At 43.1% G+C, this 62349-nt stretch overlaps 3 protein-coding genes across 7 annotated transcripts in view; 2 read left to right on the forward strand and 1 right to left on the reverse strand.

Moving 5' to 3' along the window:
• Nucleotides 1–2093, forward strand: part of bmi1a (bmi1 polycomb ring finger oncogene 1a) — a 7969-nt gene extending 5876 nt beyond the window's left edge. For all 3 annotated transcript variants that reach the window (XM_023800269.2, XM_023800270.2, XM_023800268.2), the window contains 2 exons: nt 92–172; nt 830–2093. In XM_023800269.2, the coding sequence (XP_023656037.1) occupies nt 92–172; nt 830–1153 (405 nt within the window). In that variant the 3' untranslated portion in view covers nt 1154–2093. The remainder of the gene's footprint in view (nt 1–91; nt 173–829) is intronic.
• A 3751-nt stretch (nt 2094–5844) lies between these two features.
• spag6 (sperm associated antigen 6) lies at nt 5845–17291 on the forward strand. 2 transcript variants are annotated; one of them, XM_023800175.2, is made up of 11 exons: nt 5845–6311; nt 6459–6554; nt 7814–7980; nt 10823–11006; nt 12063–12268; nt 12719–12892; nt 14357–14509; nt 15994–16185; nt 16382–16498; nt 16638–16783; nt 16865–17291. In XM_023800175.2, the coding sequence occupies exons 1-11, from the start codon at nt 6287–6289 to the stop codon at nt 16926–16928; spliced, it is 1524 nt and encodes a 507-aa protein (XP_023655943.1). In that variant the 5' UTR covers nt 5845–6286; the 3' UTR covers nt 16929–17291. The 2 variants fall into 2 exon arrangements, with proteins under 2 accessions (XP_023655943.1, XP_023655944.1); XM_023800176.2 differs by lacking the exons at nt 5845–6311; nt 6459–6554; nt 7814–7980 and adding an exon at nt 7987–8140.
• Nucleotides 17292–24365: 7074 nt separating this feature from the next.
• pip4k2aa (phosphatidylinositol-5-phosphate 4-kinase, type II, alpha a) lies at nt 24366–59811 on the reverse strand. Of its 2 annotated transcripts, XM_023800259.2 has the most exons (11): nt 59333–59806; nt 58678–58910; nt 38986–39083; nt 37895–37991; nt 33657–33809; nt 32873–33019; nt 32465–32503; nt 28911–29024; nt 28281–28521; nt 27570–27673; nt 24366–27334 (listed from the first exon to the last, which is right to left on the reverse strand). In XM_023800259.2, the coding sequence occupies exons 2-11, from the start codon at nt 58816–58818 to the stop codon at nt 27254–27256; spliced, it is 1215 nt and encodes a 404-aa protein (XP_023656027.1). In that variant the 5' UTR covers nt 58819–58910; nt 59333–59806; the 3' UTR covers nt 24366–27253. The 2 variants fall into 2 exon arrangements, with proteins under 2 accessions (XP_023656027.1, XP_072568183.1); XM_072712082.1 differs by having other exon boundaries at nt 24366–27330; nt 27566–27673; nt 58678–59811.
• Between the last annotated feature and the right edge of the window lie 2538 nt (nt 59812–62349).

Genomic DNA, 62349 nt, shown 5'->3' on the forward strand with positions numbered 1-62349 from the left:
ATGTGTAATTATTGGAAAATAAGCACTATTATGCTATAAGCACAACTTATAGCAGCCTTGGTGAATTTGGGTGAATCTCTCCATAATTTAGATTGAAGTCATGTATGAAGATGAACCACTAAAAGATTACTACACATTAATGGACATTGCCTACATCTACACTTGGAGGAGGGTAAGAGATTTAAACTGACCATTTTGTATAATATTTAGTAAAATGCCTACTTTGGCAGTCTGTTTTGTTTTTTCAGGATACTGTTTTGCCACGTGGTATAACTAGGGTTTAAGGTACAGCTAGCTCAGTGCTTTTATATTTTTTTTATAGAAAGATAAAGGGATTTCAGATTTTGTTTTAATAAATGGTTGTGTTTTCTATCTGTCCTCAGTGGATATGTCAGATACTGAAAAGTATTAAGATTTGTATAAATTTAGATATGATGCAAGGAAATTTGAAGGGACTGTAAAGGTTTGTCATTTGTACAGTACTTGCATGTTTCCTGTAGGCTGGCTAGCTCAGCACAGGGCAACAAAACATAGGATGAACACTTAATGGGACATGACAACAGCTAGGTAAAATATACTTAAGTAAACATGGATAAGAAAATGTGGATGTGTCTGGAAGAATAAATAAGGAAATTATGTGGATTGTAGTATTTTTTGTTGTTTTTGTAGTATCCTTTTAGGAAACGTGGTTCTATATCATGACTCACTTTTTCACAACTGAGATATGAGTTACTTATTATACACTCCCGTAGTGTGTGTGTTTTTAATGGGATAAACATTTCTGCCGGCCATTCTATCTTATAGCCTTGCAAATGACTTGTGTTTGCAGAATGGACCTTTACCTCTGAAGTACAGAGTACGGCCCAACTGCAAAAAGCTGAAACTCAACCACTCCCAGGAGGGCCTGAATAGCACCAGTCGGTCCGAGATGGAGAGCGACTCGGCGAGTGACAAAGCCAGCAGTCCTAGGGGGGTCCCCTCTACGTCCTCATCCCTGCCCAGCCCGTCGACTCCAGTCCAGTCTCACCATCTCCACTTCCCACACATCTCCAGCACAGTCAACGGTACCACAAAGGCGCCCAGCCCGAGCCTACAGTCGCCCTTCACCAACAAAGTCCACAAGGCCAACCTCATTGGCTCCTCCACAGGATGATTTCACAAAGGCTGCGCCACCAAAGCCAAATCGCCCAGCTCTATACATGTGCTGCATTCTAGGCGCTTTATTTTTTAATCACGTCACTGTAATTATGTATGTGTACGTTTTTATAAGTTAGTGGACATCGTATCTGTACAAACGGCTCCGAGGTACCGTCTCGCATTTTAACGAAGATCAATACTGAAGTATACATTCGGGAATTTCGGATGTGGTCAACGTAACGCATAGAAGAGGCGTTAAAACGATCATATAACCACTTAGGTAGAAGGCTTTGTAGAACCTCCGCTCCCTGACCCCTTGCCTTCTGGACTGTTTAACTAGACAGTGTTGGGTGTCCTTTTAAAGTTTATTTAAGCCCTTTTTCCACGATATACACGGCCGGGAAATATTTTTACCTACGAAGGCAGCGTAGATTGCAAACAGTCCAGAAGGAAAACTCAGAAATGACACTTGAAGAATATGTATGGCTGGACAAGAGTTTAAAATCTGTTAAATTAGCCTTTTTAAGAAGCGGTATGATAAAGGGCGTACGAGGTACTTTCAGCTAAAGGGGAAGGGGAGACATTTCAGATTGCTTAAATTCGTGTAAATGATCACAGTAGTTTCAGTTTAATGGTAATCGATTCTTTCGCTCACGTATGGATGGACCGTAGCTAGCAAGATAGCTGGGTCGGAAATGAGTAATTGTCTAGAATTTACGTAGCCCTATTTACTACTGTTTAATTTTTATTTTCCTTTTTACGCAGAGGAATAACGAACGAAGGTCTGCTGCGTGGAATCCTCTGTGTAAAAGTTTAAAAATCATTTCATGCTAGAGGGAATGTTTGGATGTCTCCACAGTGTTCTACATATGTGTATTGATCGATTGTATGTAAAGCTATTGCATTGTTACTGTTGCACAGTATAAAATAAACCATTTTACATTTCGATTACTTTATTACTACTAGCCAGACGCTTCACTCGTATTCCGCACCCCTTATGTTCTGGAATTGCCGTTTTCTTTTCGTTAAACGCACTGTCAGTGGGTTTGAGTGACTGAAAAACGAAGGCAACCTGTCCGAAGACTTGCTTCCTCACGGATCCTTCTGTTTTAGTGGATTATATGGGCAGTCATTATGGCGTAAATACAAGTGGTCTGGTCTTACTGCTGGTAAAACAGGGTCTGTGTGAATGTTTTGCTCTTAATGACAAGTTGTTCCAATTTCTTTTCTTTTAAGTCACTAAATTCACGTTAAAGGCCGCAAATTGCTGTCGAATTCAGGTTCACACGCATGCCAGTAATATCATTTTAACATTTAAATTAGGGTATTGATTTTTGTTTTGTCTTACCTAGCGACCTTGGAGTAGTGAGCAAATCAGACTGCTATAAACTACCTTGAAAGTTGACCGACTACTGCATTCAGCGAATGGTCATGCTTGTCATACGGCTGCAGGGCAAAGAGTGCAAAAGTATTTGTATCTGACAGTTTAAACTGTCATTCTTTGCAAAGGGAAATGGCTCATTTTGTATATGCTTATTGATATTATTTTAAATTCATTCAATATATAAAGTATTGATCCATGTAACCTGTTTAAAACGCCACGTGATTTACTGAATTAATTACATTGTTGCAAACTGTTCCCTCCGCGTCAATAAGCATTTGGAGCATCAACTCAGCTCCACCCGATTCAGTAGTGCGGCACATTGCGAGTTTTGCACTGATTACGTGTTCAGTTTGATGACTTATGGAACTACCCGTCATTTACTGCAGGCACCAGCTAACACGCCGACGCATGCGCCTTAGGGTGTGCATATTGCTGAAACAATATTCTCAATAATTGAATTCCCCTATACCATCGCTCCAGTGATCACTGTACCAAACCTCACTGTTATTTAGTCTTCACCCAGAACGAGTCCTTTCATGGACTGAGACACTCTAAAACTCCAACAAAGTACTTTTTCTTCTTGAAAACGTTGAACTTCAAGATCTCATACAAAGTAATATAATTTCTATTAATTTAGTAAGTGATGTAGTCATTCTGTTAACTCTTTTAATATATAAGCGTTTTTTCAAGGAAGAAAATAACCAAGGAGGGAGACAACGTGTCAGCTTTGTCCCAATTTTGTGTCATTTTTCTTTTTTAATGTAAACGATAAAAGACAAAATGAGCATAGTATTCAATGCAGCGAAATAAATCTTGTTACTGGAATGGGTGGTACGTTGTTTTTCAAAAGATATAGTTATTGATGCAATAATCGAGAAAATTAAGATTTTGTATGAGGTGGTCAGTACCTTCTCTGTATAATCAAATTCATACACATGATGTTTGTAGCTTAGGTTGCTTAGCGTTAAAAATAATGTTTTGTATCATCGGTTCAAGAAAATGTCTCGAAAATGTAGAAGATACTGCTGTAATAGACCAAAATATCTTTGTACAATTGCTTCCCGCATAATAACACAATTGTAATGTTTGCTCTACATATCTGAAGTCTTTGAACGCAATTCTGATCATTTAATCCAACAATCTTTTAAAATGTTTATTCATGACACGCTTGCTCTTTCTCATTCTTATCTATTTCCTTTTGACTTATCTGTCTGGAATTAGTGTCCCACCAATTTTCAAGTTGGTTTATTTACGATTTCCCCCTTTGTTTCTATGCAATTCTAGAAAAAATACACAAGAAATGAAGCTACCTAAAATATTTGAAAAGCTTAATTAGTTGCTAGAAAATTATATTCGTTCCGTAACATATAAACTCCAAACCTATATATCCAACTGTAATATTTTTCTCATTTTTTTTATTCTCTGTTAATGCCTGTCGCATATTTGTAGGCCTACATAGTTTTCTTTTTCCTTGATGATGTAGCGTAGTTTACAGAACATGGATGTGGTCAGCATTTGCAGATGCGAAGCACTTTTGCCTTATTTGTTTCAATCAATTGAAATAAAGACGGCTAACAGAGTGTAGCAGCCCACTGCAAATGAGATACGCACTAGTTACACATTGCGACAAGACAGGGCAAACATTAATAAAACCCCTGCTGGTTTAACACCAACCCGTGGTTTGTGTTTCCTAAGACACATCGTGTTCTCAGAACATTTTTACAATGGACTCTGCTGAAGTGATAAAACCGAATGAAAAAGGAAGGAAACACTTAGGCTGTATTAGTCACTAAAAATCGCCTGCGCTTAATATTAGCTACTCTGTTCGTCCTACACGTAAAATGCACTCATTTATTTAATATTATTTTTATTAACGATACTTTACAAGCTTATAGTGGCCTACGTAACGTGTTTAACCATAAGTAAACGCGAAGCGCAAATGTAAATACATCTGTTTTTCTATAAACACTGCTGTTCGTATTAGCGATTACGACGGCCGGCAGAATTACTGAACAACAGCATATGTTTGAGACCTTGGTGATTTATGTTACGGGAGGGGCCCTAGTTTTCTGACCTTGAACGATGTAGCCCGTGTAGCCTCAACTCCAGTAAAATACCCGGCAATAAAAACTAAGTTTGGATTGCCTAAAGGCGACTGATAATGACGACAAAAAACTCACTCATATAGAACGGTTGCCATTGTGATGATTCATTTCACAGCCGTCTTATGTAGTTTAGGTGACTATTTTATCCAAAGCGATCACGTATATTAGCAGTTAATGCAAACTAAGCAAACTAAGACGAGTACAAGGGTACAGGAGAAGGGCGTCCCTTGGGACTTGTGTAACTTCATTACTGCCACGCTGCCAGCTGCCCTTAATAGGAGTCTTTATCTAGCGCTTCAGACGGATTGACCACGCCGCCGAGTAGCCTACAGCTGCTGTTACCATATAGGCCTAAGCCATTATGAATTAAATTTATATGGACTAAATTAAATTAGCATTCAAGTCAGCTAAAACATCAGTTCTGTTGTAAACTGAAAGCGTATAACAGTTATCAGGGATCAGTGCACCCTACGTATGTCATTAAACAGAGCAATACGCAGTAGATTATATACACAGAGTCAGTTTTATTTTAGACACTGATATAAATGCATGGTATGCTATAGGCAATATTTCCACCCAGACATTTTTAAAAGATATATGTATTTCTTTGAAAGTGTCATTCACTTTAAACCAAATCACCTGCCGATTATACATTTCAGTGACATTATACTACTGAATTGAAAAGTAAGCTAATGAAAACAAGTAAGAAAAAAACGTATCCAAAAATATGTTCCATGTAAAATATTGCATAGCCTTACAAAATTTAACATTTTCGTACATGGCTGACTACAATTAACTTGCCGACGAAACAGAAATGAAGCAAAACCTTGGGTTGTAATAATTATATCAACGGTCGGGGGATATTAGCCTATGCATGTTACCATTAGAGACAAACTCCAAAGCTGAAAGTTACAGCCCAAATGTTGAACTGAAATCCTGTTTGCTAGAACATCCAGGTTAAATTAAGGTAGTATTCTTTTGCATATGAACCTTAATCTAAGACTGGCCAACAGTAAGAGTCCTAATTATGCAACGTAATAAAACGCCTGCATGTCGTTCTTCATCTTTTTCTTATTAGTCTATACTATTATTAACAGTAGATGCGTGTGCGTGTTATATGCGTGTAGAACTTGCATCCCTTCCCTGCTTTGTGCCCCGTGCGGCAAAACAATCAACTGCATAAGTGTAAAAGATGCAAGGTCATTCAGATCAAAGAAAACGTGTGCGAAAATACGTTTGTTTCAAATATATGTATACATATATAGTATATATACCTATACAATCTTCCTTTCATTTAACCTATGTTTGAATAAACGTGCTTCGCTATCTAGTATCAGGCGTATTATAGACTAGGACGCACAAGCACGCTCTGTCATTTTATCGCTGTTTTGAACGCCGGGGAGAACATTTCACCAAAGCGGGAATGTTTGATCAGGCAAATCTTCTGCATCCCTCTAAAACCGAAACATAACGTACACATTTTCGATGCTTGCTTCCGGTCTGTTGTCAAGACAACTATATCGCAATCCAAACTTCAGGTTGCTATTGGAGACAGAGACGCTTCGGACCGCGGATCTGATCGAGCCGGAGGCTTTATATTAGATATATCTGCCTTATAATGTGGAATCGCCATCCTTAGGCTATCGGACAGATTTGAACGATGAGTCAGCGGCAGGTTTTACAAGGTAAGCGCAGATTAAAGAGTTTAAAATAGGGGGATGAACTGGTGACAGAGTTCAAATGAGTGATCTTGCGTAATCACCACTTTCGCCAGCCGAACGACTATGTTAATATGCACCAAATATTGCATCGATTAACAATTTCTGTTTCAGTTTTTGAACAATACCAGAAAGCTAGGACCCAGTTTGTCCAAACAATTGCGGAACTTGCAACAAGACCACAAAACATAGAAACGCTACAAAATGCAGGTAAGTGGGGGCATACGACATTTTCATTCGGCCACTGGCGTAGTATTTATTTATAAAATTAAATTCTAACTTCTTTTTTTATACGGGTAACTTGTCTGAATTCGTGATCTTTTCCAAAAATAATTTATGTCGTGACTATATTTGCCCAAGTAGGCCTGGAAGGGTCTGTAGGCCTATTTGTAATCTGCATTAAAATATAAAATACATTCAAGAAAACACGTAAACAAAACAAATTCCCTGCTGTACAGCTTTCTGAGTATCACACCCTCTCGTGGGTAGTAACAAATTTAGCCCTGACCCACAATGTGAAGCCGAGACAGAATCATCACGAGAGCACATCTGCATTATACGTTGTCATTATTTTAAAATATTATGTCACTAAAAGCCATATTCTTTTTTTATTATAATATCACATCACGTTGCTAATATTCCCTTGACCATTTTCACATACTGTTGTTTTAAGTGAGTTTGACAGGTTGGAGTAGGGTATGTATTAATTAGGTCTATACGTTTATCCATCACATTTTATACATTTTCTAACAAACCTCGCAGCCTGCTGTAGTAGGCTACATTTTGAAGCTATGAGGTCTTGCTTTAAGTAGCCTATCTGAGGTTCCCTATCCGTGCAGTGGTTGTTTTAGTTTCGCTGGCAGCTTCAGCGATCTTGCGAGGTTCCGCGGGCGGCTGTAGTGCACGCAGGCCGGCGGGATCCCGCAGCTGTGTCGGCCGCACATGGTTTTCATTAGCGGGGCTGCACTGCCAGCAATAGGAAAATGCCATTGCTTTCAGAATCGCACGACACTGTGTAGTTTAAATCGGCGGGACATTCTCCCTTTTTCATACAACGTTACACTGAGGCTGGAACAAAAGCAAATATAAGTTCACAACAAATAGTTTGACAATGTGGAAACAGTAATACTGCTAATAGTATTGAATCGAATTACTATGATTATATGACAATACTCAGACTTAACGCCGGTAACTATGTTTAGCTATACTTTCTATAAGTAAGTTTTTTTTTATGTTTGATTTGTGCAGCGATTGTCTGAGTGACGTCATCTTGTTACGATGACTGTAATCCATACTTACTCTATCTATCTCGTCTCAATATTTAAAAAAGGCCTCGAGACTGTGACGCGATTTAAAAATACAGTAAAACACGTAATCCCCAGCATGTGAATATGGCTTATTCTCCAGTTTGTTTGTTATATGTTAATTACCGTTTCCCTATGCACAAAACGAGTCTCTCTTCAACATAGGTGTACTGTCCCTGCTGCGGCCTCTTCTGCTGGATGTGGTCCCAACTATTCAGCAGACAGCAGCTTTGGCTCTGGGAAGGCTTGCCAACCACAACGATGACCTGGCCGAGGCGGTTGTAAAGGGAGACGTCCTTCCGCAGCTTGTGTACTCTTTGGCGGAGCAAAACGTAAGACTCCTCCGTGCTCGGTGAACTCAGTGCCCGCAAAGGATTAAGTGAATCGTGAGCGTTACTCCAGCCCGTGTTCAGATAGAAAATGAGAGCTGTAAAACAAGTCAGCGGTCAGCCGCTCGATGGGAAATATATTCAATTTACGCAACCGACGTCAGTGAGTTACGTCCGTACTATAATATGAAACCTGCATTGTTCAATAATGTCTATCTATAAAAATGTTTTTGGGATCTGATGATTACATATTTGTGGCCGCAACGATCACGTGCATTATCACAACACATCTTACTTTTAATATTCTTAATTTTTCATTTTCATTTTAAACTCGTGAAACTTCTTGCATGCCTGCTGCGACGCGTTTTGCTATCAATGTATCATCGACAATCGTGTGGCTTAGCACACAATCGAAAGCTTTGACAAAGAAAGTAAAGCAAGAAAGAAAAAAAGAAACTTGCAAAATGAAAAAACTCCTGATAGAAAACGCAAGCATGGGAAAGCACTCACTGCAGGAAGGTTTTTTTTTTCTCCCGAAGACGCAATTATGCATCTTGTGTGCATAAAAGCCATTTATCTTGAGCTTGGCCTCTCGACTGCAGTGTGTCATTCATAAACAGACAATTAACTAGCACTCGAGAACACTGCAGCCACACCAGTGGAGAACTTGGTGGAAAAAGATTCTGTTAGCCTGAGTCACTATAGATGATAGTAGAATTAGCGATAACGTTGATGGTCTTTTTCACAATAATTTAAGTGTTCGCACCGTGTTTTGCGAGTTCAAGTTATGATTTTCGTTGCGTTTGATTTCCGAGTTTTTTTGCGTCTGAATACAATTAAATGAATCCACTGCACAGGACCTACACAATTTCCCAGGCTTTTGCGAATCACAAGTGGTTATTCAGGGCCGTCGTGAATGTCTCAAGAGATCAGGCCACATGGGCAAACAGCAACTTGCGCAACCACAGAACACCTGACAAAAGGATTGACATGTCTGCGAAATACCGGCCGAATCTACGCCTCTTGGGTGCGCGCCTGCAGTTCTGCTGGGCCCTTTAGTGCAACAGCGTGAATGGGGATGTTTGTTAGCACTCGGGCTTTGAAGAGCTCCAGGGTCTGAGACCACCCCATCCTTTTCACGCAAGCAGGGGACCTTTTTTCGCCCGTTGGCATTCGCTCGGTTTTTTGGGACCTTGTCATGTGTGCAATTAGCTGCCAGATTCTAATTCGGCTTTCAGGGAAGGTAAACGTTTCTGCTTCGCGTCGTGTTAATTGCACTGGACAGCCTTTACTTGCATTTGTACTTAACGCTGGTTAAGCCCAATAGTTCTAGAGAGAAAATACCCAGTGGATTTTCAAAGGATTTAAAATCAAAATAATTTTAAATGATTCATAAATTAAGTTGATCTTTGAATTACTTAGAATGCCCAAGGCTGTTTGGGTTTCAACACGTCGTTTTATATGCATTTGGGCACTCCTTTGTTTGACTTAATTTATTTGATTTTGCTATACATTCTTCTGTGTTCTGCAGTAAATTTATGATGTGCTATTTAGGAAAAAAGTGCTTAGAAGGATTTTATGAACCCAAAGTGTGACTTGATCTTATCTCCTGTGATCTTACTGTTTTTTTTTTGTACATTTTTTTTTTTACCTGTGTTTCAGTACTTACTCAGAAATGCAATTTACAACACATTACTACACTTAATTATTACTCTAAAATCAAATACTTATTGTTCAGTTGCAAAATCGGGTAAGACTGGTCTTGAAATAATTTATCCTAGAAACATGTAAATAAGAAGTGGCTTCGTGGGCCTCACTGAGGGTTATGTATATATGTCCCCACAATGTAATGAAAAACTGTTATTTTGACATTGTGGTGACCAGTTTTTGGTTTACACAAGGGGAAATTCAATTTTATAAAAATCTGTGATTGCTGACAAAAAATTAAAAATGCCAAAGGACTTTTTGTTTGGTTACTTATGGTTAACGTTATGGCTGAGTAGGGGTTAGGGTTGCCATTGTCGGGATTAGAGTTTTGCCAGTACAAATGAATGGATGGTCCCCATAAAGATATGAGTACAGGTCTCTCTCTCTGTCTCTCCCTCCCTCTCTCTCTCTCTCTGTCTCTCTCTCTCTCTCTCTTTCTCTGTGTTTGTGGGAAGTTTCATTTCACAGTACAATAACATGCATTAAGGCAGACTGGCATGTAAATCGTACATAGGGCATGTGTACTATGTACAGTTTAAATGGGCTTGCATTTTCTCTATGGTGTTTCCCTCCCTTGTGTACTACACAGCCTGGCATAGTTTCCCATGACCCTTTGCTGCATCAGCACCTGGAAGTAGGGTCTATAAATAGAGTCACTGTACAGTAGCACTGTGCTTGATTATTCTAGTCAGTCAATTTTTGGTTATTTTTTCAGTGTCTGTTATATTACTTTTCCTCATAAAGCACATGGTTTGTACCATGCGCCCAGGGAGCATAGTAAGATGCCCACACAGAGCTGTTTGGTAGGAGCTTCGAGAATAAAGCACATTCCCTACGACACATTAAAATCATTTTGGTGTCAATTGGTAGCTATTAAATGCCATCCACTACAGCGACACAGTCCTTGTATACTCTGGTGCACAGGGTATGCCATCGTATTTGTTGTAGAAATGACTGACTATTCCTTATCATTAGCTATATCATCTTTTTCCATATACTGTAGCTATGGGTACTGTTTGGCTGTCCTTAGTAAATGGAGAGTTTCGGTGTTTCATTTATCCTTGTCCCTGAAGTTGCTGATGGCGATGATGGTAATGTGTGTGTGCGTTTGTGTGCCATGTCTCTCCCTGATCCGCAGCGGTTTTATAAAAAGGCAGCGGCGTTCGTGCTGCGGGCGGTGGGCAAGCACTCTCCCCAGCTGGCACAGGCCGTGGTGGACTGCGGGGCACTGGACGCCCTGGTTGCCTGCCTAGAGGAGTTCGACCCTGGGGTGAAGGAGGCAGCAGCCTGGGCACTAGGCAACATTGCCCGCCACAACGGAGGTAGGGCCAGAAACACGGCCGCTAACTTAGCTGAGGCTTATCCTTATAGCTAGCAGTTGTGAATCTGTGTCTGCATACTGCCATACAGAGTGTCTCCAGGCGGTACCTAAGAAGATCATAGTAATTTGTTACTGTGATTTTAGGTTAGTGTGATTTTTTCACCCATGTGGTACTTGGCTGCTTTGATTTGATTCTAAGTGGTATTTGGTCTGAAAACTTTCCGAACCACTGCTTTAAACTTATACACTATCTGTTATAAAGTATATTTAACTACATTAATGTGTATGAATGTGATTCCTATTTTATGCTGTGTTACTCTCAAAAGGATGAAGGTGCTATGAGGAGCATTTAAGGATATAGAATATGTACTGAAATCACTGCGTTGTTCGAAGCTGTATCATTAGCTTACTGTTATCTATAATAGTGCTCTATTGCTGCTTAGATGTTTCAGAAAAGATTGTATTTCCTGTGTAACTGTTGGGATCAGAAGGATGCAACCTGTAAAAAAACAAACCAAAGGATAATGAAACACGTGCCATTTGTCATCATTTGTTTTGCAACCATGTTTCATAGATTCAAGACACCTGAGACCTCTTTGAAAATGTATACTTTGACCCACGAATGAAGTGATTTAAAATGCATAACGTTTGTAATTAATTGGTGGTTTTCACTGTAAAATTTGATATGTATGATGCAAGAGTGGTGCACACATGTGTAAACACCCCCCCCCCCCCCTCGCACAGGGACCCATAGTTGGCACAGAGCTCCTCAGACCTGTGCTTATTAATGGGATCCAGTGGCTGACCTGTGCCTGCCCCAGGGGCGTGATGAAAGGCTGATCTGAAATGCAGATGCGGGTGGGGTGAGATGGGGGGGGGGGTTAGCCATCGCATCATCCCATCTTCCCCCCGCTCCGCCTGCCTGTTTCACTTTGAAAAATTGGCTGCTTGCAGGGGTCACTCCCCGTCACCCCTCGGCTGTGGGGAGGCTGATCCCTTATCGCCACCCCCGCCCACCCCACCCCACCACCATCCCTTCTTCCGGTGTGGTCTGTAGAGCTCTCCCAGGCGGTGGTGGATGCGGGGGCCGTGCCGCTGTTGGTGCTGTGCATCCAGGAGCCTGAACTGGCCCTGAAGAGGATCGCCGCCTCCGCCCTCAGCGACGTCTCCAAGCACTCCCCGGAGCTGGCCCAGACCGTGGTGGACGCTGGAGCTATTGCTCACTTGGCGCAGATGATCCTGAACCCTGATACTAAGCTGAAGGTGAAGTCTCCAAAGGCTCTTACCTATCATAGGTCCAACGTAGATACACAGCCACCAGTATCTCCCATACACTGAGTCACTACTATGATTCCTTTTAAAGATTTCAATAGTCTATATAAGAAAGAAAGTAATTTTTATTAATATATCCCAAAGTTCAGGCAAAGTTCTGTAGCTGTTGAGGACATGGGCTCATGTTCCATCCTAACAAGCATCAGGATGCTGTTGTATTAGATGCCTAGTTTGAATGTCTTCACCAGTATCAGTAGTTAAAAACTGCAGACTGCTCTGGATGTCAAAGTCAAAGGGGATCATTCAGGCAGACACATTTTGAGGTGTTTGATTTACTCAAAATTCTACTAAATTTAAGTGCTATTAGAGGAAATGAGTCTTGAAGATTCTGAACGGAACCGCTATTCTGGTGAGGTCATCTGAAATTTCCTAATCTTCCAGCGCCAAGTCTTCTCAGCCCTTGGGCAGATCTCCAAGCACTCGGTGGATCTGGCTGAGATGGTGGTAGAGGCAGAGGTCTTCCCGGCTGCGCTGGCCTGCCTCAAAGACCCGGACGAATACGTGAGGAAGAACGTCACCACGCTGATACGTGAAGTCGCCAAGCATACACCTGAGGTAACCGCCCAGCTCTCGCTTCCCGGTGAGGGATGTCAGCACCATACATCATCGGGGGATGATGGAGCTGCTGTTTCCCCCCCCCCCCCTCCCTTTCCTGAGCCCAAATACCTCCTCGAAGGCAGGTCATATGGTCTCTCCAGTTCTTGTAAGCTGAATGCTTATTTGCACACTGAAGGTCACATGACGTAGGCCCAAGAGGGCTTCAGGAAGCCCACACGAGTGACTGCTTGACATAACAAAAGGGCCTTTTCTTCGATGTCTCCATCTTTCTCTCCTGAAGCAGGATTCCTGCTCAGATGAGAAAGGCCTCGCTCACGACGTCCCCCTGAACTTCCCTTTAGGATCACCCTGCCAGGAAGTCAGCAATTAGCTTGTCTTGCATTAGAAGAGATGACATCATTCAGTCTGTTGTGATATGGAATTATGGGAAATAGAGTAGAAGAATGACCATCTCGTGTGATTGACCCCATAAAACACGTGATCCCCTGCTGGACACCTTCTATCATCAGACAAAACATGATTCAACTTTCCTGCTTATTTCAGTCGTTAGATTTACTGATATGGCAGTTGCCTGTCAGAATTAAAAATGCTGTGAAGCAATTATACTGCATTCTAATGTGTTTTAATATGCCTCCATATTCCCACTATTTATCCAGTACAGTATTGCTGGGGGGCCTGGAGTCTAGCCCAGGCTGCATTTTTAATGAAAAATATAATTTACATAAAGAAAGTACACCCTGTACCGTAGTTTCCTCCCCCTATCCAAAAGCTGTCTGAACTGGCTACTCTCTAAACCGCACGTAGATTGTGTGCATGAGTGTGTGCATGAGTGTGTGCCCCGTGATGGACTGGAATTCCCATCCAGGTTATCATATCTATTGTTTGCTCTGCTGCCTGGGATTGGCTCCAAGAGCCTCCGCAACCCTGCGCTGGGTAAGTGCTTGCAAGACAGAGTAGCCTCCTAGCTTACCAGGAAGGTTTTATTTAATTAATACTTAAATTTAATTGTATTTTCTTTCAGTACATTATATACTCCAATAATACACTTTTAAAATGAAAGTTTTTACCCTTGCAATAATTTTTTATTGTTTTGGGGTGAGTTTCCCGAAGCGTTCTTAACGCTACGTCGTTCTTAAGTTCTGTGTTAAAAGATAGAACTAATGAACGACGTAGCGTTAAGAAGGCTTCGGGAAACTCACCCTTGATTTGTTTGCTGTTTCATTGCAGATTTTTTTGTGTTCATTTCTTTTTTTTTTTTTTTTACTGTCTTACATTTTCTATGGCACTATGTGACCAAACCATCACTCCAAGCCCTCAACATCCCTGATCAAGAAAAGTGGTTGGTAGATGGATGGATTATTTGACTGCACTAGAATATATGGAGTTACTCAGAATGTAACATTACATACGTAGTGGTGGAGCGCCACGCCTGGATTGACGTAATGCCTTTCGCACCCTCAGCTGTCCCAGCTGATTGTGAATGCTGGAGGCGTGGCCACCGTCATCGACAGCGTTGGCGAATCACAGGGCAACGTGAGGTTGCCGGGGATCATGATGCTGGGCTATGTGGCGGCGCACTCCGAGAACCTGGCTATGGCCGTCATCGTCTCTAAGGTTCGTCGCGTAGCTAAATACCCGGTGTTTGTTTATATGTATACATTCTATGAAGCTTATGTTGTATAATGTCTATTCTCGATTTTTTTATTATTTTTTTTTATTTGAATGACATCACTGTCACACCCCCCTTTGTGCTAAACATATGATGATGTCATACACAAGTCCAGATGATTATACCTGGAAAGGAAATGGTTTTAACATATTAGCTAATCACATTGAAAAACTGAAGCCGCTGCTATGGATTATTCTGGCAACAATTTTCCAAACACACATGCAAGCTATGAAAAGTCTATTTTCGATATGAATAATGAAACAAGAACACTTTAAATTGGCCTGTGTGAGTTTGCAAATGATGTTACTAGACCAGCCCATAGTAGTGGCTTCAATTTTTGAATACAATTAGCCACTAAAACAGAATTTAAATAACACAGTGAAGATGATCAAAGTGTGTTGGCCACAATGGGCTTGTGGACCTATTGCTTCATAAATCAAAAGTTATTCAAAGTCTAAATGCAGTTTTTTTAACACATTGATGAAGATGGAGGGAGATGGACAGAGAACTCCAACTACATCTCCTCTCTAGAGTTTTCCCTTTGAAGAACTGAAACAGGTGTCTAAACTGTCATGGTTACCAATCCTGATCATTCATAGATGAAATGGGAAAGACATTCATACCTTATGGGTTTTGGCTGAGCTTCAAGGCTCAAGCATGAACTTCTTAAGATATAAAAATTTCTGGATTTGAGTTGTCTGGTGTCTGTCGGTTCATTGAAAGGTCTAATTATGACCACTAACGTCCAAACTTTTGAGTGATAAACGTCCTCAATCTGTCTGCACATATAATTTGAATTTTATTAGCCTTGGCTTTGATCTGCAAATCAATCTAGAGCATAATTTGTGAGTCCGTGTCACACTCACTGTTGCCGTACAATAATCACATCCCATAATGCCCCATTGCTCTTGCAGTGAGCTGTCCTTGGAAATTAATGTCACAAATCAAAGGAACATGACAGCTACTGACAAGCCACATTAAAAGTTTGTTGTTTTGCTCCGTTGCCTAACAGGACTTTCAGTGGAATTTTAATTAGAATGTGCTGTAGAGAGACCCAATAAGAGGACATCTGTAACTGTATCATGCAACACGGATTTAACCCACCTGGGGCAGATTCAAAGCCCGCTGACTTGGGATTTGTATTTCACATTCATTTGAGAGTGTGGTTAGCAGAGTAACTGCCTAAACATCTCAATCCTTTATTTATCTATTAACTATTACTTAACTATTACAATTACGTTCCATGGTTGTGTCGTCGCTTCCCTTTCTCCTTCTTCCTTTCGCTGCCCTTCCTCTTACCCTGCCTTGAGTCATTTTCGTATGTCTCTCCTTCTCTTCTAGATATTGTCTTTCATTTTCTGCTCACACCATCCTCCTGGACTCGATCTCCTTTTCTCACCTCCCCACCCTGCACCCCCCCCCCCCCCAGGGCGTGCCTCAGCTGGCTATCTGTCTGGTGGAGGAATCAGAGGACCACATCAAGGCTGCGACAGCCTGGGCCCTGGGTCAGATTGGGAGGCACTCACCGGAACACGCCCGAGCCGTGGCGGCGGCCAATGTTCTACCCCGACTGCTTAGGCTGTACACGGACACAGAGAGCTCCGAGGACCTTCAGCTCAAGGTGGGCCATGCAGGACACACTGCTTAGCATGCTTTTACCTCTGGGTCTTCTGTTCCAGATTCAGTCATATGTATGTCATTAAGTTTAAGGACCACAATATGAATAATAACTGTGTTAAGGAAGGAAGGTGTTTGGCCATATATATATACACACACACACAGCAAAGTCCCTTAACGTCCCCCTTGAATCCTCTCAGACTAAGAAGGCTTTGAAGAGCATCCTGCAGAAGTGCACCTACCTGCCAGCTCTGGAGCCCCTGCTCCACGAGGCTCCCAGCGACATCCTCAAGCACGTCGTCGGCCAGTTCAGTAAGGTGTGGGCAGGCGTACACCCCTCCCCACCCACCCGGTTAAACAACTGTCTCGCATTCGAGTTCAAAGAAGCAGGGCTGGGTGCCATCAGCGGAAGCCCACCAGCGGAGGCACTAATGTTGGGCAATGGTGTGTCTTCAGGTGCTGCCCCATGACAGCAAGGCGCGGCGTCTGTTTGTCACCAGCGGGGGGCTGAAGAAGGTCCAGGAGATCAAGGCAGAGCCTGGCTCTCTCCTGCAGGAGAACATAAACTCCATAAACAGCTGTTACCCCGAGGAGATCGTCAGGTGCACTGCTGGCCTCTTTTTCAACTTCTCCGTCTTCTGCTTCCACCGCTCACCATTTCATGACTGGTCTTGTACTTCCAGGTACTACTCCCCAGGCTACTCTGAGATCCTCCTAGAAAGGGTGGAGGCGTACCAGCCAACATGATTCCCCGCGGATACCTCCAGCATTTTATCACTCAACAAAATTACAGGAAATTACAGAAATTACAGCTACTGTACCGATGAATGTCTGCATCTTAGGCGATGAAAATGTCAAACATTCATTGTCAGTCTGAGAAACATCTGTATTTTATTATATGTAGCCCTGATTACAGTTATCGTTCTGCTAGACAAATTCTTTGGTTTTACATAAATGTCGGTCATTTGTCAGCAGGGGTATAAATGAACAAACTACAAATACTCTCATTACTCTAACTGAGTTTTTTTTTTTCATAATTTGTACTTTATGAAGTAGTTTAAAATTGGTGTACTTTTACTTGTACTGTCATATAAAGTGCTGTAAAGCAAATTTCACTCTGCTATTTATCCCCCAAGTGTGTCTGCTAAGGATGTGCAGGAATTGATGTGGAAATATTGATTCTATCCCGTACTGGATATTGGGTGTTTCGTTTTGATTTTAACATTACAATATTGACTTCAAAGGTAATTTAAATGTTTACACTAGTATAGGAAGAAGGACATAGGGGTTCCTATAAGGGGGAAGAAAGGGGAGGACTTTCAGGGGTCTCGACATTATTGACTAGGGGAATGGAACGACTGATCTGCCGGTAACCATCGCTTAGCAAATAACCCCCCATTCTTACCGTAGGGGGTTGGGTACCAAATATAGGGATCTGTAATAACAACCTTGGTATTGGATCTAATCGGACTGAAAAGAAAATCGGTGGAATTCCCCATCCCCGGTGTCCGCTACTTCCCTAGCTTTACCGCTTGCCACTGATTTTATTAGTTCATGTTCAACAACGATTGGACCATTTATTTCCCATAACCAATCAAGTCATGCCTAAACTCAATAGTTGATTGACCAAAAAGTTAACAGCCACTAATAACAATGGAGCTTGTGGTGGGAGACTCTTCATTCACCTGTGAGACTTTTTCAAACCCAAGAAGGAGAATGTCACGTCAGTTTCGCCTTCGTGAGCCTGTTATCTGTATTCAACTCCATCTCTAATTTGAATAAATGTATCAAGGTAAGTTTTAGTTTTATCACATCCTTTAGACCTGGTTAGCTATCAGAGGTGGAGATTTCAGGTCCAGAGAGTACAAATCCAGACCAAGATTTTGTTTCAACCAACCAGTTGAGTATAAAGAGTAACAGTCACAGAGAACTCAACTGGTTGGTTGAAACAAAATCTTGCCAGGTTAGCTTCCTCAACATTAAACACCCAGCAAAATTCAGAGTTTGTGATAATGCTTTATGTTATTTTTTAGCTATAAGCACAAAATTAGATTAAACTATTTATTTCATTTGCAATCAAATTTTGGGTAGCTTGACCAGGGGTATCGTCAAGCCTATTTTGGGGGGGCTTTTTGTTTTTTGCCCCCCCTCAAAACAAACGTGTATTTATTGGTTTAAGTGATGAATAGCTTGTTATTATTCAGTAGTAAGTTTGCCATCACCCCCCCCCCCCCAAGTAAAGACTCAGTTTCCCGATCCATTCATCTCTAACTACACCTCTGAGCTTGACCAACTAGCCAGCTACTTCATTGTAGGCCGTCACTTCTGTTATCCGGCTGTGTAACGGTGCTGCTGTGTGTGTGAAATACCCACTATGTCAATTTGTGGCTCTGCATTATATTGTTAGGTACAGCTTGTTTTAGTAAAATATCCCCGAGTTTCACCACAAAGTTCAGCACCAGAGAGGGTTTTGTATCAATGTACTGTATAAAAAACAAGCTGCCTGGGTCTGTCTCCAGCATGCAGACATACAGACAGCTGTGTGCACCTAACCAAGGCAGGCTGAGCAGTACAGAATCTAAGAATCAGATCATTCCGAAACTAAACTGGAAATTCAAATTTTAGGCCCGTTGTTGTTGATCATGCAGTAAACCTACAATAAGGTCATTTCAAGAACGTGCAAGATTTTTTGCACCAAACGGAAAAGCATATTTTCAGTTGATTTAGAAATAGGCCTACATATGGTATTTAAATAAACGCCCGTGTCACGCTCACTGTTGCCGTACAATAATCACATCCCATAATACCCCATTGCTCTTGCAGTGAGCTGTCCTTGGAAATTAATGTCACAAATCAAAGGAACATGACAGCTACTGACAAGCCACATTAAAAGTTTGTTGTTCTGCTCCGTTGCCTAACAGGACTTTCAGTGGAATTTTAATTAGACTGTGCTGTAGAGAGACCCAATAAGAGGACATCTGTAACTGTATCATGCAACACGGATTTAACCCACCTGGGGCAGATTCAAAGCCCGCTGACTTGGGATTTGTATTTCACATTCATTTGAGAGTGCGGTTAGCAGAGTAACTGCCCAAACATCTCAATCCTTTATTTATCTATTAACTATTACTTAACTATTACAATTACGTTCCATGGTTGTGTCGTCGCTTCCCTTTCTCCTTCTTCCTTTCGCTGCCCTTCCTCTTACCCTGCCTTGAATCATTTTCGTATGTCTCTCCTTCTCTTCTACATATTGTCTTTCATTTTCTGCTCACACCATCCTCCTGGACTCGATCTCCTTTTCTCACCTCCCCACCCTGCACCCCCCCTCCCAGCTGGCTCAGCTCAGCTCAGCTCAGCTCAGCTTAGCTCAGCTCAGCTGGCTATCTGTCTGAAAATCGTCATTTCAAGAACGTGCTAGATTTTTTGCACCAAAAGGAAAAGCATATTTTCAGTTGATTTCTGCATTTGTGTAAATAGGCCTATATGTGCCTCTGGCTGAAGCTTTTAAGTTGTTATGATAACCTGCTAGATTTTCTTTCTCATTGAAGGATCCAGGTACTTAAAAATGCAGGAAAGCACATTTTGAACAGGCACTTCATTAAAATACAAAATGCATAAAAACAGAAATACACAAAGGGGCCTTGAACTATGATACTAGATGTCTAAATGAAAAACTGTGGAAATTCAAATTGTAGGCTGAATGTTTTTGGCTGTTTGAAGCCTGAATTGATATAAATGAGAGATAATTTTCAGTTTATTTACAGGCATATTGCATAGTGGGGGGTGGTGTGTGATTATGTGGATTAACAGCCTCTACTGGTGATCAGAAGGTTGTTGGTTCAAATCCTTCGCCTAGCAGAGTGATTTTCCCAGTGTGCCCTGGAGCAAGGCCCTGAACCCAACATTGCTCCAGGAATACTGTCTCACCCTCAAATGTATGTTGTGTTAAACAAGTGTCTAACAAAATAAATGAGGGTGGACTTATTTTATGAAATACTCACTAGTTTGAGTACTTTTTAAACAGCCAACTCTTTTTGCTCTTACTTCAGTGGTTTTTAGGAAAGGTGCTTTACTCAAAGTACATTTTTTGGAAGTGAGTTGGCCACTAATTAAATAAAGCATTATCCATAATCTCGCGATCGAGGTGCGTTTTCTTTTACAAACATCAAACTCATGCTATGGGATTTTGGTTCTAGCCTTTGAGAATGAAGCATTCTGATTAAATTCAACGGCATTAGAAATGTAATTCTAGCCTACAGTAACAACTAATAAATGGATAATTGTTTAAACTGGACAAACCATTATTTGTTTATCAGCATTTATATCTCAGTCAGCCTGTATAATTGATCATACGCGCCTTTTCATCATATGAACTCTTAACCTTAGAATATCCAGTGCTCAGCTGACTTTATAGCTAGGAGCAAATTTAACAGAAATTCCGCTGAGAGGCCAATGGGAAGTGAGATCAGTGTCACGAAGTTAATGGAAATTCTTTTTTTTTTAAAAACTAAGCAACAAGCCACAAACTACATTCCACAAATGTACCTATTACTTTACAGCATGACCGATAAATCTCAAGCAATTTAAGAATTAATAATCGTTAATATACAGCAGTATCTATGGGTTAATTATGTTTGTTTGTACGAATTAATTCAGCGCTATTAGTTATAACTGAAATAAAATAAAGTCATTTAATACAGGCACATAATTACCGAATGATTAATGTGTCTCAATAAGCTGACAATCCGATTTCGTATTACTTTCTCTCTTTTTGTTTGGCCGCGTCATTTCTGAATCCTGGTTTGCATAAAATGTAATGTTTGGTGCCGTTATTTATTGGTATCACCGCTTAATAACAACCTTTTAAATGTATTCTATCGTCTATAAAATGTTAGTCTTCTTATATAGCCTATATAATTTTATCATGCAGAATTTATCAGCCCCTGTCGCCTACACATTCGTTGGCGACTATTCCAGAGGAATGTTTTAACCAAATATTGATGAAATTGTACTAATTGTCGTGTTGTCATGGCGTCATATTTACGCCGAGCTCAGCGAAGGTCTGTTTGCTTATTTTAGTTTTATGTAAATTGTTCCGGCGTTGGGATTAGCCTCTGCTCTTTGTGGCCCTCTGTCGGTGACACAGCCTGTGCATGATCAATTGCACATGGTATTAAAATCCGATTTTAAAATTTTCTTTTTCTTTCAGAAATAATCTGTATTGTAACAATAGTTTACGTGGTGGAGACGAATAAGTGTTCCTTTCTAACGCATCGCTTGACAAGAATGATACAATTTAATCACAAATTTAATTATTTTAATCACAGCTACTTTGATAGATGTGGCCGCGATAACATAAAAGGAATCAAATTTCCCAATGAAACTTTATTATTTTTCATTTAAAATAGCACTGCTTTTAAAATTTGAAACTGATCGCTTCAGTAATGCCAAGCGATCTGTGACCAACGAAGTGTAACAGCCGTGACATTATTATGTTATTAATGCTGCGTCAATCAAAATTAGGCTACTATAAAACATTTAATAAGTATCCGAAATCCGATGCAGGGTAGGCTACTTTTAATTTCATAGCCAAATGTGTTTTTTCAACCGTTAAACGTGTAATTGTATATTTCCTTGTTTCAATAGGCTAACTAGTGGTACGTTTTAAGACGTTTAATTATTATAGTCGTTACGCTATAAAGTTTTAATTTGAAATCATTGAATTCATTAGTACCAGCAGTGCTCTGCACAAGTTTTAGGGTGGTTTTAATGTCCCAGAAAGTCATCTAATTGATATTCCTGAAATGTCACATAGTAGCAAGAGCGGAGATAAGGAGGCGAGTTGTCACAGAGCAATTTATTCAGTGACAACAGCGTAATGGTGAGAAATACTGGTACAGAAAATAATAGGCCTATCCCACATTTTTTTACATGAGACAAACACTACGCTGAGCTTACTGCATATTTTATCATTTTGACCAATAAATATTTAAGTATTTGATCAGCAACTGAGTTTTCAAACTCAAAATAAGCGCGTGCTTACATATATACATAATATGTAAAAGTACTGTTTGGTTATTTGTAAAACTGGTTCATATTTATAATGGAGGGATTTATTTAGCTTTACTGTAAATAACTTACCTAATTCATGTCAGTCATAATAGCATGGCAACAAAGTTAGCATGACAGCGTGTTTGGCGCATTAAATTGTCACATTTGAATAGGAGACCCAGTGCGTTGTTTAATACTCCTTGTTGGCCATCTGAAGATATATATGAAATGCATTTAATTATTTCCAACTCGATATTGTCAATGAGTTATTTCAAACACGTCATTGCCATGTGTATTATTGCCCTTTTGATCAATTGACTTTTTAATTAACACAAAGCCTCCAATCGAAACAGGTTTAAGCATATTTCTTTTTTAATGAAATAATCATACAAATATAGGATATTTAACGGTATTAATTGTTCTATAGTTTTAAATGTTCTCTAATGTGTTGCTTTTCAATACGTTTAAACTATTCAGTGAATTCGCATAGTTTTATTGTTTATATATGTTGGTCATCCAGAATAGCTTGTAGCTTGATGGTTACCTTAAACATGCTTACCCTTTCAAAGCTTCCCCTCACGTGTGACAATGTGTCCCATTATGGGACACGTTGTCGCAAAATACAGTTGTGCATTTATTGTACAATTAAATCAATATGAAATTAGAAATGATCATACAAGGCATATTGAACTGTCCATTAAAGCATTGTCTTTCTTTTAGCATGGTTATGACCATTCAGCAAGGTTGCGTTTTCTACCAATTCTGGAAAAACTCAGATATATGTGTGACAACATGTCTCGGTCTCTCCTACTATATCAGAAAAAGGGTAAAAATGTGTACCAATGATTGTCACTGGTGCTGTACCCTCAAGGGTCTACCAATACTCCATAGCTGTAGGTACTTGTACCTTTTAAGGTACAGAAATGGACTCCGAGGAACATTTATATATCATTGATGGTACATTAATGCTGTTTCTACCTTTGGGATGTTCCACAGAGTCCATTTATGTACCTTAAATGCACAAGGGTATAGTCCCAGTGACAAGCAAAGCCTCGTTTTTTTCTGAGTAGCCTATGCCTATAGGCTGTATAGTAAAAACTTGAGAGTCGTTGAAAGTAGACCTTTAACAGGTTGTTCCAGAGCATAAATATTGTTATAAAGTGAACACATGGTTAATATGACCCCACTTGTCCGATACCTGAATGGATCTTCTACAGACAAGTAACAGGATCACAAAAACAAACAAGCAATGATAATGCTATACGGACATGCAATTTGTATGTGAGGGTTAGATTCATACCAGCAATGTAGAAACGGCACGCTTCTCTCGTCTTTATTTAACTAACCGTGTGTTTCCACATTAATATCACAGCAGTCTGCGTCTGGGTGGCTGTATACTTACCAAAAGACTGACTGATTTTCACGAACAATGTAATCCAATGGGAATGGTGGTGTTGCCCCAAGAAAACCAAACCCAATTCACCTTCGATTAAACATTCATCATTTGTCAGTAGTACCTTTTTAACATTTTAAAATCACCATAAGTCCTCTTATTTTGAGAAATAGACCTACGCATGGTATGTAAATAAACGCCCTACTAAAGTACCTGGCGCGCCTCGGTCACAGGTCCGTTACGAGAATTGTTTAGGCCTATATATGAAAATGAGAAAATGTTAATATATTCATTATTTATAATGCTGTCATACTTGTAATGACCAATGACCATATGCGGGAAAAATGTAATAAAGTTCACCTGTGTGCTATATGCTGTCGTTTAAAGCATGCTTCTAATACAAGGACCTTGTCAAATAACAGCGTATCCTCGTAAAATTGCTATTGTATATAAGCAGCATTTAAAACGACACGAGAAATGACATTTACACGAACATACGAAGACCCTTGTCTAACACACACACACACACAGACACACACACACACACACACACACACAAAGGCTACAATTTCTGAAGCTCAAGTTAAATCTTTACTGAAGGCCGGTAAAAACATGCTGCTGACAGAGGCGGCCGCCTAGGGCGCTATCGTCTGAGGGGGCGCCGACCTAGCAAACCAACAAACAAAGCAACAAAGTATGCTGCAGAACAGGATGTAGCATAGAGGACCAGAAAAATGTAAAGACAGACAACGTACTTAGTTTTATTGAGCTTTGTTATGTGATGGGGTATTTTATATTAGTACTACAGCGTACAACAGGCAGCCTTACTCTTAAAGTACAAATACGAAACGATCGGCAGACAAATATGCATAAGCACTGAGTTAGCAAGTTATTCTTATACAAATGATTTTTACCATTTTAAAGTATTTCAGTTACAACATACTTGCCCCACCGAAGCTTTATCTTGTAGATAAAAAAAAAAACACACATTCGCTTTTATAATTAAACACAATCAGTGATTAGAATAAAAAAACAACAACATTTTTTCAATATTTTAAATAAGCTGTACATTCTTTCTCAAGTTTGCTTTGTAATTTAACGAACAGACAAAGCTAAATGAAGCCAGGTAACATCGGTCATCAGTCTTTTTGGCAAAATTAATAAGCAACTAAAACACGCCACAAGCTGTAGAAGACGTTTGAAAAACAGGTCAGATGACGTCATCCAAACCGACCAAGAAAACAAAAGTCATCATGGCCTGAAAATGTCGAACAACCTGATCGTAGGATACAATTATTAAAACAATGTTAATACATAGTAAAACAACTCTCATTATACGTTGTTCAGATAACGAACAGCTCGCGGGATCGTGGTTTGATGTCCATTTGCCTGAAATCGGTCAGAAGGTAAGAGGACAAACTCACCCCCGCGTTGATCACCTTAATACGACCAGCCACTTAAAAAAAAGAGTAAATGTAACACTGATTTCTAGAAGGACAGGGGTACAATACAGCAATACCCGACGCCAAATTTATTGGGCAGTGTTGCAAAGCAAGCCAGTCTCCAAAGAGAATGTAACCGATGGCTTCCTGTTATTAAAACCAATTATGACTTACGATGAATCACTGACGTATTAAAAAAAACTGCGCATGAATGGCTTCATAGTTTAAACCCATTCTGAAATAATCGCTTTTCAGAAAATAAAATAAAAATCGGAAGGAAAAAGGCACGCCTTTTGCACAGTGTAACGCATACATTAAAAACACAGTATAAAACATTTGATCTTTTATTGGACCCTGTACTCTAAAGAGAACACGTCAAGCGTGCCAATACTGTGGCTTGCGGAAATTAATAAGCAAATGCATTTGCATTATAAAAACAAGATGAAATGTGGATACAAGCAACATACAGTACTTAGGGGTTGGGACAAGTTAATACAATGACATCCTTCATTTTAGCAGAACCTTTGAGCTCACACTACAAGGTACTTTAAAAATTCTTGCATATCTTTTTTTTTGTTTGTTTTTGATTAAAAAGTAATGTAAAAATATATCCGTATTTATAATCTATATATCTACACGAACATACCTACCACGTGGAAGCTCCCGAACAGGGTTAAGGATACGGCATATTTAACTCGTAGCCTGTTACTGGTCGTCTTGCACGATCGCAAAAATATTTGTATAACAGATTGCTGTTAAAAGTTCCCTTCATAAATGATAACTAGGGTGCATAAAAGGTTTGTGACTTTTTTCATGTGCAAAATATACAAATTGCGGGTTTGTTTTCATTTTCAGTCTTTCCCCCTCAAAGTTCAGGGCCAATATGTCCTTGAAATGATCACTGGACAATTAAATTAATAATAAATCAATTAGTAATCGATTAAGGCCCTAGGTCAAACATATAAAACATGAGGCCTCTAAACTGTTCAATGTATGGTAAAATACTTTATATATAAAACTCAAAACAAAGCCAGATGTAAAATGAAGTTGGCCGGGTGGGATTGTACTTGTGCAACACACACACACACACAGGGTAAACATATCCTTATGGGGACCGCTCATTCATTTCAATGGGAAAAATGAAACCGGTCCCCATAAGGGAAAAAAAAACGGATATTTATCATGTTATGGGGACATTGTGTCCCCATAAGGATAGGTAAACCCGCTCACTCACACACACACACACACACACACACACACACACACACACACACACACACACACACACACACACACACACACACACACACACACACACACACACACACACACACACACACACACACACACACACACACACACACACACACACACAAAAGCAAAGTGTTCATTCAGTCTGCAGAGAGCAAGAGGGCTCCATGCTGTAACACCAGAAGAAAGAGTTTCTCTGTCTTGTGGGGGTAGGGCTACAAATTCAGTCATCTTGCTGAATGCCATTTATCATAGCGTACAAAAGAGAGAGAGAGAGATGTATTCTGTCTTGATTCTACCAGAGTAAACATCTTTCTCACAGTGGTCCAGAGCAAGTTATCCCAAAGTGCTACAGATTCTGCCTGCGGGACCTCTGGTCATCCCAGCGACGCAGACCACCGGGAACGAGCGGGAGCTATGCGAAGCCACTGGAAGTGGGTTAAGGACTTTTTTGTAGACGTTTCACCACCAGAGACCACACACTGTCACCCAGTAAGCATGGCTTGATATTACAGCACTAGTGCAGGAGAGGAGAGCATCACAGGAACATCGTGGTTATGCGGGTCGGAGGTCCCCTCCTTACTGACCACTACAATGTCACCAACATTATGTTTCCCTGTCCAGTTCCCCCTAAAAATCCTGGTACCTGCCTACACTCCTCCTCTACCACCCTCCAATCTCTTATTTCACTGCTGAAGCAGAACAAACGTAACAGAATTCACACACAGCCGGGATACTGGAGAAAATAATGAACGAACACCAACATGGGGGGGGGGCAAATACTGCTTCCAATCCCAGAAAAAAAAAATGTAAACAAATGACGACTGAAGTCGGCGACAGAGAAAATCCCCCAACTGGTGAACTGTTTGTGCATTTACTAGATATCCCAGGCCAGCCGCCCCACCCCCCCAACCCTGCCCTCATCGCCGAGGCTACGAAAGGATTGTGGTGATGAAGTCGTAGAATCTCTTGGAGTACTGCTCTGGGTTGACCGTGGAGATCTCAGCCCCTGCCTGTACAAGGGAAATAAGGGGTTAAGTAACATGCAGCATGTGATTTTTACATGGGGAGGGGGGACTGACAGAAACTTGAACCCACAGCGTGCAAGCTGAGCTCCGAACACCTGCGAAGCAGGACAGTGTTTCTACCGACACGTACCAGGGAAGCACAAACAGCTCCGCTCGTCTGGCTCATTCATCAATGTTTCACGCATTTATCATTGTAATAAGCTCTATATGTTATACTCGCCCCGTGCTTGACCGTCTTGGCCGCATGCGCCGCCTTCTTCTTCGCGTCATAGTGCGTCAAGATGTCGATGATCCCCATGAAATACACCTCCTTCCTTGGGGCGTCTGCACAAAAAACACGCCACAGATGTTTACAATAAATTATATGACATGGATGTTTAGTTAGGTCAGCATTTAAAATGGTCACTGAATACAACACACATACACGCACACATTCCTCAGCTGTGCTCTCAGTCTCGCACCCGGTACATCTGCTTTTCATGCCACAAAATAATACGACTATATAAATCATGTACCGGGAGAGAGATGGATGATCCACCCCACACAAGTTCCCAATAAACGTTTGGTCCACAGGGACCAGGCTAAATGGACATGAAAGACTATTACAGGGGAGGAGAATGGTTGTCTTGAAGTGGGGGGGGGAAGGAGAAGACATGCTCAAACAGCGATGCCTGTCCCCACCCCCAGCTGCAGCCCTTCCTTTGGCCAAATATCCGTTTCATCTTCCTGTACCCCCCATTCCTTCCTCCCTCCTTCCTCCTGTTAACCCTACATCCATTCCACCTCCAAAGTTGCTAATCCTTCCACCCATCCCATCGCCATCCCACCTGAAACATGTCGTTAGCTGTGCCCAGTGAAGGCCGTGCGCGATGCACGTTGCGATTCCGTTAGAAGCATCGCGTCTGTACAGTTACACGGCGGTCAGACTCACTATCATGGCTCCTCAGCGCGTAAACGTCGATGTTGGGGTCGAACTCCCCAGTGCCGAACACCCTGTTGTTGTCTAGGGTGTTGCTGGGGCTGTCCGGGGGGGTGCTGACGAGCCCGCCGTCGCTCTCCCCCTCCTCCTCCCCATCGTTGTCCTCGATCTCCACCTCCTCCTGTTCCGCCCGCTCTATGTCATGGATGCCCACCAGGAGACTGTAGTCCATCAGCTTCAGCTGGGCCAGGAACTGAGGAAGGGAAATCAGCGCTAAGTAAACTGTGATGTAACTACACACGTAATCAAACGAGTACACCCTCATGTCATTTGCGCATTGTTTTTCTCAAAAGTAACTGACGTGCACCAACATGGCTACATCTGCACCTTGTTAGATTGAGGACCAACGGGACGGAGGCAGCTGCCAGCCTCCCAAAAGCAGCCAGACATTTGCCCTTCCAGAGGTTGGAGGCTTCTGCAGAGTTACAGGCTGCTGCACACCAACAGAAACAGAAACGGAAACTCCTTCTCCCGTTTGCTTGCATCCTGCTCACCCCGGTGCAACAGCTCATACAAATATCCGATATGGGGGGGTCCCTAAATTCTACATAAGCCCCACCTATCCCCGGATGCCACATTCACCTCCACATCCCTTTTCAGCTTCTCCAAGAACATCTTCTTGCTGTTTTCGTCGACGTACACCTTCTGTCCGTCGTTGATGAAGTCATTGTCTTTGTATGTCGGGAGATCTTTGGCCTAAAAGTAACGGAAGGCTGTCAAATTTAAATTCCTTCCACAATGGACAGCTGTACTGCTTCTCTGAAATCTATATTCTATGTTCTCTTTAATAAGTATAATACACAAGCTGTTTAACACTTGTAAAGTGTACATGTCTTGCTGTACCTTGCATGACCATAGAGGGTGCTGTGGAGCTACTTAACTGCAGTTCGTCTTGACCCTTGTTCAGTGATGTCACTGGACAACGTGGGATTATGCTTTACGGGCATGTAGAACTCTGCAAAGTGTTCAGTTTGCACTTACTCTGGTGATGGGAGCATACAGACTAACCCCGGGACCTTCATCTGACGGCCACACACGCACAGACAGGATGTTTTACAAGACCACAACAAATTCGAAACCTAACACAGGAAAACCATGTTTACTGCTCTCAGTATAAGACATCTTTCCTCTTTAATCTGTCATAAATAAGACTTTGCTATGATTTCTAATACAAGCTACAATGACTCATCCAGCACCTGGTGTTGGTCAGCGATTTCCGGGACGTACTGATGACGTACTGATGACACTAATCTATCCATTTACACACACATTCATCCCGCTTTCTGGTCATGTCAGGATTGCTGTCACCTGTGGGAAATGGTGCGGGGCTTAAGGAGACTTTGCTATTCCTGTGTGACAAACATCCCCGATCACTACCAACAACTAAGTTTTTTTTTCCCCCACACCTTATGCGAGCTGAAGATTTTTTTATGGTTTCACCATCACCACACATCTGTGGTTACACTGAGTGATTATTAATTTAAATGCTTCTGAAGTGAATGAGCAGTTCTTACAGCTGGACACATCCAGAAGGTGAACTCTGCACTGCCACAGCTTATACAAGATAGCATAAATGTGATTAATTCAGAGACATACAGACCAAATGGAAAAATGTAAATGCTTGCGAAATATCAGTTAAATCTAACATAATAATCCTTTTTTCACTAAAAAACTGACTGTGGGTTATTTAAATTATGCATAATCACATTAAGAACAATTAAAAATGTGTGGGATGAACAAAATGGGATTCCGGGGTATGTATCACAAAGTCGAATTTTTGGGTTAGTAAGATTTAAGGGTTTAAGGTAGTCTGGGGTAAATCTAAGTGAACGAAGATAAAGTCCATTTACACTGGGGTAGCGAGGACACAGGAGGGGCATTTCTTAGATGGCTACCTGTGAAAGTGTTCCGATGACAGATACCAATGCGGAAAGTTCTGCAATCACATACCAAGCTACAGTTTCTAATCCAAAGATGGCAAGTCTGAGGAAATCCTCACCTTCGTGACACTGAAAAATCGAGATACCAACGCTGCAATCTAAACCCTTCTGCAATGTCTGGTACCACTTTGTAAGTTTAGACAGTGTTTAGAATTTTTTTTTCCTACTTGAATATCAGTCGCATCAGACCTCGAAATGGAGACTCATTTATGCAGAATGGCGAATACTACCCTTCTGAAGCTTGCACGAGTGCATGACTTAAACAGGTGAAAAAATATGAACATATAAACAAAAATTACAATTCAGGGCAATCGGCCAAACGTTTCCTAAATATCTTATGAGGGAAAAGAGAAGCTCCCCCAGGGTGTAACTGTGCCATTGCAAAGGGACCAAGGAACTAGTGCAATAATTAGGAAAGTGCTGAGCCAAACAGGCTGGTGCAGAATGTAGGTCACCAAGGAGACCAAGCACATGTGGGGGGGGGGGGGGTAACCATCATAAGCCCAGAATACAAGCTCTGGGGAAAAAAATAAGACACCACTATATATATATTTTTTTAAATCTGCATTTTAAATCCTGGTTTAATCGTGGTTCTGCTGGCAGAAGGCAGCAGGTTGCTTCCAGGTTCAAAATTTCTAAGACAGCAGTACATAAGAACAAGGTGAAGCAGGAGACACTGGGAACGACCAGAAACCAGCCAGGAAAAAGGGCAGGAGCGACTTTGTAATGCCGGAGATGACTGTTAACTTATCTGACAGTTTCTCGTGAATCATAGGATGACATCAAGTGACCTTCAAAAGGAATGGGAAACATTAAGTGCAGGTGTGAAGTGCACTGCTAGGACAGGATCGTATCAGCCTTCTAGAAGCAGGACTGAAGTCCCGTAAAGCAAGGAAGAAGCCCTTCATTAATGAGAAACAGAAGAACCAGGCTGCAGTTTGGAAAAAAAGTATACACAGACACATACCCATAAATTGAGAAATGAGTGAAACAAAAAAAACCTGTATATTAGATATAAAATGGACCCTCTGTCCCCACGTCTAAGCATCAGTAAGCAGTGCAGTTTTCCACACCGCGTACACTTGTGTTAAGTTCCGTTCTTTTCTTTTTTTTCCAGTTCCTTAAGGTCATTCTTTCATATCGCAGCGATTTCACACAGCGCACCTGGCATTTCTTCAACCCGCTGAACTTCAGAAAAGCCTGCATCAATATTGCCAGCCCACTCGCATAACAGAAAGTCAGAGAGCAGCCAGAAGGGTCTAAGATTTTATTAAACATCCAGTCATATTAAAAAGGTCAGGGCCACCTGGAACGTCAAGAACGGGGAGTGAAAATGGCACAGAACCCCACACGCTAAGGAGTATTTTAAGATTCCAGTGAGCCTGTCTGCAAGCCTTTGGACCAGGAGGAGGAACCCATACAACATGAGGGAACCTGAGGGAACCTGCGAGCTCCACACACACAGCAGGGGTGGCATTCAGACTTCAGACAATGGAGAAGTGAGACAAGGATGGTACTGTCAGAGTCACTGTGCCAACAAGTGGAGGAGATAAAGCCTCATTTCAGTGACAATCTGATTCAAATATACAGACGCTCCTCTACTTACGACTGAGTTACGTGCCGAACGGCCGTTCTTAACTTGAAAGTCGTTATTCAAATATAATTTTAAGGGTATACGCAAGAACTAGGATGCTGGGAGTCCGCACGCTACACTGCTGCACGGCGGGAGTAGCGGCCAGTCGTACTAGGCGGAACTGGCGCGCAGAAAAAAAAATTGATTTTGCGGACAGGAAACGGGAGCCCAAGGAACACAATTTTTACAATCCTCTTCGTTCACATGTCTGAAAGTTCGTAAGTTGGAAGTTCATAAGTAGAGGAACGTTTGTACTTTCTTTTTCTTAACCATACACATCCACACACTACACAGCTGATTAACTTGGTGCCTAAAGACTGTGCTGATCTGAATGCAGCCCAGAAGCTAACAGTTCTTGGGTGACACCGAAGCGTAGTTGTATAGCTATGCTAGTAGAATATCTAACAGAGGAGAGGAACTACTTGTCACAGTCAAATGAAAATGCAAGAATGAGCAACTCAAGTGACACCGAGACTGTGGCTGGGGGACTATTGTGACAACACAACATACACAGAAAACCACAAGACTACCCGAATATGTCAGAGGTTACTAAGTATATTTACCTTCTCCTTGTCACTTGCTTCTCTGGCAACTGTGGAACCCTGAAAAACAAACCAGAAATATCACATTTACGCTACATTTACATTTAAATTTACATATAATTTACATTTATTTAGCAGATGCTTTTATCCACAGCAACATACTGCTTTTGCATAAACAGTCTCAGACGCTCCCTGACGCAACTGAGGGTTAAGGGAGTTGCCCAAGGGCCCAACAGTGACATCACTCTGGCAGCCCTGGGATCTGAACCAGTAACCTTCTTATCACAGACATAGTGTCCTAACCCGAAGAGCCCCACACCTCCCCAGTCACCCCACAATAAAAAAAAAAACAAATCACAACAGATAATGACTGTAAAGGTTTCCAAGCGAAACAACATAATAATCTGGCAACAGATTACTGACTCTTACCTTCAAGTCATATTTTTTGTAGACTCCCAGTCGGCTGCTGAACACGTTGCGTGTGACGATCATGTAGGTCTCATCCCCATCCACCGTGAGGCGGTACATGCCAAGGAACTGGGGTAGCAACGTGTTGCCGTGGCACTCTACAATGAACTGTGGGATGGTATGGAGCTCATTAGATAGGCTGCTGTTCATGGACGTGACCCAAGTACCACCTTCACCGCCTGCCCTGCTGGAAAGTGGACGTCTCCTGAACCTGTTGAAGCGTTATCATACAATGGGGTTGGAAACGTATTCCTTCCTGCATTCATGCTAGTAGGATTTTGATTCTCTCAGTACATGAGTCAGATATTTACATCTGCTAGATGCTTTGATCCTAAGTGACATAAGCAGAAGAGCAGGATCAGCCAGTCCCTGAAGCAATTGGGGTTAAAGGTCTTGCTAAAGGACCAAAGTGACATCACTCTACCAACCATGGGATTCGAACTGGTGACCTTCTGATCACGGGCACGAGTCATAACCCATATAGCCACTCAGGTATGACACATCAACACTTCTAAGAAATGAGGCCTTCTTAAACCCACAACTGTGACGGCAACATTAAAAACACGCTTCCTCTATCAACGTGACCCTCAGGCATCGCCTGAAAGCATCGTTGATGCCTCGTTTCACAGTCATCTTCAGAAGACCTTCCCATGCAGGACTCCACTGGAACCAAACTAACTTTGAGGGTAAGAGTGGGACACTGCTGTCCGTGCCCAGGACTTCCTGCATATGGGGAATACGCCACCTGGTGGTACTTCTTGAGGATGTTGTGCATCTCGGCCACGTCCTCGCTGGTGATGGCCTTGATGACGTACCGCTTGTCGTACGTGGTGTGGAAGCGAGCGCCGCTCCGGCCCTGGGCGTCGCTGGGAATGGGCGCGCTCCGTGTCAGGGCGTTCTGTGGGAGGTACATTAGAAATGCGCTGTTGGGTCTGTCTCCACCAAGTCCTTCTCCAAAGGTTCTCCCCCGGTACCAGCTTGGGTTCAAAGACAACCAAGATTTAGACCTCGAAGACAATCCCACCAATCAAAGGTGATGCATGTCAAAAGCTCAGTCACCAATTCGGTAGCAACACACTGGCGACTGAACGTCATGTATCCTATATACCTGAAAATGTAAATAATCGATGTCCAATGCAGTGTGAAATTCAAGGGAGAGGCAGCATGGGATTGGTAGTATTTCAATATACACGAAAGGAAAACAATACTGAACCTTGATTTCAGTACAAACCTTACAGTTGTGCACTGAATTACAGGAATTATTTATTAAATATTCTAAGAGGGAGTGAACACAGCAGTAGAATCTTATTATTATATTTGCATTTTCACTCATTTGTGTTAATTTAAAGCGGTTTTGTGGCAGAAGATTGCCACAATGCAAGATTAAAATTATTTTTTTTTTTTTTAAAGAAGTCATCTAATATACAGTAACTGCTTTCAGTGTTCCTGAGGGCGGGGCACCGTGGGCATTGTGTCGGAGCCCCCAGGCTGGTCAGAGCCTGTATCAGTGGGGGTCGACAAAGGTAGATGAGCACACCTCGCCCTCACAGAGCGCTAAGCACAACCGCCTTTACCTTGGCAACCAAGCTGGGAGTTTCTAGTTTCTGTTTTTATTATTATTTTGGTAACCAGGCAGCATCAGTGAAAGAAGCTGCCAGGACCTGAGACGTGGGGTGGGGGGGGGGGGGCAGCTTCCTGTTGCTATGTTAAGGAGACCCAAAAGCTCGCCGGCAGACTGAAGCAGGTGACTGAACAGGGGCCGCCTGGCCAAGCTCTCTCTCACTGGTGTCAGCATCCGCTGCACGCTGCTTATGCGCCTGATGCAAAACGCAATTATAAAAAGGCCTCGGCTGCAGCCCCCCAGATGTCCAGACGGCCACTTCCAGCGACTGGGTTTATTAGATGGCACTCAGGGCTCTGGCAGACTGTAGGCGTTACACCCCCTCCGAGGCGAGGAAAGGACAACAGCCCCTGGCATGCAGCCATGTAAACATCTCTAAGTGGCTCCTCTCTGACAGCGCAGCTGAATCTGTTCAAAACATGCAGCCCTACGTCCAGGATGCATTTCATGTAAATGTGCCAAACATGCCAATTTTAATATGCATTTCTTTGTAACATCTCTGGGTTTAAGGAGTCCAAAGCATTTTCTGCTGAATGTCTTCAACGATGCTTTACTGACAAATACAGTAGCAGATATCGGAAAGTCCTATTGGGAAAAAAAAGTTAAAATAAAGCTGCCGGCCATCACTGATGCTCCATGTTGGCACTGCCTCTTGTGGCCCCTCCTACGGGCAGAAAGTCTGCCTTAATGCACTGGATGTGACTGACAGATGAACCTCAGTGCCACATCGGTGGGGGGATTTGCTCCAAGTTTCACCAGTACAAGAAATTCTAATTTGAGATTATTTCCCTACTTGCCTTTTATAAATGTATCTTGGTCGTCCTCCTGCTGCAGCCGGTTCCCCTTTAACCCTTTTTACAGGGGAAGTCGGTTTATCAGGCTTCTTGCTAATTTGAATTTCAAACAACACTCTGGTGGGTGGGGGCGTGTGCATCCCCAAGCAGGCCGAGGTCAGCTGCCACTCCCCCCCGCCTTCTGTCCCGGTACTGGCCACAGACCCCGACGCCCCCCTCTCGCAAGCAGCTAAGGCCTCCTCAAAACCTGCTTCATATTTCATGTTCCTGCTGACACAAGCGGCTGACCTTCCTCAGTCAATGACCTTTACGCACTTTTATTACGTATACTGTGTATCCATTCCCATCTGTCTGCTCCCAAGTGTCCGACAACGACTTATTCCCGATCATCATTTGCGTTCACATCAGCGGTAAGATGCTGTGTTGTGCACGTAACCTACTTTTCTGATATGATGTATGTCTGTGGAGAACATCCGTCTCAGGGTAGGTCATTGTATGCACATTCAGAAGAACTGCTCAAATAAATTTTCATCAACCAGATTGTGTGACAATGACAGTCCATTCAATTCAATTTAATTTCCACTAAGGCATCAGAATAAGGTCCCAGTGTCTGCCCAGAGGAAGCCTTAAAGGGTACTTTCTGTATCTGTATCTGTGTCACAACATGTTCAGCACTGATAGCACACATCAGGGAGGGGCATGCCTCAGCAGTCTGCACCACCATGTCACACCTCCAGGGTTGTGGGTTTGATTCTCATCCCCGGCTATACTTACAGTTTGCAAGTTCACCCTGTGTTTGTGGGGGAGATCTTCTGGATACTACAGGTTTACTCCCAGTAAAAAAAACAAAAACAAACCATGTGGTTCAGGCGAACTGATGTCTCTGAAGTGCAGACGTGAACTGTGAACATGTTCTCTCTGCAATAGACTAGTGTCCAAAAACGTGTCCCTCCCCCTTTGTGTAAGTGAAAAAAGGAAGCATTCAGTTACTAAAAGAACAGACATGATGTACTAGCACGATTAAAATTCAATTTAATGTGAGCAAGGGGCTGAACAAATTCCTTCATGGTTAATCTAACGCCGGCAGACACCTGTTTTGGCTCCGTGGCCGGCGGGCGAGGCCCAGTGCCCGGGTGAGGCCCAGTGCCCGGGCGAGGCCCAGTGCCGGGCGCAGTGCCTTCATCTGAGCCCAAGGCAACAGGCCCCGGCTTCAAAGCCGCGGCGACAGCGTAATTATCCTACAGGACGCGGCCGCAGGCGCACGAGCCGAACGGTCGGAAGGCTAATCCAGCTCTTTGCAGACAGTGGAGCAGTTTTGCGGGAAGGGAAAGGTGTTGCTTTTGGTGCGACTCGGCTAATACGGCCTTTCTCAAGGTGTCTAAACATAAGCGTCTAAACTAAGCCTCCTCTGCTAGCCTGATGCCTCTCTATATCCCCGGAATGTTCTTCATGTTGCACTTCTCATTACTGAATAGTCCTATTAGGTTCTTGCCTTGTTAGAAGTTGCTGAGCAGCTCTTTCTCCAATACTGCTTGCACTTCTACCTGGGCATTCACCGGGAGCTCAGTCTATCCGCACTCTTGCCTAATCAACCCCTTTACAGCACGTATGTTTCTAATGTGCATCACTCTGGAGAAAAAGTGTGTTAAATAAACGTAAATGTAAATGTTAAGCATCTAAGCTAATTTTCGCCAATTATGGCATTGGGGGTCGTCGCTTCCAGTGGCTCGTTGCCGGAACCGAGGTGCAGGAAAGGTTAGATAAAAACACGAGCGAACGCCCTGTCCAATCTTCCATCAACATCCATTAGGAAGTAACAGGTTTACACTATTGTTTTATACACTCAGGTCCCTTTAAAGAATTCAGCTATTTTCCATTCCACTCATCAGCTATTCTGCTTAACTTCAGAGAGAAACATTATTTAAAAAGCACAAACGTTTCTCTTCATTAAATAATACATCACTTGTGTGACAGAAATAGAAGACTGTAGCTACCCTGACGTATGAAACAGCTGACAGGTATTAAATAACTTTTAGTAAAAGCTGTGAGACTTCACAAAGTAGCTAAATTTAACATTATGCTGGGAACTGCAGAAACGCAGGGGCGCTCCACAATACTGATGCTGGAGCCAAGATAAAAGACTTAGTTAATATCAGCTGATTTTGTCACACTAGGGAAATTGTTTTTATGGTAAGAGTGTCCTTTAATACTCAGAAGGGTGTCTTTGCCATTTCAAACTTTTAAAAACTTCTCATACTTTAAAATGATGTTGAATCCAGTTACCCTATTCTATTATTTCATAAAATAAAGCAGAAATCTTTTTTTTTTTTTACAAGTATTTTCATATCACAGAATTTACAGGAAATACTGAATCTTTCATAATCGTTTTTCTGCATTATATGTGACTACTGTGTACTGTGACAGGATTCAGATCAGAAATGTCTCCTAAGAGGGATGTGGCCCAATTATTGGACCCAGAGTGCAGCTCCCACAAGGGACACCATGAGTGTCCTAGGAGGTAAACAGCCCAACAACAGGACTTGTGCTCAGCTGTCCTTCCACACTCACCTGAAAATCTTGGTCGTCAATCAGGAACTTTTCTCTAAGATTACGGAAGACGAGGGGACAGTATTCCTTAAATTTGAAGTGACTAGGCATGTTTTCCCTACAGCAAAGGGGGGAAAAGAAAAAAGTTCCTTTAAATCCAAAAAGAAGTCAGTTGCAGTCATCAGCTGGCAAGCGAACATGGATGGTACAAGGTTACCGGCTACAATCAGCTGGGGGCGGGAGTGCACACAATCAGCTGGGGGCGGGAGTGCACACAATCAGCTGGGGGCGGGAGTGCACACAATCAGCTGGGGGCGGGAGTGCACACAATCAGCAGGGGGCGGGGGTGCACACAATCAGCAGGGGGAAGGAGTGCACACAATCAGCAGGGGGCCGGAGTGCACACAATCAGCAGGGGGCGGGAGTGCACACAATCAGCTGGGGGCGGGAGTGCACACAATCAGCAGGGGGCGGGGGTGCACACAATCAGCAGGGGGAAGGAGTGCACACAATCAGCAGGGGGCCGGAGTGCACACAATCAGCTGGGGGCGGGAGTGCACACAATCAGCTGGGGGCGGGAGTGCACACAATCAGCAGGGGGCGGGGGTGCACACAATCAGCTGGGGGCGGGAGTGCACACAATCAGCAGGGGGCGGGGGTGCACACAATCAGCTGGGGGCGGGAGTGCGCACAATCAGCTGGGGGAAGGAGTGCACACAATCAGCTGGGGGCGGGAGTGCACACAATCAGCTGGGGGCGGGAGTGCACACAATCAGCAGGGGGCGGGGGTGCACACAATCAGCTGGGGGAAGGAGTGCACAGAATCAGCTGGGGGAAGGAGTGCACACAATCAGCTGGGGGCGGGAGTGCACACAATCAGCTGGGGGCGGGAGTGCACACAATCAGCAGGGGGCGGGAGTGCACACAATCAGCTGGGGGCGGGAGTGCACACAATCAGCTGGGGGCGGGAGTGCACACAATCAGCTGGGGGCGGGAGTGCACACAATCAGCAGGGGGCGGGAGTGCACACAATCAGCTGGGGGCGGGAGTGCACACAATCAGCTGGGGGCGGGAGTGCACACAATCAGCTGGGGGCGGGAGTGCACACTCACTTGTTGAAGAGGTGGTTGTCCACCCTGATCTTGGCGTAGGCTTTGAAGTCATCTGGCATGAGCATGATGGGGATCTGGATGTGACTCAGCTCGATGATCTGCAGAGCAGGGGGGACGTGTTCATACTTCTGAGGTCAGTCCCAGCACAATGCACACATGTTCTACAACTATTCACAATAGATCATAACCATTTGGAATTCTAACAGAAAATAAGGAGGAAGAATTTTTAAATAATATCATAGATATTTTGGGAAAACACTCCATTCATAAATCCAAATATCTGAAAACAAGTCCTGTAATTTGCATCTCTCATAAGATGATGCATTATTTTACATCTTTAAAATGCATGAAGGAACCTTGCGCTCAAAATCTTTTAAAATATCATTTTGGAATGCATGTCCCACGGCTGAACAGTTTATTTTAAAATTAGTTTATTTTTAAAAGTTTGTTTGAACCTGTTCGCGGCGATGTGCAGGTTAGGCCTCTGGCTTTACGGGAGCTGCACGACAAGCCTGAACTTGAAGACCAGGCTTCTTTACAAAAGCACTCCAGATGTACACGAATCATCATCGTAAAGACCTTTTTAGCATCTAAATCATGCTGAAATATACTGTGGTTTGACTCATGTGTGGTTAAGCTTCCCCCCAACCCCCAAACAAACAGATCTCCAACCAAGAAAGGCTCATCTCCGACATGCAATTTTAACCACTCTGAACAATTTTTGCAGCCAAGTCTGCTTAGCCGACTTTAAAAATATCTCCCGTACACACACTTCTGAATCTTTACTATCGGCAAACATTCTGGGATTCAGACCCAACATTCATACCTCTCTGCTTCAGGAAGGCAGACAGGCGGTTACCTGAGCAACAGGCAATAAGGACTCCCAATGACAGACATCACCACTGATTTCTGAACACTCTGGCACGCGGGATTTTTAGGCTTTTCCGCAGGAAGAGGATAAGTCAGGCCACACAGCCCTGTAATCGAGCTGCCCATGCAAGCCCAGCAAAAATGGAGACAGGACACAAGTCAGGAGAACGGAATGCACATACGTTAGCGCCACATGCAAACCCTGTCTGCTCATAGAGGCATATAGGAGTCCCCTAACCCTCAGGGTCTATGCAAACCAAAAAACAAACAAAAAATATGGGAATATGGCATGAAAACTTACAGACTTGTGTAGATGCATAAAAAGAAAAAATATGTGCAATAAACTGAAGCCGCAGGCATTTGACGATCCATGACGCTTTACTGCAACATAGCCTGAGTGTTTTGTGCAGGTTGGCATCTTTCTACGAATAAGAGAAATGATCTGTCGATTTTCAGAAATTCAGCAGAACCCCAGCATTGTTCTCAAACCATACAAATGTAGACCTGCGCATAGACATAGGGTTGATTTGCATTATTTGATTGTCTCAAGGCCTTTTCCTATAAGGTGAATTACATAGCTAAAATACAGACAAATGCATTAAAACCAGACTTTTGACTGGTACTGTACACGCAGAGGCACTTCGGCGAAGTGTCTCTGTATCGTTATGCTCAGTGGGGGCAATCTCTCAATCTACGCCCCTTTAAAGACAGTGAAACACAAAGAGATGGTATGATCGTCTTTCTGCTCCCACCATCTGGCCAGAGAGAGGCCACAGCAGTAGCTAAATCTCCCTGTGTAGCAGCCACTCAGAGAGGATACAATATCGCTGCCTCTCAGACAGGGGACACGCACACAGAGGGGGGGGAACAGGGTGTCCCAGTGCTCCGAGGCACTGGGCAGATGCGGGACACGTCGGCAGGCAGGGAGCTTCAAGGTCTCGCTTTCTGAATGCGTTTACGCGGCGTGTCCAGTCCTGGCCCCAACCCCATCCGGCTGCGGCCATCTGTCCCTGACGGCAGCCGTGATCCGCGAGTTCGGGAGCAAACGGGGGGAAAAAATATCAAGAGGAGCTTTTCCTCCAGCTATCCAGGGAAAGTCGAATTAAATACCCAGGTGAAAGTGCATTACCTTCACGAGGTGAAAATACCAGGCTGCTCGCAGGCCGAGGAGAAGAAGGAGAACGGGAGGCACCAGTCTAGGCTCCGAAACGACAGCTGTTAGCTTAGCGCACGGGTCAAAGCAGGCCAACGTCGCAATGGCCCACCGTAACCAATGCAAGGACTTACACTTCAAATGCAATCTAATGAAAAAAAAGCATGTCTAAAACCAAACCATTTCTAGATGTTGGTTTTGCACGCAATTGATACACATTTCTTATTTTCCATTTTATCCATCCTTTCATCCTCAATTAACCCATTCAGGGCTGAGCTTGTTGTATATCCCAGGAATCAGTGGGCACAAGGCAGGGGGCACTCTGGATGGCAGGGGTGCAGTAGGGGCACCGATACCCTGGCAGATACAGCGGGCCCAGCACATTACAGGGGACATTGTGTGTGTGTGTGTGTGTGTGTGTGTGTGAGGAATGTTTGCATGAATTGGCCAAAATTCGAGTTCAGGGATTTTTTAAACTAGTACCAGTGAAGAAAAAGATATCTAATTGCTTTTTGTTTGTTTCCTTTTATAGGGTTGGCATGGTGCCGTAGTGGTTAGCACTGTTTCTTCACACCGTGGGGACCTGGGTTTGAGTCCATGCGTGGAGTTTGCATTCAACATGCGTCAGCATGGGGTTTCCCCCACAGTCCAGAAACATACTGAGGTTAATTGGAGTTGATAAATTGCCCATAGGTGTGTGTGTGCCCTGTGATAGGTAGGTGCCCCATCCTGGGCCCCCCAGGTTAGGCTCCAGACCCCCCACAAGATAAGTGAGTACAATGGATGGGTATTTTTTTTTTTTGTATCACATTTCAGTGCTCATTTTTATTTCTTTTCGGAATTCAAGAACCATGGACTCAGGTATGTATTTAAAAACTTTCTTTTGGTTCAAGTTAGTCAAGTGTTAGTAAAATAAACTCTCAATTAAACATAAGAAGCAAATAAAAATCAGTGTAAGTCATGTATTTGCCTGTTTATGGTACAGCAGTGTTTCCCAACCCAGTCCTCAGGGATCCCAGAAAGTCCATGTTTTTGTTTTCTCTCGGCTCCCAACACACCCATGCCAGGTATTCGGAGTTCTTGATTGGTTGGAAGCTGGGAAGGAGAAATAATGTGGACTGTCTGGGGTCCCTGAGGACTGGGTTGGGAAACACTGTGGTACAGGTTCCGGTGTTACGTTGTGAGGACCACGACACATCTGGGGTGTTTCACAATACCAAGAACACAAAGATCATACTTGTGGTCTTGCTAACCTGCCTCCCAAGAACAAACTTGAGCAATGAATCACGAGATTGGCCTCATTTGGCGAGGATGCAACAGATGCATACTTGATATTTGGGGACAGGCAAGAACAATATCTGGGGATTTTTCCCATCCTCTGTACTTCTGTTCTTGAGTACTGGAACTGGTCTTCGCCCACAGTAGATGACACAAAGTGAGTACAGGAGAACACAAGTACGGTCGAGTACACATTTTGAGAAACACCCTTGGTCTTCTGCTAGCACTCACCTCGTCACTGTGGGTGTTTCTCAATGCCAAGAATGCAAAGATCGCACTTGTGGTCTTTGCAAGAGTAGTCTTGTTAACTTGCCTCCCAAGAAAGAACTTGGGACACAGTGAATCATGGGACTGGTCTCATTTGGCGAGGATGAAACCGATGTATCCTCAATATTTGGGGAGGGGCAAGAACGACACCCGCGGATTTTTAGTGTCCCCCGTACTTCTATTCCTGACTATTGGAACTGATCTTTAGCAATGGAAGATGATGTAAAACGGGTAACACAAGAACACAAGTACCGTCAAGTATGCATTGTATTTTTCCCCGAGCCCCGGCTCTGGATCATTAAAGGCTGATTAGCATCTACAGAAGTGTAGCTGTGAGTTAATCCAACCTGGGCTGCAGTCAAATATATTGGTACAAAAATAGTTTAATGTGTCCATGGTTTGCTTTATGTAGATTATGTTCATCTGTGCTCCATATAATGCCTCAACTTACCCACTTACAATGCCTCAACTTGTTAGTAAATGAGACGTACTATCTGTGCTCATCTTCCCCGTGAATGTGCACTGTGATGGCATCACAGGATGTGTCACGGGCCAAATGCAAGCGGTCTGCTGATTTGGCCAGATCTTCCTGAAAATCATTATCCTGCGGTAAATTCGAAAAATTGCAAGAGCGTGCAAATATTGCGGATTGGGCTAGATTTTGCGGTAATTTTCTGCGATTGTAAAACCCCAAACCCTGGAGGGACAGCATAGTGCTCCCCAGCCCTGTGCTACCTCCAGGCCCCCCATGACCCAAACCAGCGAGAAGATGGACTGATATTACAGAAATAAATAACCCCAGATATCAAATCACAGATCCACTTATATACCATAAGGGTTCATTAATTAATAACCTGAAATTCATCCTTCTTCCTACTGCTCATCCTGGACAGGACCCTGGAACAATCCAAGGTAGAGCACAAAATTTCAGACACCTGATTTTTCACCGAATGGCTTTGCTGACACTTTTGGTTCAAATACAGCCCACAGGCAACACACTGTTACATATAAAAATACCCTGATACAAGAGTCTTCATAAAACGCACATAAAATCATCAAAACAATAAACAAATATTCTATAACTGCACTAGAGAAAACACACATCTGCAGTGAGGTTTTCTGTTAGAAATCAGCTTGAGGATAAGGTGCTTGCCATTAATATCAGGACAGATCTGAAACGGGACGGTAAGATGGGGGTGCAGACTCACAGCGCTAGGACACGTGGCCGGAGACGGAGCCATGATCCTGACATTAATCTGCTGATCCCCGGCAAGCGGGCTTGTGTGAGATGGTGGCACTATAAATAGCCTGCTGATTTCATACGGTCTACCAAGACCTTCCTCCTGCTCTTTCGGCCTTACAGAAGCTGCTTGAGGATGTTCCTCCAACCCAGACTCATTTTATTTCAAAGCCTAAATAATTTTTCAATGACGGCCACAGTGGGGTGATGAATGGGAGTCGTAAGGGGTTCATGCAAGGCCCCGGCTAACCCCGCGGTTCATGCAAGGCCCCGGCTAACCCCGCGGTTCATGCAAGGCCCCGGCTAACCCCGCGGTTCATGCAAGGCCCCGGCTAACCCCGCGGTTAATGCAAGGCCCGGGCTAACCCCGCGGTTCATGCAAGGCCCCGGCTAACCCCGCGGTTAATGCAAGGCCCGGGCTAACCCCGCGGTTAATGCAAGGCCCGGGCTAACCCCGCGGTTCATGCAAGGCCCCGAATAACCCCGCGGTTAATGCAAGGCCCGGGCTAACCCCGCGGTTAATGCAAGGCCCCGGCTAACCCCGCGGTTAATGCAAGGCCCCGGCTAACCCCGCGGTTAATGCAAGGCCCGGGCTAACCCCGCGGTTAATGCAAGGCCCGGGCTAACCCCGCGGTTCATGCAAGGACCGAGCTAAGTAAGTGCCAGACTTAAGAACTGAAACATAAACCCTGCTAATTACCCTACACACTCAGATAATTAGCCTCCGCTCACTTAATAAGCAAATGCATTTTAATCATGAAAAGAAATCAACCCTATACAGATGCTCCTCCATTTACGTGCCGAAGAACCCATCATACGTGGAAATGTCGTACGTTGAATATGAATATGATGAATAAATAACTACTGTCTCCAAGTAACTAAATAGCAGTAAATGAAAAGAAAAAAAGCAAGTTTATTTGGTTAAATGTTGAAACAAAACACCATGCGATAGGCATGTGGAGTTGGAATCGCTCCTTATGTTTCTGTAGACTCTTCCCACAGTCCAGAAGCACATGAGCTCTAAATTGTCCTGTGATGGATGGGACGTCGTTTAGCCTCCTGGGACATGCTCTAGGTGACCCAGTACTTCATAAATGGCTGGAAGATGGATTGATGTAATATTTCAAGAATGAGCTATGACTGGCCATGTTTAGGAAACTATATTTACATCCTAGTTTTAGATTGACATTAATGGCATACAGTATATTGCACAAATATGTCAAAATTATGTAAATTATGTCAACACTTACGTAAACTTTTTATTTTAAAAGTGTAAAATGATAATTCCATTCCAAAAGTAATTATTTAAAGGTGATCTATTAAGCTTTTCTGGTTTTTCTCTTTGCTTCAGTGTGTTATTTAGCTTTATGTGCATGTAAACAGTCTGCAAAGTTTTAAGGCCCCCTTTAAAAATCTAATTTTTTAAAGTAAAAGTCCCTATGTAAAAGGTTGCAGATCAAATACAATTGTTCAATCACCCCACCAAACATGTAAGAGCAATTACATCCAAAACAGCCAATTAACTGAATGTTAACTGACCGCTTAATTGACTCCTAATTGACCTGTTGGTGGCATGAGTGTAGGAAATAGCAACCCCACCCAACCAAACTAAAGAGCTGAGTGACCAGAGATTATGAACGTGTACTGATCACCCATTAATATTAACATAGCTTGTGCCTAAATCACAGGCTACCTCTGTGCTGAAAGAGGGACTTCAAATCCCTCAATCCCGCAAATCAATTATATTGATCATTTAAATTATTACCCTGCCTGAGTTTTCTTATTTACATGTGTAACAAACAGAGCGTGCCACAAGACCCACGGAGACAGTACTGTTCTAAGCCAGATTCAAAATGAAAGCTGTAAGACATCCACCTGACTGAGCCAAACTGCACATCACGACATTAATTAGCACTGAGCCATCAGATCTATCAAAGCCATGTTTACCCCAGCGTGACAGCTCATTTTACCCCATTTACCCCACACACTTTCAGAATTAAATTTAAGGTGAAAACAAATTGACCAAAACGTGTCCAAGCATGTGCCCAGCAACAGACTGGCATCCCATCCAGGTTGTCCCTCTGCCACGTGCCTGGTGCATCCTGGGATAGATTCCATGTCACAGTGATCCTGTAGTGGATAAGCAGTTGGATGGATGGATGGATGGATGGATAACAATGTTTATATTGTGGATATGTAACAGGAGGGGCAAATGGAGAAAGGACAGGAATTGGTGGGAAAGACCCCTGAGATATCAGGCTTACTGTCAGACTGACACTAATGAGACACAGCAAAGGGAGACTCTTACAGGGGGACTGACCCATGGTGGATGAATGAATCCCACCTGCCGAGGAGGTGGGTGTGTCGGGGCAGGTAGGTACAGGTCGTGGAAGATGTGGCTTTCAAGTGAAAGGCAGTGATGATGGCTTCATGAAGAAGAGAACAGACACGAAGACACTATAAGCATCACAAACAGCCGTGTGCGTTACATTTAGAGCTAAACTACCAGGGCCTTCTGTTTTATTTTTTGCCCGTGTATCTGTGCAACCTTTCTAAGAAAGACACCCATACACACACACACACACACACACACACACAAGCACAAAGGTGTGCAATTATATCTTCGTGGGGACTCATTTCTCATGGGGAAAACTCTAATCCCAACATGACAACCTTAACCCCTACCCAACCCTAACCTTAACCATAAGTAACCAAACTGAATATGAGACTTTTGGTGTTTTTAAGTTTTTTGATTGCATTCACAGATCTTTGTGAGGACCTGAATAAGGGATATTTGGTCCCCACAATATAATATAAACATAATCCACACACACACACACACACACACACACACACACAAAAAAAGCTGGAACCGCAGTCACAGTGGACGCCCAGGGGGATAATGACTCGTACATGGAAGTCCTTGCGTTTCTCGGAGAGCGTCACAGAGACAGGAAGCGTCTGTTAAACATCACAGGACACAAAGCTAACCCTCCCCCCCCCCCACCCCCTTTCTACAGCCCCAGCCCTGAGTGCAGGCTCAGCAAAAAAGAGGAAAGGAGGAGCAAGAAGCGAAAATCCAGGAGAACACCCACAGAGACATCCGATCATCTCCAGGAAGCACAGGACTCCAGCCATGCAACACCCCATGAAGGGGCCACGAAACGATCTTTAAAAGGAAACTCCGCAAATCGATGGGCGTTTGTCTACACTTATATTTAACGCTTTTATGCAAAGTAACATACTTCCACCCAACCACCCAAAAAGTCCTTGGAAGAATTAGGGATTAAAGACCTCACTGAAGGACCGCGACATCCCTGTAGGTTCTCCGGGATTTAAACCGGCGACCTTCCGATCACTGGCATGCTGCCTGACCCACAATGAGCCCACACCTTGTATCGCTAGATTCTGGGAACAACATGGGAGGTCTGCGTGCGGATAATCCACCACAGAAACGGACATCAAGACAGACGCCCTGCAAATAGCCTCAAGGACACGGGTCCTTGCCGAGCATCGTCTGGACATGTGGCAAAGTCTGCCCCCCATGACAGAACGGGAGCTCAGGCTGCTGTGCCCCATCTTACCCCCCCTCCATGGGGAGCCGGACACAGGCAGACATTGGACATAATAAGGTGTGCTACATACAACCAGAATTCTTAATTATAGTAAGGGCCACGTTCTGGAAACATCTTCATATTTCAATATTTATATTTTAAGTATATATTTCCCCCTCACTGAAAAAAATTAATAAAAACGTGCTGTGCAACTGATGTGATTCATGTTATTTTGACCTGCACCATGTAATTTAAAGAAAAATATACTTGGGGCTGGTATTGAGTTATTTTAAAATGGCCCATTTTGAGCTCACATGAAACAGAAGCCTGCTGCGTTTTGTCTGAGCGAGTCTTTATTGAAGGCTCATTCTTTTGATTTAGCCACGGCTGGCAAATGAATTCTCTTTAACTTAAGGACTGAAATGGAAAACAAAGGTTTCAAAATCATCTGGGACCGGCACACCATTCAGGATGATGCACGAGATCTGAATTACATGCCACCCATTAACTTTGACATTGGGGACACTGTCCCTAACACTGCTAACCGGGGGTGTGTGTTTGGGAAAGGCACGCAGAGCAGCAAACAGCCCAGCGAGGTGGTAAGCACAGCTCCAACGTCACTGGGAGTACACAAGTGCAGTACTCGATTGTAGCTCGCTAGAAACCAAACCCGCAGCTGGTCACAAACCCACAAGCCCAGAACCTGGGAAAAGCAAGAAACGGAAGCTTCAGGTCTGCTTTGTTATGCTTCAGGGCAGTGGGTGCCCATTCCTGCATCATTTACGTTGTGTGGATACACCAGCGTCTAAGTTGTCATGACGACAGCGTGCCTTATTATGACGCTGGGGGAAAAAAATCATTCCTCCACAGCTCATACTTAACGTGCCTCAAGTTGAAGGGTGCTCTCATTTCACTCTCAGCAGATGGCCAAGCAGCACGGTCCATTTAAATTCCTCACCGAGCGAAAATCGACCTCCTGGAATATGAGTCACTTTTCCCCTGTCGGTCTGACAGGTGGGGCTGCCCATAATGGGTGCCAGTCTTGACCAGCCGATGACCGATAACATCCACCTGGGAACCTGCCTCCACCTTGGTGCTGTTGAGTTCTGTCTGGCCTCTTTACTGGTAAACATTTCTCATGTTGACAGGAATTGAACTCCTGTCAGGCAGAAATCAGAAGCAACTTGGCCGTTTCTTGCCATGATGCAAATCTAATCGCTAAAATCATTACGACACCATTTGACTACAAATAATATTTCATCATCTTTGATGAGTAATTTAATACTAAAGTATAATAATAGATACTTGTCTTTATGCCTCCCTCAACTTGCTCTTTGCAGAGTAAGCTGTCTGCAAAGGGCAGCCACCCAGAGCAGCACCCAGGGAGCTAGGGGTTAAGGGCCTTGCTGAAGGACCCACAGACATGCTGAGGCTGGGTTTGAACCAGTGCCCTTGTGATTACAGGCACACAGGCTTAGCCCACTGAGCCACACACTGCCTGATGTATATGAAGCCAAAGTACGTGCAAACCATCATACATTCTGCTATCCACTGTATTACATATAGTAAATATACACGCCCACACATACACGTTTGTATTCCTATCTTTGTGGGGACCGTTTATTCATTTTTGTGGACCCAAACCCAAATTCCAACAATGACAACCTTAACTCCTAACCCAGCCCTAATCTTAACCGTAAGTACCCAAAGAAACAGGGTCACAGACCTTTGGCTATTTTAGTGATTGCAGTCACAGAATTTTATAAAATTGAGTCTTCCCTTGTGGGGATTGGAAAAAAGTCCCAAGACGGTCAGCAGGTATACCACCGAAGGTTCAGGCTAGTTAATCATCTGAAGCTAAGCAGGTTTAGGCCTGGCCGGTACGTGGATGGGAGACCAACTAGGAATTAGGGGTACAACAGTACACAAAAAAAAAATGGTTAGGTACAATGGGGGTAAAAGACACAAAACACCATCCATTTTCCAACCCGCTAATCGCTTATCAACCGCAGGGCACACTCACACTCACACACCATTCACTCACACTCACACACCATTCACTCACACTCACACACCATTCACTCACACTCACACACCATTCACTCACAGATGCAAACAAAACACAAAATGCTTATTTTTATCCTTCATTAAACTGGTTAACTGAACAAAGTATGACTGTCATTCTTAAATAAAAAGTCTCTGTCAATACTGCTGCAACCTACTAATAAGAAACTAAAATTTACTTAAAAGAAAATATTCTCTCAAGTAAAAAAAAATAAAAAAAAATCCATTAAGATGCACATTTAGAAAATTAACTGCACCTGATCTGTACTGTATTCACATCAGCAACTTTCAGCTTCATATTAGAACTGTGCAACAGTTGGAATATAGTCTCAAAAAACACAAAGCATAACAATACTAATTTAAAAAAATGAGTATGCTGTACTTGTATTCACATTAACAGCTTCTAGCTTCACATCAGGACGAACGCACGCATGTGTAGCAAGGCAGCTTCATCCACCCCTTTCCGAATGTTGCTCAGGGGGAAACAAACAAACACACACAAAGGTTCCGCATTTGCTGCATTCCTTCAGTACTTAAGCGTGCCGAACCGAAAGACCCGTACCGAAAATTTTCGTTACGAATATGTGTACCGTTACACTCCTACTAGCAATACTGGGTTGCTGCTGGAAGAGGCGCAGTGACTGGGATACTGTGCTGTGAAATGGTGCCGTCCTCCGGATGAGATGTAAAACCGAGGTCCTGACTCTCTGAGGTCATAAAAGACCCCAGGGCATCTTTCAAAAGATGTATATAAATGTACATAAATGTAACTTTCATTCATTCAAAATAAAAGGTTTTTATCATTTGGTCTCCACAATGTAATATACAGATGCCCCCATACACACACACTCGGCGGGGACTTTATTAGGTATGCCTGCTCCTACAAACAGAATATTATGTGGCTGCAACTGAACACATACACACAGAACGAAGAGGCTCACTTACTGTCCAGTTAAGCATAAGAACGGCTAAGATCCCTGATCTAAGTGGTTTTGATTGTGGCGTGATTGTTGGTTGCCACATGTGGTGGTTCACACATCTCAGAGTTTCAGGTTTTCAGAGTGATGGGAGTGATAATTGGTGCAATGACCAAAAAACATGCAGTCAGTGCCATTTCCGTGGCCTAAAACACCTTGTTCATGAGGGAAGTTAGAGGCAGAGCGGCCAGACTCATTAAAACGAAGGGGAAGCCCACAAGTGCAAAAATAACAGCTCCGTACAACAGTGGTGTGTAGAGAGGCCTCTGCATGCGGAGCTTGTCCATTGTTGGAGAGGCTCCAGAGACAAGTGGGACCTACTTAGTTCTAACTAGGCAAACCTAATAAAGTGGCTATTGAACATATAACATATAAATTATACACATCCATCCATTCCATGCAGGGTCTGCAGCCTTTTCCTGGAAGCACAGAGCATATGGCCAGGGACACCCTGGATGGGACTGCAGAACACAGCATTACACACACACACATACATACACACAGCATTACACACACAGCATTACACACACATACATACACACAGCATTACACACACACAGCATTACACACAGCATATTACGCACACAGACATTACGCACACAGAATTACATACACACACAGACATACGCACACACACAGCATTACATACACACACAGCATTACGCATACACACATACACACACAGCATTACACAGCATTACACACTATGGATAACTGACACACCCCAACTCATCTAAACCACCTGTTTTTTGATTGCGGGACAGAAAGCCGGAGTACCAAGAGGAAACCAGCATAAATATCAGAAATTGGTCCTTTGATAGTAAGATTCCCATAAACCTCAACTTCAAGCCACTGGCCACAAAAGAGTGAGCAAAGGCAAGGAAAAGCTGGAAAATCGATCCCATTTCCCAAGATGCTTACATGCCTTATGGATACACCTCAATGGGTGGTGTGCGTTTTGAAGTCTGCTTTTTTTAAAAAAACACAGATTTAAAAAATAATAATAAAATAAATAGAATTCCATTTTAATTTCATTAAAATTAATAAAACATGATTTACATAAATTCAATTTGTATGAATAGAATTCCATCTTTAAGAGAGAACAAAATATCAGCTGGAAAACTGGACCGGTCCATTCGAGGCATATGAAACGGGGAAAACTGGACCGGTCCATTTGAGGCATATGAAACGGCCTTGCAGATAAACCGAAGAGGGAAAGAAAAAACTCTGAATGAAAAGACAGAAGAATAATTAATGTTCAAGAAATTAGGTTAACATTTGTGCAGACATAATTTGGCAGAATAGAGAGGTCTCACAGAAAGTAAGCCATTGCAACCTAGACCATTAGCACAGACATGCTATTTAAAAACCAAATAAACTCTCGAAAATCCACCATATTTAAAGTGTGATCACAAGGCTCCAGATTCATCGTGATCCTCTGCAGGATAAGTGGTTCTAGAAGACTGATGAACCAGTAATGCAGTTATTTGCGGTAACTGAATTTTCCAATAAGGACAAACATAACGTCAAATGGTACTTATTTATATTATATTATGTATATTATTTTGCTGCTCAGCGAATGACTTCAAAACAGCTTCCAATTCTTACTCACCGTTTACTGGCGGACTTCCTCAAGGTCACATGACAAAGCAAGACTTCAGTGTTCTCTGCATGTACCGATAAACCCCACTTTTTAAAAATTCTCTAACTGCTGGTCCTGTTCATGGTTGCAGGGCTCTGGAGTCTATCCCATAGGCTACGGGCACGAAAGGCAGGGAACAACCCAGGGTGGGGTGCCAACCCATCGCAGGGCACACTCACACACGCACACCCTTGGGTAATTTGGTAACTCCAATTAGCCTCAGCCTGTTTTTTTTTTTTTTTTTTGATTGTGTGGGGAAACCGGAGTACCTGGAGGAAACCCCACAATGACACGGGGAGAACATGCAAACTCCACACACATGGAACCATGGCAGAGACTCGAACGCTGGTCCCAGAGGTGTGAGGCGACAGTGCCAACCACTGCACCACCGTGCCGCCAGAAATGTAAACCTATACACACAAATGTTACATATGCGTATTAGTAACATTTCCCAGAGAAACTGTGTGACGGAAATGTGCCGGTTTGAGAGCGTTAGCTAATCGGCGTGCACATTATCTTTCATTCATTATCTTTCATGCATTACTTTTTTGCGAGACTGGAGGACTGGCTGCAATATGGAAAAGTACTAAACATATCTATGCAGGTTCAGCTAACTACATCTGTGGTATTTTCCAACCCACTCTGTCCTGTGAATGTCAGTGGACGGTCAGCATCACATGAAGTTTAGCTATGAAATTAAGTATGTGCTTGATGTGCTTTTCTTGGCGTTATCACGGCCACGGAGAAACCCCCTCTGCATGAAGCAAGTCCTTCTACATTAATCCTTAAGTACAATTCATCCAGCGATTAAACTGTTACCATCCTTGGCCTTTTCATACTGCTCTAAGCCTTTCTGAAGAGCACTTGAACGAAAATTTCTCCATTTTCGGGCTGCTAAATGAGTATCATGCCCCAATCAGTAATCAGGACAAATGGTCTAATCACTTACGTTATTCACGCCGGCTCCGCCAAAGTGCCAAGATCCAGTGGATGCTCTTAGTTACTGCAGTTGCGGATTACTGTGGATCGTGTCTAATGAAATGTAGGTTACAGGTTATTGGGGCACATTTTAACACCGAAATGAGGATTTTTTATTTTGGTCCAAGAAAAAAACAAAGGAAAAAAAAAGGGACCCAAAGAAAGGAGCTGGGATCTACACTGGCCCATCAACAGCTAACCTCAATGACAAAGTAACAGCTAATAATAATTAGCCTTAGCAATTAGCCTTAGCTGCCTCGGATCCCACACATGTAAACAAAAACCTCCAGCAGTGTGCACAATAGTGCTAATTAGCTAAAAACTGTGAATTTTATGTGCTGTCCTCCCGTGTGGGACCACGCAGCAGCCCTGAAACAGCCAGCTGCTTCCCACGATGCTAAGCTATGCTCGATCAGCCGTCTATCGACATACTGTAAAATCTACCAGACATGCGCTATTAAATGCAGCACACAAGGGTTTAGCTACAAATGCCTATGACATCCACCCAGTAATCTTCCATAATGGTTGAACATTAAGGGCTGTGGTGGGCCTGCAGCCTATCCCGGGAAGCAGCGTGGACACAGGAGGGGGTATCCTGGATGGATGTCAGCCCGTCACATAAATACCAGTACCTGAAGGAAACCACCGTCATAACCGAAAATCTAGTGTTGATCCCCTTAGATTAGCATTAACCGCTTTGGGACATTAGTGGTGGTGAATATTCAAAGCATGGCAGCTCTCACTAACACCATACAGAGATGAAGTAAAGCAATAGCAGCTGTAGACGCACAGGAACAAAAAATTAAAAAAGTCACATGACCGGGGCAGTTTAATACCTTGCTTCATGCTGTCTAAGTGGTGTTTCCACAGCACACACGGCGAATCACCAGGACTTGAAAGTGAAAATAAATCCCACAGAGGACAGACTGCTGAATCAAGGGGTGTGGGGAGGGGGGGAGATAGCTGAACATCAATGAAAAAGGTAGAGTCACATGGAGTCCCTTTGTCTCGTGGAGGGAGGGCAAGCTTGAGCTTACATACAGAGATTGACGCGGTCGTCGCTCATAGCCAAGGTGTGGTGTTGAATTTCAGGAATTTAATTAGAATTACATCACCCACGGCGGGTCTGTAGTGGAAGGGACAGAGACAGTCAGGATGTAGCTCAGCCTACAAATGGGAGCCGAGTCGAAACATTTGGACGTGAACGCTGCTCTGTCAGCTGACAAACTGCAAGCTGCTGTATGAAACTGAGCCACACCAGTAGGGAGATCAAAGGCAATTTATCTTATCTTAACTTGTGTGTCCCACCCAGAACAAACTAGAATGTTATTAATTACCGTATGGGAGTGATAATTGGTGCAATGATATTCATATACACATATCCACAATTTTTTATTTTTATATATATATATATATATATATATATATATATATATATATATATATATATATATATATATATATATATATATATATATATATATATAAAAATACATTTTTCAAGAGGCACTTACACGCCCAAAACCTTGTCAAAGACATGGCAAATATAATTGTCTGGAGTGTTTCCTCTTACAAAATACTTGCAGAAACTTTCGTTAAGAGTAGAAGATAAACCCTGACATTAATGAAAAACATCCAAATGAAATGAAACAGAACTTCAGACCAGACACAACACACATACCTTGGCTCCCCAAGGTAGACAGGGTAGACGAAAACGATCTTTCACACTTTGCATGAACCCAGCAAAGCTTGGAGCTGACTTTCACAATTGAACATGTGGTAAAGTTTGGGGGTAAGAGAGTAAAATCAGAACTCTGTCAGTGTGGGGCCCAAACACACGCACGCCATGAGCTGTTCTTAGTGCAAAAACCAAACTCTGTGTTAAACAAAGACATTTTCTACTCCTCGCTGATTAAGCCCAACCACAAATTAACTCACAGCAAAGAATGACATCCTGTATCATTATCCATCCAATTTCTACATCCACTTGTCCTATACAGAGCCGATTGGGGGGGGGGGGGGCAGAGACTATCCTGGAGGCTACAGGTGCAAGGTAGGGAATAACCTGGGATCGGGCACCAACCCCCCACAGCGCACTCACACAGTTACACCTACAAGCTATTTGGCAACTCCAATTAACGAGGAAACCAGAGTACAACACAAGAAACCCCAGTACAACACAGGGAAAACATGCAAACTCTACACACACAGAGCCAGGGGGCGGAGACTCTGACCCAAGTCCCAGAGGTGTGAGGCAGCACTGCTAAGCACTGCACCACTGCACCACTGTGTCGCCATCTATCCATATCAATTAGCCAATAAGGGCTGCAGTTACCCTGGAAGAGGGCAGGTAAACGCCCATCACAGGATGCAAGTCCACTGCACAGCACAATCTCAGAAACTTGCTGTTTCATTTGGTCAAAATTGAACTCCTTCCTAATAAGTCTTGCGTCATTCAATGCTGTGCTGCAGAAACTACGATAACTGCATTAACCTCCAGCCTTCCGGAACATTCAGTAACCCATGTGTAATTTGGAAGGGTTCTGTGTTCCTATTCCTCTCCCCCCTTCACGTCAGGCTAGCTCTCTTTCTTTCTCCCATCTTTGACCTTATGACGTTCCTCAGAGCTTGTAGGACTGGAGCCAAGATTACTGCCCACGCTCTGGTTACTCAAAGGAAAAGCCCCAATTATCAACAGATGTTAGAAACAATGGCAAAGAGGAACCAGCCCAAATATGGAGGCAACATTTACTCTGCACAAAATCCAAAATGCCCCAGTGCGAATACAACATAGAGTTCTCGTATTTTCATCGCATTTGATATAAAAAGATGAACAACCCAGCTTTCATAAGAGCTAATAAAAGATCTAACCAAAGATGATCTTTAATAAATCCTTCAGAATGTAGGAAGAAAGTTATTTTTTGGTGTTTAATAAGTGGAAGTTTGGATTAACAGTATGCCACAATACAGATATACACATAAATACATCACTCATTAATAAAATTTCTTAACAGCTACGCAGCCCAAAGCTAAAAACACATTTCATACATTGAAAGACAACCTAGAATATCTAAGTAAAAATTTACACAAATGGGCAGCAGTTTAGCTTGAAACTCCAAGCGTTTCCACCCATTTATTTGTGCAATCAGTAGATTTTTCCAAAACTCTTATATATGTTTGTAATGTGAAGAGTTTAACTACCACCGGTTGGACTGTGAGAGAAATATTTATCATTAGTGATGCGGACACCAAAGTTTTATAATAGAAAAAGCAGCTGGAAACTACAAGCCTTACAGAAGCGGACTGAACAGATAAGATCAGCCAGGGGGCGGGGCTTGTGTAAGATGAGCGAAGATAAGAAATCAGCTGATCAGCAGATACCTCAAAGAGAACTGGAGATTAATTCTCCACGCAGAGCGAACAGACACCATGCACCCAAGGGACAGTAGACAGTATCTCTGTATCAAGCATCCGAACTGCACAGGACACGCCTCATTCTCTCAAAAGATGCAACTGCATCGCTCGCTTATCATGCAAGCACAAGACGGAAGTGTGACGGCAAGAAGCAGTGAAGAATAGATGCCTCCTTCGAAACGTCTGATAATACGGCCATGCTTTACCAGCAGGAAATAAGTGTTTCCGTTAGGAGGACATGACAACCCCCCGTCACCACAGCCGAGGGATGTCGCCTCAGAACGTAACAGTACCTCCGCTTTGGTCGACTCCATATTACCCCAGAGATTCCAAAATGTAACTTCCAATACATGCAGAAATCATTCCCTCCCCCCCCCAGACTTATTCCTACCGGAGAACTCCTTGACTCAAGCAGAGAGCCACAGGTTCAAACAGGACACCACCCACGGAATGATCACACAGCGGTCACTTTCTGACCAGGGGCCAAGTAAACCGCCCACACCAAAGTCCTTTCTGGACATCAAATGAAAGACAGAAAAAAAAAAACAGAACAGAAAAATTGCACTCTGGGGACAGGGAGGATTATTTTAAAATGGTGGTTTCTCCAAAAAAATTTAAGACAAAAAACTAAACTGAAAGTTGGAAATGGGTCCTCCACCGACATAGCTCCATCTGTCTACTCCAAAGGAAACGTGCCTTAATGCCTCCATCACGTACGGTTTAGCTGTATCTGCATGCGGGGGACAAGCTCACGCTGCAGCCAAGCTGGACTCGGTAAGGTGACGTGCATTTAGGTGTGACAACAATGCGAGATGACTTCTGCTGCCGGACTGACCACCATAATGAGGCCGAAGATCATCCCCCCCCCATAATCCCCGCTGTCATCCGCTGCACGTTGTCCTTCAGCAGTTACGCCGCTGATGTCCCGGCAACAAGAACGAACCGCAGGCAAATACTCCAGCAGCTTGGTGTTTAGCGGCCTTTGTCTCTGAAGACATGAAGACTTACGAGACAGTCCACCTGTTGACCTCCTTTCAATCTTGAACTATACGATCTTCCTGCAGCTCGTTGTCATCATAAAGCATTTAGAAACGGGCAAAGTTACAACGGAACACTCACCCCTGACACGGACATCTTTATGTCCTTTATTACATTTACAAGACAGTCACAAATTCAAAGGTCAAAGTTTATTTATAAAATCTCCGGGCGACTGTGTTTTCATGTTCATCTTCTATTTAAAACCTAAAAAGCCCCTAGAGGAAAGTGCAAGAAGATTTTTCAGAAGAATTTTCCATCTGGGTTCATACAAGTGTCTGGACAACTAAACTGACCAACACATCTGGTCTGGTTTAGAAACAGTATCTGTCGTGTGCTAGTAACTGACTGCAAACCCTTTGAATGCCTATAAGGACTGCTGACTCCAAGAAAAGTAATAGGTTAGTACTACTACTATGCAGCAAATACTCACTACAGCAAATACAACAGCAAGAAAAGAAACCGCTATCTTACAAGATCAGAGAGTTACAGCGATGACACTAACTGTTTAGATGCAGGAATGGAAAATGTTACACCGCACGTTCAAAAGCCGAGGCCTTAAAATTGCAAATCAAAGCCCACCGTAAAGCACCGACAACAACCCCAAAGCAAAATCCCAGGCGCACGAAGCAACGCATAGACGCTTCGTATTAGTGCGGCTGTCACACTGTAGCCGGCTGCATGCCCACAGGTCGCCCGAAAAATATCTGTCACCCTCGGTGCATGCATATAGTCCTGCATAAGGTCACTTCGGACCACACTGGACAAAATAGATAAAACATTAGAATACATCTGACGAATAAATGACTGTCGTTTGAATAGCTTAAGATTTAATCCCTCTCGTCTTTTTCTAATGCCCTGCCAGTGCGCATCTACCCAGTCCCATTGTTATACGGCCGCGATCGTGGCAACTAAACGAAAGCAACGTGCCTCATTGCTGCACCCTAAGCCTTTTCCCCTGCAAAACCGTCCCGCCTGGGCAGCACTGTCACGGTCCCGACCCGGTCCCGACCCCGCCTCGGCGTCCCACCGCCGCCCACATCGGCTGCAGAATTGTAAACGGGGAACATGCCGAAGGCGGAGAGGAAGAGGCGGGCGGTGAATCGCTCCTCTAAGCCGACTGCCGGTACCAACGATCCGACAGTTGACACCGCTCCGGTAAAGCCGCCGGAGTTGCAAGAATGAAATACATGTTTTTTTGAAACATCATTTGGACTCACCGAGTGGTTGACTCCCCACATGAGGACGCTGAGTAGCGGGTCGCTGGCACGGAAGAGCTTCACTTTCTGAGCCACGAAATGCTTCTTCTTGGTCTTGGTCTTGCTGGCGATGGAGGCAACGATACCGCTCGCCGAAGCCATGCCGATCAATCTGGCCGCACACTCAGCGATACACCTTATAATGAACTGTCCGCCTTATAACTAGCTGCGGCCAGTGCAAACCCCGACGCGCTCTTAAAAACCAAGACAATAAATAATAATAATATCAATAATAATAGTGGATCTTCTTAAAACCCAAGCATTTTTCTCCGCCAAAATGAATGTCCTATCGCGCTGTGCTGATGCTTGTGTGATGCAATCAGAAACTCAGGCTAATGATAATAACTAACTTATTTTCTGCGCTAGCTAGCTAGTTTTGCAGCAAACCGCACTTCCCCTAGACATCATTGGTCACCCCCTTTCCTTCCTCAAGCCCGAACCCCATATGCGCCCGATCGGAGCTCGCCGATTATGCCACCGTCTTGCTTTCAAAACGACAGCGAGTTGATTTCAGTAAGCTATTGTTTCACTAAGCAAAGGCGACAATTAAAAATAATGATCTATCTACAGCAAATACCAATGCTCTCTAACGTGCCCGCACCATCCCAATACGCACCCAATTCAGGATCTGCCACGTTAAAACACGTTTCCCCCACTTTATGTTCCTTCTCCTCCAAAAGTGAAAATGTACGGAAACGTTCAGTTACTCCGAAAGCGGGGAGAAAGCAGCGCTGCAATGCCGCAGATCGCTGAATTTTAATGTTTAAAAAGCCTGCAGCTGACTCCCAGCGCTTCCGGCTGGCTGCCGCTCTGCCCGCTGACAACTGGAAGTGGGAGGCGGCCGAGCGAGCGGCGCTCCGACGGGCGCCGATCGTACCTCCGTTTCGTGGCCAATCGAAGGGCAGGAAATACGCTCGAGGTGGCAGGAAAATAAAACGCACAATTAACAAATGCATAATTTACAGTATTTACGCAACCGTACATTTTTAATCAACACCCACTAAGAGAATCATTCTCGAAATATTACGAAAAGTGGCTTATTATCATAAAAGGGCAGTTCAGTTTTAGTTTCAGTTTCATGTGTTACGAGTCTGGTGCCGATTCTGAAGGGGGAGTCAGCACTGAAAACCCAAAAAAATCGTGCATCTATTACTAGTGGTTTAAAACGTGGGCGTGCAATGATGAAATCTTTGTAGTGTCCAATCGGACGTGCATTTGCCTTAGAACAGTACAACGAGACAATGGGAGCAAAATTAAAATTCGGCACAATAATTAAAAGCAGAAGACTCAACAAGTCCACCATTAGTGGGGAAATTGCGGGAGCGTACGGGTGGAAAGAGACATCAAAACAATCGGCCTTAAAATTATGCATATCGTCTCATATCCTGCCATTTACCATATATCGCCTTTGTTCCGCGAACCAAGGGGATTTAATTCCGCTTGCCTTCTATGGCAGTCGCTCGGGCTCAGCGTTGTTGCGCATGTCTCGATTCACTCTCATGCTGGAATAATCTTGTTTCAAGTGCAGTGGCGGGGGTTTTCTCTAGATCATCACAATGAAGACATACGCCCATATTTTCCTAGTAATTTTATAAAAAATTTAATTGATCTCCCTCTTATTTTGTCTCTTTATTTCTGTAAATTGTTTCTTGGCCCTATTTCCCGTGCCATTTAGATTATTTTTTTTCTGCAAATGCAAACCTGGGCCTAGAACCAATGCCAGGTCGCATAGGGCCCAAGGCAGGGGTACACCCTGAATAGGATTCCACTTCATCTCAGGACACACATTACCATTCAACAAGTATATCCTATGTGCAGGATGGAGATGCAGGATTTAAACACCCAGTCCTGAAAGTGTGAAGCAGCATTGATACCCACTGAACCAATGTTACATCCACATTTTAAATTCCATTAAATGTTAATATGGTGGCAGCTGAAACTGGGAAGTAGGAGTTTAGTAATAAAAATATAAAAAGATCAGAACAACAAAATAAGTCATGTCATTTTGGCTGACATAGATCTCTCAATACTCACTAGACTGTATGGAATTCACCACTTGTTCTCACTACCATTTCCTTAAACATTTTGTTTGTCTCATCTCCTGCTTTGGCTTTATGGTTCAGATTTGTCCTGCTAGGTTTTCCTTGTCCTACGCCAGACATCTCTTTCCACCATGGCTTTGTTTATCTGCTACCCGTTTCATAACCTTCTCTACATGCGTTCTTCCTCCAGCCGAGCCTCACTGTGTACTTTCAGTGTTTGATCTTACTTTCCTGGCTCCAGAACCTTGCTGACATTACCAGACCTCCTGCCTGTCCCCTGTGTTTACTTTGCATCCAGGTCCACCTTCATGGTTCTCCTGAGTTTGCCTCTACTATCCCCTGCAGCTCAAATCTGGGCCATAGGGGGTGCCTCAATGATACAGACAAAATATCAGACGCCTCAGAAATCCTCACACCACTCATTTGGCTTCTCCTTTGGCCCTGCTCATCCAAAACTGCCTAATCAATCCAATTAAGGCCACCTAGATTTCATTAAGAAAGGTGTTCATGGGTAGAGGCATCACCATGGCAACAGAAAACCACTTAAAACCAGTCCCTTGCCCTTGATCTACATTGTGATGTGTCACATACAAACTTAAAATTTAGTCTTTAATTAATTTGTAGCTCAATAATTTCAATGCCATTGATGTTTTTATGTGGATTCACTCTGAGGCTAATCTGCACAGATATTTATATACAAATCTAATTGTATATTTACTTATATTCTCAGCAATGGATGCAAAAAAATGATGCATGCACAATGATGTTTGTGCCACATGACAAAAAGTCAGCTGACTACAATTCCAAAATTAAAAATAATACACCCTATACTGTACAAAAGTTTGTATATTAAGATTGTAACAGTAGGCAAGTAGGGCACGGTACAGCCACACATTCCATGCGCGAATACTCAGGACTTATAGAGAAAGGAATGCCAAAGGTTTTGGTTTCATACATGGGCACCGTTAGGTCCCATCACTCAGGGCTATAGCCCAAGTATTTTAAGCCAAGTTCTGAGTATTTTAGCCCCCATGCCAATTATCCTTCTTCAAAAACTGCCTATGGAATATTTAAAGCTTGCATGTAATGAGTCAGCACTTATAATACAAAAGTAATATTAGATTTCATGCATAGGTCATTTATACTGCAGTTAGTTTTATATATGCATATCTGATTATTTGAACACTGAAGAGAATTCTGCCATGACACTAAGGTCTTGCCCACTGACCTAGCAGTACCTGTCCTAGATGTTTCTCTCCCTCTCTAATCTCTAATCACCTTTACTTGGCCATAATGAATCCTCATTTAAAGATATGTGTTGGAGATGTAGGGATTTGCATGCACGTACTGCTCGACATCATAACTCGACTGAGGAAATAGCCTTAATTACAACAACATCTGTCCACCTTTCATCCTGTTATCCCAGTCAGGGTAATGGAAGTAATAATACCATAATAAATAACTACCCAGTGTATGATTTTTCACCAGGGGCCTGTAGCACAAAGCTGGATGTTTGTGTTAGCAAGATGACTTGTTGGATTTAAGGTAGTCTGAGCTAAATATAAGTGAATGAAGATAAAATCCGTTTAAG

This window comes from Paramormyrops kingsleyae, chromosome 1 (assembly GCF_048594095.1).
Source record: "Paramormyrops kingsleyae isolate MSU_618 chromosome 1, PKINGS_0.4, whole genome shotgun sequence".
NCBI lineage: Eukaryota > Metazoa > Chordata > Actinopteri > Osteoglossiformes > Mormyridae > Paramormyrops > Paramormyrops kingsleyae.

Excerpts from the sequence above, each read along its gene's own strand:
- spag6 (XM_023800175.2), top strand. The coding sequence starts at position 6,287 with ATGAGTCAGCGGCAGGTTTTACAAG. Across the intron at positions 12,269-12,718 it reads ACCCTGATACTAAGCTGAAG|CGCCAAGTCTTCTCAGCCCT; the intron begins GTGAAGTCTCCA and ends CTAATCTTCCAG. Across the intron at positions 16,186-16,381 it reads CCGAGGACCTTCAGCTCAAG|ACTAAGAAGGCTTTGAAGAG; the intron begins GTGGGCCATGCA and ends GAATCCTCTCAG.
- pip4k2aa (XM_072712082.1), bottom strand. The coding sequence starts at position 58,818 with ATGGCTTCGGCGAGCGGTATCGTTGCCTCCATCGCCAGCAAGACCAAG. Across the intron at positions 32,504-32,872 it reads ACAAAAAATATGACTTGAAG|GGTTCCACAGTTGCCAGAGA; the intron begins GTAAGAGTCAGT and ends TTTGTTTTTCAG. Across the intron at positions 27,674-28,280 it reads CGCGCTGAGGAGCCATGATA|ACGCCCCAAGGAAGGAGGTG; the intron begins GTGAGTCTGACC and ends TTTTTTGTGCAG.